Below are 72,089 nucleotides of genomic sequence, written 5' to 3'. Positions count from 1 at the left end.
CACTGTCTGTGACCACACTGTTTCAGGCAGTGCTAGCTCGTCAGTGGCTAATAAATTAAAAGATGTTCCTAATCTGTCAGTCGAAACAGAAAAATCATACAAAGCAATCTTGTTACACCACATGCGCAGGCACCGTGAGGAGGAGGACGAAAAAGATAAAACACAAAAGGATTCAGCAGCACAACTATTGAAATTATAATCGGCTAAAGAACGAGAGTTCACCTCAGATAAAAAGAAAGAGAAAAACATAATGTGGCAGGGGCGTGGTGGCATGTCTAACCGAGGTGGGAGAAGGGGTGGACCGTCTCAGGGCTACACTGGCTGTTTTGTGTGCGGAGCTCTTGACCACTGGGCATGTGATTGCCTCACCTGCACTGGACAGTGGCCACCATCAGGACCACCCCAGTCACTCCCATAACAACAGCAGCAGCAACCATGGGCTCATCAACCGCAAGGCATGCATTCACAAGGAGGCTCACGTGGGCGGGACGGCCCATTCCACCGACCTCAGCAACAGCAAGCGGCTTCTCAACCTTCCCCTGCTGGTCAATACTACCAAGACCAGGACGGCGGTGCCAACTGGTTTGAACTTGATTGGTCGTGACATATTGACTGCTTCTAATGCTACTATTTTGTGCACAGACTCTGGTTTAACCCTGACGTTGCCAGATGGCACGACAGTGAACTGCAACAACCAAAGTACAGGAGGACAATACCTGCTCAAAGAACTGCCGGCAACCACAACAGCCGACATTTATTGGTTCCTTCTGACTCAGACTTCTTCACCGAGCAGTGTGGTGTCAGTCTATGAGACGTGGAAACCATGGATCCTGTCCAAGGCCACGTATATGCCTCCCACCACCCCGTTACATTGCACATTGTTTTACGACACACAACAGGATATGACATATCAGGAAAAATTTGAAGAAATTGAAGGTATGGAGTGATGGTTAAATTATTTCTCGTCTTTTCGCAGGTCCTGAGGGGGTGGCGGCCAGCATCTATTTTGTTAAGTTGGAACAGGCCTGGTACAAAGGCACACCTGATTCGGCGCCACACATCTCTTTGGCTGTGGCCCCAGGACATGAACAACGGTCCTTGGGTCCCATGGTGAAACGGTTGTTGGCAGCTAAAGACTGTACGCCGCTCCCTGAGGTACCGCAGGTACAACACTCTCCCTCGGAGTCAGCGTATCGTGTGGTGTGCCAATGCACAGACGTGTCCGTTGTTCAACATTGCTTGATTGACAGGTACAAGCTAAAAACACTGACAGATCACAAACTCTCCGGACCCATGTTGGACACCATCCCGGAGGGGGTGTGGTCCAACGGTCCATTTGACATAGGTTGTTGTGAGTTGAAAGTATTTTGCTTTCACCTATCATGGCCAATGGTTCCAGTACACCCGCATGCCCCAAGGTTTCAAGAACAGCCCTGGTTTGTTCAATCATCATTTGCGCCAGGTGTTGTCAGTTTTGCAGCTTACAGATGGATGGATGATCTCCTCCTCGCCACTGACTCTGCTGATTGTTGTTTGCAGGCCACGGAAGCCGTGCTGCTGTGCCTGTACGAATTGGGTTTCAAAGTCTCACGCAAAAAGCTACAATGCTGGAGGAAAACTGTCTCCTTTCTGGGTCGTGTTCTCTCAGCTGCTGGCTACGCCATGTCGGACGCCCATCGTGCGTCCATCCTCAGGCATCCCAAGCCTTCCACGGTGGGTGAAATGCTGTCCTTTTTGGGACTGTGTGGTTACAGTCGACAGTACATCCCCTGCTACGCGGAACGCACTACACCCTTGCGCGCGTTAGTGCGTGCCAAGGGCTCTAAGCATGCCAACGTCAGGCTGGACTGGGACTCGGAGATTTCACAAGCCTTTGTGACCCTAGTTCAGTCGCTGGCCTCTGCTTTGGCTCCGCAGACAACCGTTGTGTAGTCGTTACACTGCAGGGGTCGCGACTCTCATCCAAAAGACCACCCTGCCCCGGAATCCTCATCTCTTAGGTCGCCTCGGTCTGCATTGGATGCAGCCCATGAGGGGGGAGGTGGTGAAGATGTCACTGCCCTTGGCGATATCCCGAGCCCTGGGGGCTCCTCCTCCCCAACCAACAACTGAGGCGATTTCTGCATTAACTAACGCACGCACACACACACACACACACTGATAGTTCAGCCCCTGATTACACTGATACTGCACAACATACATGCAAGTGGCAAACTATATTACATGACACTTATGATAAGCTTCCTGGCTTTGTTTTGACATTTTTGTTATTAGCTATAGCCCTTTATCTCACTCTGTGTTCTTTTCGTCTGTAGGTGTGGTCGGAGGCCGAATAACTGCCACGGCGGTCCCAGACGGAATGGTGTCCACCAGTGCTTCGAAACATTACAAGAGAGAGTTCCAGACGAATATAAACTAGTCAATCAGATTGCAGCAGGTTTTGAGTCAATTATCCCTTGGATCACCGTTAATAAAAATGTTGATTGCATCAATTATGTGCATTACAATCTACAATCAGACCGAAGAAGGCTTCAAGGCGGTAAGTGAACAGTTGCGGGCCACGTCTTTGATGTCCTTTCAAAATCGTATCGCTCTCGATATGTTATTAGCAGAAAAACATGGTGTGTGTGCAATGATTGGTACGGAATGTTGCACTTTCATCTCAAACAATACGGCACCGGGTGGTCGTTTGTCTCGTGCCATTGAAGGTCTCACAGCTTTGAATAAAATCACATGAAATCACATGTCGGTGTGGACACCAGCCCGTGGGACTCGTTGATGAGCTACTTTGGTAAGTCGAAAGAGTTGGCCTCCGGCATTATTATTGCAGTTTTAGTGTTTCTTGTTCTGGCTGGTCTTTTCATTTGTTGTTGTCTCCCATGTTCCAAGTGCCTTTTCCAGCTCATCCTGTCCAGGGTGATGGCGGCCGATGGGCGAGGTCAATACCAGTTGGCCCGCCTGCATCCACCGCCCCCACAGGGTGACCGGGTGCTTCTTCCCTAACTCTGATCCGGTATTTCACCTTGTGGCCTCTGTTGAGGCCATGAGGGGGATTGAAGGATTTCATATATGTTTGTCTCCTATTCTTTGCGTTTCATATATGTTTGTCTCCTATTCTTTGCATCTCATATATGTTTGTCTCCTATTCTTTGTGTCTCATGTATGTTTGTCTCCTATTCTTTGTGTCTCATGTATGTTTGTCTCCTATTTCTTGTGTCTCACTCATATAACTATGCACTACATTTAATCAAGTACAACCAAGCAGCCTTGGGCAAATCACAGGACACATAATCGCTTTCAGGCACATACAGTTCCGGAGCTCTACTACACATCCACAATTTTGACTAACAACAGATAACGGGAGAGCATGACGTCGGCAGCCACGGCCTGTCGATAACGGCTGGCTCCACCGCTCCACCCCGCCGCCCTGCGTTGGTGAGAAGACGTCGGCCGAGGAAAGAAGGGGGGCCACCTGTGATGCGCCAGAGATCTACCGACATTTCTTAGCATAATAAAAGCCGGGCAGGGACAGTTAGCTGTACTCATTTGTTCTGAGCTGTAAGTAAAGCCTACGTCTCTGCAGGTGTTAGGGGAAGACTTATGAGCCCGGAGCTCCGTGTAATCTGACTGGTCTGAGAGTAAACCATATAACTGACAAGTTTGTTGTCATCTCTTGCCTCCAACACGACACCCACAGGAATCACTGACCTAAGAACAGGTGGTCAAATTCCAACAGTTTTAACTATTCATTGTCTTTTAGGATTTTAAAGTTTTTATAGAAAGCTTTTATTGTTTTATGTTTTGGATAGGGGCGGGGCTAGGGTTAGTTAGTGTTAGTCGGGTTAGGGCCAGGGGTAGGGTTAGGGGTTAGGGTTAGGGTTGGGTTAGGGTAAGGGTTAGGGTTAGGGTTAGGGTTAGGGGTTAGGGTTAGGGCTAGGGCTAGGGCTAGGGCTAGGGCTAGGGCCAGGGTAGGGCTAGGGGTTAGGGTTAGGGTTAGGGTTAGGGGTTAGGGTTAGGGCTAGGGCTAGGGCTAGGGCTAGGGCTAGGGCCAGGGCCAGGGTAGGGCTAGGGGTTAGGGTTAGGGGTTAGGGTTAGGGTTAGAGTCAGTGGTGGGGGTAGGATTAGGGTTAGGGTTAGGGCCAGGGCCAGGGGTGGGGGTAGGGTTAGGGTTAGGATTAAGGCTCCTCTGATTTGAGAGGTATCATAAATCATTCTAATTGTATATGAATTTAGTTGTTTTTGCTCAATCTAATTGTATCTTATTTGAAGTAATTGTTGTTTTTGCTCTACTAATTGTTTATGAATTAAAATAATTTTTGGATTCAAGAATTCTGTTGTTTTATTCCGTATACGTTCGATTCAATCCTAGGGGGCTCCTTGTCCGTAGCAGGTAAATCCATCTTCTTCAGCTTTCTTCCTCTCCTCCTCGGTCCAGATCAAGTTCCTCTCAAGTCCTGCAACCCTCACAGAGTCCCAACCATGAGACTGGAAATGTTCCGTAACCGGTTTATGGACATCTCTCTTGTTCCTAATGTTATATTTATGTTGTGTCATGCGGGTACTGATTGAGTTCCTGGTCTCACCCACATATTGTTTTCCGCATCTCGTACAGAATATCAGGTAGACACAATTGGAAGACCGTGGACTAAATTTTTGTGGGATATGAATTAGGGTTTTATCCGTCCTATTTCGGACATATTTTAATCTACACAATTTGTCTCCTAGGCTGTGGGGTTTCTCCCTTGTCAATGATTGTATTTTTGCCCTGACCAAAATGTCTTTTAGATTTTTATTCCTCCTGTACGATGAAATTATTTTAGAATTTGGGATTATGTCCTGATTTCCTATCAATTCTGCAAAGTTGTTCTTTAATTTTCTATTAATGATTTGGCCAGTTGTTGAAAATGAAGTTATTAGGGGAATTATTTTCTTTTGGTCCCTTTCTTTTTGTATTTGGAATGTTTTGAAAATCCGTCTCAGAAAAGATCTCGTATATCCCCTTTTTCGTAGCGCCCCAAAGAGGGTCTTCACGGCTTCCTTAAAATCAGTTGTGAGCTGTGACTTCACGATTCCCCTGAATGTATGTTTGGGGTGCAGACTTGATTTGAACAATAGGGCATGTGTGTCTGTAATTTTGAAATGTACTTTAATGTCTAGGCTCTGGTTCCTTTCGAATGTAGGTCCTTTATAGACGGTTGTGTCCAGGAAATCAATTGAGTTTTGGTCCAATTCGTATTTAAGTTTGTTTGAAGGATCGTGAGAGTTCAAAATATCCACAAATTCTTCAAATTCCTCTCTTGATCCGGTCCAAATTCCCCAGATGTCATCAAGATATCTCCAATAATGCATGGGTTTTTTCTGACATTTTGCTAGCACTTCCTCCTCCCAATTGGCCATAAAGATATTGGCGTACGCTGGGGCGAATTTTTTGCCCATGGCTGTCCCTTTAATTTGGAGGTAAAATTGCCCATTGAACACAAAATCGTTTTTGGTCAGATTGATCTCCAATAGCTGTAATAGTTCCTCGTCTGGTCTCTTTGGATCCGGATATTTCTGGAAAATTTTCTGCACTGATCTAAGGCCTGCTGGAATATCAATGTTCGTGTACAGACTATCAACGTCCATGGAAAAGAAGTACGAGTTCGCCGGAATTTGCAAGCCCTTGACAATCTCTATAAAATGGTAGGTGTCCCTAACGTAGGCCGGGTGTCTAGCAGACAATGAATTCAGGTACACGTCTATGTATTCTACATTATACACTGTCCATTTCTCTGGGTCTTTGTGAACTTTGGGTAAAATGTAGAACCGCCGTTCCCTTGGTTCCAGGTTCCCCCTCAGGTATCGTTTTTGTTTTGCATTAATGAATTTTTGGTTTTGTAATCTGTCGAGAATGCTTCTAACTATTGGGATGGTTCTAGTATAGATTGGTTCCTCTAGTTTTTTGTAATACGTTGTGTCACTCAATTGTCGTTCCACTTCAAACATGTATTGATTTCTGCTTAAGTTAACCACCGCGCTGCCCTTGTCCGCGGGTTTGATTATTATATGTTTGTTCTGTTTGAGTTCCCTAAGTGCTTTGACCTCATTCTGCGACAGATTGGGTTTCTCTTTCCGAGGTCTGTAACCTCTTTGGAAAAGTTCCCAATCCTTCTCAATGAGAGTTATTATTTCCTTTGGCGGTTCTCCTATTGGTGGGGACCATGTTAAGGTCCCGATGAAAGGACGTGGACCCGTGTCCTCGGAGTCCTTGAAATATGCGGCTAATTTAATCTTCCTATGGTAATTTTGGATATCCAATTGCAGTTGTCTTTTTTGGTATTTTGCTATATCTACCGTTGGAATGAATGTTAGTCCCCTGTTTAACAGATTGTGTTGTGGTTGTGTGAGACGAAAATTCTTGGCTAAGACTATTGTTACGGGTCCCAGGATATGGCACCACAGTAGCAAGATACAGTAGTCTGTAAGGACAGATATGGGTGGACAGCAGTGAGGACACGGAGCAGCAACATCTTCGTCCAGATTGCGTCTCTTTATTAAAACTTGATTCATTTCAAGAATTACAATGTACAATATGTATACAATATACAATAGTTGGTCACGAGTGTGTGCAGGAGCCCAATAACTACCTTCAATGAATCTGCCTGTGAGACAAGGCTGAGGGCCATCTAAACCCAAAATGGCCGCCATACGGTAACAACTGTCGTCTAAACTGCATCTGGCCGTACGTTACTAATAAGCTTTCTCTATTTAAAAAAAAAACAGCTTAACAATATCATATGAGCTATCAAATATGCTTCCCTTCAACGAAATAGGAATTTACAGAGGTTGAATTCGTTCCTCTTAACAACAACTGACCTGTAAGGACAGATATGGGTGGACAGCAGTGAGGACACGGAGCAGCAACATCTTCGTCCAGATTGCGTCTGAGCGTTGGCGGAAGTCCACGCCTCAATGCAATCTTGGCACAACAGCTCCCGAGACAAAGGTTCCACCTGAGTACTGCTTCCACTGTGTGATATTATTTGTTTTACATTTTTTCACCGTATAAAGTCATAAAAAAATAGATGTGTATATTTGCTTTTTTTTTTTTTTTTTTTTTTTTTTTGGTGTATGACACACTCCCCCACAAACAAAAGTGGCTCCTGACACTTGACGATACTATACCCATTTTGCCCACACAAATTTTACCTACAATTGGAACATTTCTATAACGTCAAACATCTCAACATATGTACATGGAATTGTCTTCAAAGGTTACATGCGACGGTAAGTATTATGTCAATAATAGCTAACAGGCTGTGAGGCAGGGACGTGTAAATATGGAATTGTGACTGGATGTTGGAATGTATAGGGATAAGTTGGAATGGGATGCATATGCGTGTACTGCAGGGGGTGGATCTCAACTGCGCTGACGGCGGGACGCAACTCATAAGCTGGTTGTCCAAGAGATGGGTACGTGAACACATAGCCTGGTCTACGTTCTCGAGTAGACTGTCTCAGCGGTCTAGGGCTGTCCCTTAACGTGTCCCCTTCCTGGCCCTGGTGACCATCTTGAACACTGGCTTGCTCAGCTTCTGGTTCTTGCCCCGGTACAGTCCCATTAAACCCTATTTGTCCCTCGACAGAGTTTCTGCTCCTGTTGTCACAGTCATAACTAGATCCTTGGGGTTGGTCAGCCATTGCCTGTTCAGGCCTATTCTGTGTCCCTTGTGCCACAACCTGACTTTGGAAGTCTCTCCTCCTATTCTTGTCTGCCGCGGGGACCCGAAGCCAATAGTGACATGGATTGCTTTCCTCTTCATCATCATTGTCATCGTTAGAGTCGTTGTCCGACCTTTGTGCTTGCCCATTGTTCGGTACACTGTTTGGGATCCTTTTCACTTTCTTTAGTGACTGGGGTGCATTGGCGGGGGTACTCTGAGGAGTCTCAATAGGCAAGTCATTAACTTGTAACAACAAGTTTCTGTGCAGCGTGCGGGTGCAGCGGCCTCCAGATTCTGGGCTTACCTTGTAGACAGGGTTGCTGCCTACCTGTTCCCTTACGACATAAACACTTGGCTCCCAGTAAGGTCTCAACTTGCCAGGCCCGCCTCTCTCGCTCAGATTGCGCACAAGGACTCTGTCTCCGACTTGAAGAGTCACTCCTCTGCATTTCTTATCGTAATGTACCTTGCCTTTAGCACCTGACTGTTGACTGTTGAAATTGGCAATGCGGTACGCCTCACTCATGTTTCTCGCCCATTTCTCTGCGTAAATTCTTGGACTGTTAGCTTCTTCATCTGTCATGAGCCCAAAGAGAAGGTCAACCGGGAGACGAGGGTGTCTGCCATACAACAAATAATGGGGGGAAAAGCCGGTAGCCTCATGCTTTGTGCAATTGTATGCATGGATGACATGGGGTAAATGGTCCTTCCAGTGTTCCTTCTCCTTGTCTCCTAAGGTACGTAACATCTACAACAGTGTGCGATTCAGTCTCTCAGCTGGGTTGCACTAGGGGTGATAGGGGGAAGTTCTTGAGTGCCCAATTCCTGACAGCTGTCTGAGTCTTCTGAACATCTCATTTTCAAACTCACGGCCCTGATCATGGTGGAGTTTGGCGGGGTATCCGAACCTTGGTATAAAGTCATTAAACAGACGATCCGCTGCCGTTTTGCCTGTTTTGTTGCGGGTAGCATAGGCCTGTGCAAAACGAGTAAAATGGTCTATAACAACCAAGATGTACTCAAATCCTCCACGGCTAGCTTCTAAGTGTAGGAAATCAATGCAGACAAGCTCAAGAGGTGAGTTGGATGTAATATGACTCATGGGTGCTCTTTCATGCAATGCAGGCTTTTTCTGTTTGATACATGGACACTTTCTGGTTACATACTCCTCAACTTCCCTTTTCATGAAAGGCCAGTAGAACCTGGACCTTGCCAAATTTAACACCTTTTCGACACCTATATGACCCATGTGGTTGTGGAGTTGGGCTAGAACTGTCTGCTTATAGGTGCCAGGGAGTACGAGTTGTTTTCTTTCCGCAGTCTTCCTATAAAGGAGGCCATCCTCTACGTGCAGTCTACTCCATTCCCTTAATAGTCTCCTGGTGTTTATGTCTGTTTTAAGTTTGTCCAGCTGTGAGAGTGGCATGTCCTTTTCTTTAAATCCGATCACTTGTCCGATTGCTGGATCTTTTCTCTGCTCTTTAACCAACTCATCATGACTTATCTGTTGCAGTGGCTCCATTTGTGGCTGACCTCCAGATGTTAAGTTGAGGGCCGCAACCCACGCCACATCACCTTCCTGGGCTCGCCGGCTCCCCTCCCATATTGCAACAACGGTCTCTTGGGAAAGTTCCTCAGAACACTCCTTTATTAGGGATCCAATATCTAATGGACAACGAGACAAAGTGTCTGCGTCAATGTTTGCTCGGCCAGGTCTGTATTTTATATCAAAACGGAAATCTGCAAGGTGACCCACCCAGCGATAGCCCACAGCGTTGAGCTTGGCAGTGCTTAGCACATATGTCAAGGGGTTATTGTCGGTATATACAGTGAAGTGGGGTGCATAAAACAGATAATCCCTAAATTTGTCACACACCGCCCACTTGAGAGCCAAAAATTCAAGCTTCCCACTATGGAGGTGGTAATTCTGCTCAGCTGGGGTCAGTGTGCGTGATCCATATCCAATGACCCTCATCTTCCCATTTTGGTTCTGATAAAGGACTGCCCCCACACCCTTCTGGGAAGCATCTGTGTGCAGAATGAATGGGCTTTCAAAATCAGGGTATGCCAGTACGGGGGGTTTAGTCAGCAGGTCAATCAAGCATTCCAGAACCCTTTGATGATCCTCACACCAGTTCACTGGGGTCCGAGATGACTGCTGGGCGACATTTTTCCTCATACGTGACACATTGGGCCGTGCGTTGAGAGTTCTCACCTGGAGCAGGTCATACAAAGGTTTTGCTATTCTAGAGAAATCTTGCACGTATGTTCGATAATAACCCAAAAATCCCAGCAGCTGTCTGACCTCGCCGACTGTCTGTGGTGTCTTGTTTTTCAATGCTTGAACAGCTTCGAGGTCTTTAGGATCGATCCTCACACCCTGTGCTGAAACTAATCGACCCACATACCGGACCTCCTGGCGAAATAACTCACACTTCTCTGGTTTTAACTTGACTCCATGTCGTTGTAGGGCTTGCAGGACTTTGCGCAGCGCCTCCACATGCTCATCAAAGGACTTGGCAAAACATAAAACATCGTCGAGGTAGGGGATGCAACATTCGTCCCGCAGGGTGTCGAGCATCTCTTCCATGCTCCTCTGGAAGGCGGCGGGGGCATTTGATAGCCCAAATGGGATCCTGACCCACTCATAAAGACCCCAAGGAGTTATGAAGGCCGTCAGGTGTCTTGATCCCTCTGCTATAAAGCCCTGGTGGTAAGCTTTTCCTTGGTCGCGAATTGAGAACCAGCTGTAACCCCCCAGTGAGTCCTGGATCCTGGGAAGAGGGTGCCTGTCTGGCACGGTTTTGTTATTTAGCAGTCGATAGTCTATACATAGCCTCAAGGTACCATCTTTTTTTCTTACACAAATTACAGGGGCTGCATAAGAAGACCGGGACTTTACTATCCATCCCTTCACCAACAGCTCCTGTATGTACTCCTTCACTTCTTTATACAGGGGTTTGGGGATCGATGCATAAGCCTTTTGAACTGGGATGTCATCTTTGACTCTGACCTCCATTTGCAGCGAGGGTATACAGCCAATGTCATCACTACTATAAGAAAAAGCACCTGACTCCTCAATGAGCACTTTCTTCACCACTTCTCGTTGTTCAGCATTCAGGTGGTTGAGATCGACAGGGGGCACCCACGGCTCAACTGGGTTGTTTGAAGGGGCTACCTTTACTTCCTCTGTCTGAGCTTTTACTCTGGTCTGCTCAGTCTGTTGTGTATTTGGTGTATCTGTCACAAGGATTTTGTCAATGTGCTGTATTGTGCCCAAGATGGTTCTTTTTGGTATGGTGATCTCATGTTTCGTATAGTTGGCAACGGGTATTTTCACATGAGGCCGTTGGGTGTTGTTGACCGCCAAGACTCCCTCTGCTACACTCCATTATCTTAAGGCTCTGTCATCAGAGCCTTCATACTGTCATTCATACAGGACAAGGGGGTCTGAGGTACAAAAATTTGGCGGTATCCTACACCAAACATTCACAGTTCTTCCAGCTGGAATACTGATGTTTTCTTTTCCAACCCTCACTGTAACTGGGTCGCAGGGCGTTTCTTGGGGAAGCTGGAGAAAGTTGACCATAGCTTTGATGTCATCTGCCTCCATCTGGAATGCACGACAGAGAAGGCCGGTAACTGTAGCCACAGCTTCCCCTGTCACGAGGGGACGTGGGAAGGAGGACCCAAAGGCAGGTTTTTGCAGGCTTGATCTGACTTACATGAAAGGATGGGTGGGTTCGCATGGACCTAGGTAGTTTTAGACGAACGGAGACAGGATTAATCACTTTGGAGATTGGAAATGGGCCAACGAACCTGGGGGCAAGCTTCTTCGACTCCACTCTCAGAGGAAGGGTCTTGGAGGATAACCAAACTCTTTGGCCCACCGTATAGGCAGGAGCAGGAATTCTTTTGCGGTCTGCCGCCACCTTGTAGATATCAGACTGTCTTTGAAGGTTGTTGCGAGCCCTCTGCCAAACTCTCTTGATGCGCCCCACCAAGGCCAAGGCGGAGGGCACAACGGAATCCTTGACGAGCGAGGGGAACAAGGAGGGTTGGTGACCAAATACCACGTGATGCGGCGACATACCGGTGGATGCGCTAGGCAAGGTGTTGTGGGCCAACTCCACCCACACGAGTTGTTTAGCCCAAGAAGAGGAGTTTTGAGAGGCGAGGCACCGCAACTTTGTCTCGAGCACTTGGTTGATCCTCTCTGCCTGTCCATTAGACTGGGGATGAAATCCAGATGAGAGACTGACTGTGGATCCCAGCAAGACACAAAATTCCTTCCAAAACAAGGAGACAAATTGAGGACCACGATCGGACACTATGTCCTGCGGGAAACCAAAAATGCAAAATATATTGTTCAGCAGTGCCTCGGCCGTTTCTTTGGCAGAGGGAATTTTAACAAAAGGAATGAACCTTGACATCTTGGAAAATCTGTCCACGACTGTGAGTACCACCGTCTTCTCCTCTGACGGGGGCAGTCCACAAACGAAATCCAACGAGATATGGGACCAGGGCCGGTGGGGAATAGACAAGGGCCTGAGTTCTCCCATGGGTTTCTGTGGTGAAGATTTGTTAGCCGCACAGACAGGACAGGCAGAGACATATTCAGAAACATCCTTCGCCATGTTGGGCCACCAAAAGCGTTGCTGGGTTACAAACATGGTCTTTTTCACCCCCGGGTGGCATGAGGTCTTATTGGTGTGAGCCCAATGAATGACTGAACCCCTCATGGTTTCCACAACAAATAATTTATCTGGAGGGCAGTTTGGGGGCCGAGGCCGACCTCAGGTTCCTTTTCCGACGGGAAAAAAATACGGGACAAAGCATCAGGCTTGGTGTTCTTGGAACCAGGACGGTATGACAAGGTAAAATTGAAACGGCTGAAAAACAATGACCACCTAGCCTGTCGAGAATTTAATCTCTTGGCGGATTTGAGATATTCCAGATTTTTGTGGTCAGTCCATACCTGGAATGGCAGCGTAGACCCCTCCAGCCAGTGTCTCCATTCTTCGAGAGCCGTCTTGACTGCCAATAATTCACGATCCCCAATGTCGTAATTGCACTCTGCTGAAGACAATTTTTTTGACAGAAAGGCACATGGATGCAGTTTACCGTCCTTAGGACCGATCTGGGACAGGACGGCTCCGACTCCAATATCTGACGCATCCACCTCAACCACAAACTGCAGATGGGGATCAGGGATGGCAAGCACCGGGGCTGTGGTGAAACCATCCTTAAGCTTCACAAAAGCTTTCTCACACTCCGAAGTCCAGTGAAATGGTTTGTAAGGAGAGGTGAGAGCATGGAGAGGAGAGGCTACCGAGCTAAAGTTTCTGATATATTTACGATAAAAATTTGCAAATCCCAGAAATCTTTGAACGTCTTTACGAGACGACGGAGTGGGCCACTGTGCAACAGCGGAGACTTTTCCCGGATCCATCCTCACCTTCCCCTCGGATAGGATAAACCCTAAAAATGATACAGAGGACTGGTGAAAGTCACATTTTTCGGCCTTCACAAATAGGTGGTTGTCCAGGAGTCTTTGCAGAACCTTCCTGACATGCTGCACATGAGTAGATTCATCGCGAGAAAAAATAAGAATGTCATCAAGATAAACAAACACAAAAATATTTAACATGTCCCTCAAAACGTCGTTGACCAGGCCCTGAAACACTGCTGGAGCATTGGTCAGTCCAAAGGGCATCACCAAGTACTCATAATGTCCGGTTGGGGTATTGAAGGCCGTCTTCCACTCGTCCCCCTCTCGTATCCTGACAAGATGATAAGCATTACGCAAATCCAGCTTGGTGAAAATCTTAGCTCCTTCCAGGAGCTCAGTGGCGGTGGCAATGAGGGGCAGGGGATACCGGTTCTTGATGGAGATGTCGTTAAGTCCTCTGTAGTCTATGCATGGCCGAAGGGATTTGTCTTTTTTCTCTACGAAAAAGAAACCAGCCCCCGCAGGAGATGAGGAAGGCCTGATAATCCCTGCTGCAAGTGACTCCTGAATGTATTCCTCCATAGCACGACGTTCGGGAGGGGACAAGGAAAAGAGTCTTCCCCGTGGGGGTGTGGTTCCTGGCAACAGGTCAATAGCACAGTCATGGACCCGGTGGGGTGGCAGTGACTTGGCCTTGACTTTACTGAACACAGCAGCTAAATCGTGGTAACACTCTGGAACAGAGTCTAGATTGACCTCCCCTTGTTCCATCACTGTTTTGGCACTCACCAAACAGTTGTCCTGACAGCCGGGCCCCCACGAGACGATCTGACCAGACGCCCAATCGAAGTGGGGGTTATGCTGCTTCAACCAAGGATGCCCTAAGATAACTTCATGATCAGAGCTAGAGAATACATGGAGGCTTAGTTTTTCTGTGTGATTGTCTGGAAATGAGATCTTGACCGGATGAGTTCTGTGACTAATTTTGCCCAGAGAACTTCCGTCCACCGCCTTCACCGTTAGGGGGTGTCGTAGAGGGCACAGGCGAAGCTTTAGTTTCCTGGCGAGAGAAGTACTAATGAGATTGGCATCTGACCCAGAGTCCACAAATACAGGTACCATGATGGATGTATGCTGAGAGCAAAATTGGACCAAAGGTTTATAGAGAGCAGGATTGCTGATAATGACATTAAGACTCACCGAGCCATGTCCCAGGTTGCTTGTTTTGCCCATCTTGACCCCACAATTAGCCACTAGATGTCCCCCTTGACCACAATAAAAGCACCTGCCCTCACTTCAGCGGCGGGTCCTTTCTTCTGGAGACAGGCGGGTTAGTCCTAGTTGCATGGGTTCGTCAGCAGAGGGCGCAGCAAGTGGCACGGCGACAGGGGTGGGCCGGACGTTGTTGACGTGGTGGAATCTCGCCAGCGTGACCTGCTCTCCTCCTCATGATCATGAAGGCGCTTCTCAATCATGACCGCCAAGGCGATGAGCTCATCAATTGTTCCTGGCAGTTTCAGAGGGATCATTTGTCTACGAATGTGGGGGGACAGTCCAAGAAAAAATGCGTCTAACAACGCGGGGGCGTTCCAGTCGCTGTTAGCCGCTAGAGCGCGAAATTCGACAGCGTAGTCGGTGACACGCTGACGCCCCTGACGTAGCTGGAGCAGGGAGCGAGCTGCTTCTCTGCCGGACGGCTGACGTTGGAACACTTGCTCCAGTGCCTTGGAGAATGCTGCGTAGGACTCGCACACAGCGGACCGACGGCTCCATTCCGTGGTGGCCCACGCTCCTGCCCTGCCCGTGACATGGGAGATCACAAAAGCCACCCGGGCACGTTCTGACATGAACGCGGGGGCTTGAAGTTCGAAATGGAGTTCACACTTGGTCAAAAAGGGGCGTACGTCACCCGACTCGCCAGAGAACCACTCCGGCCGTGACAACTGTGGACACGTAGCGGCCGGCAAGGCGGAAGTCAGGACCGGTGGAGGGAGCGGAGCCGCTGCTGTATCCACTGGAGCCGCGGGTTGAGCAGCGGGCTGAAGAGCCGACAGCAGGGAGTTAAGCTGGGAGCCTAGATTCCCAGCCATGGCGTCCTGTCGCTCCGACAGGGATTGCAACGCCGTGCCTAGAGCGGCAAGCTGTTCCTCTTGTTGGCTCTGGCGCTGTCCTTGCGTCCGGAGTGCCTGTCGAACGGACTCCAACTCCGCTGGGTCCATGATGGCAAGTTCGTTCTGTCACGAGGGGACGTGGGAAGGAGGGCAGAGTTGGCAGGTACTACACGAGGGTGAAGGTCGGTACACGGTAAGTCAGTCCAATAAGGCAAAGGTATCCGAGAGCGGCAGGCAGGAGGGGTGGTCGAAAAGCAGGCAAGGGTCGAAAACCAGGCGAGGCGATAACAAGGAGTGCTAGGACGAGACATGAATGTACAACGAACTTGCACCAGACAGGAGGCATCGGAGGCAATAAATAGCAAGAAGGTAATCAGGTGATGAGGGACACCTGAGCGCAATCAGGCAGGAGGCGGTGTCGGCGATGACAGGCATGACATCCCCGTATAGTTCTTGCCTCTTGATGATTGCCTGAAGCACATTCGCTCCTACTAGTGGCTGAGATAGGGGTAACTGGCTGACTAAGAAAGGCACTTGTATAGTGAGGTTGGGATCATCATTGCCTGACAGGTTGACAGTGAGTTCAACCCATCCATCATAGGGGATTGCTTGTCCGTTTACAGCATACACATCAAGGTTCTCCTCAATCAGTTCCTTTAGTGGCCTTATTGCATAGTTGGGGATGTGGGTGTCAGCCCAATCACGATCAATTATGCTCACCTGTGAACCAGAATCAAATAGGACGCTCACTGGGTACCCCCCTATTAGGCATCTCAACAGGCTCCTATTACCTACCAAAGGTGCTCTGGAGATGGGGGTATCATGGTCTGAAAGTACCTCAGCCTGTTGGTTGATGTTTATGGTCCTTTTGGCCCCGCATTTAGAGGTTGGCCTTATTGATGGGAACTGGGGTTGTGCATTGGCCTCTGCCTGTCCCTTGTCAGAGGCCCTCCCTCGTTTAACTGAAACCTAGTCCGCTTCAAGCATCCCACCGCTCGATGCCCCGCTTGTCCACAGGTAAAGCAGTGGTCACACTCGGGCATATTCTGTTCAGTGCACTTAGGGCAGAGAGCTGTCCTTGCTTTTGTTTGATTTGGACTCGGGGTTAGTGGCTTCTGAATAACAGGCTTGGATGGCATGGAGGGACAGGTCCCATAAACATTGGCTGCTTGTTGTTCCATCAGTGCTGCCACTAGTTGTGTGAGGTTCGCCACCTGGTTACTAAGTTGTTCCAGTGTTGATGGGTTTGTGTCTTTTCCAGGTCCATTTTTGCCTTGTTCTGCGTTGTTCTCTGACGGGATGTTTGGCCGAGTCTACGTAGGTGTTCATTTTCATCATTTAGAATTTTCGTGACATGGCTGAGAATTTCTTCATCCCTCACTTGATGGTTTGAAATGAGAGGTCTCAGTCTCTGTCGAAGCTCGGCGTGTTTTGTTCCTAACCCTTGGTAGATGGTATGGAGGAAGACTTCCTGAATGGTCTTTGGGTCGTAGGAAATGTCGGTACTGACCTGCTTCGACTGAAATAACAGTTTTTGTTTCAGCCCGATCATGCGGTACAAGAACTGCTGGGGTGACTCCTGCTCGGCTTGTCTCGAACACATTAGCTCCTGGAGCATCTCTGTGGTTGCCTTTTCGCCGAGGTGAGACCTAAGAAAGCCCTTGAGTTCCAGGACACTGATTTCATCTTTGTTTGCCAGCATATCCCTAAAGGTGCCGGGTTTGACAATCTTTAACACACCCCTGACTACTTCTGTCCCTGTAAAGCCTTCTCTAACACCCTCATCAATTTGTTTGCTGATGTTGTTATATGTCTGAAGTTGTCTGCAATTTGGCCCCCATGTACTTTAAACTCACGGCGTTGAAGGTATGGTAAGTCTTTTAGGGAGACCATTCCCTCAGTAACTGGCTGTGGTCTGGACATGCCAAGCGTAGTGGCTTGGCGACTACCTTCAGCCTCATACCTTCTTATCCTTTCACCTAACTCATCATACACCCGCCTTAGTTCTCCTACTGACTGTGCGGTTGTCTCATGTTGAGTGATGTTAGTAGTGTTGCTGAGGTTATCTAGCTGTGTAGCAGTGTGGTATGCATGTGGGTGTGATGGTGGTGGAGTGTGTTCTGCAGTTACAGTTGATAAGGTGGAGCGAGACAAGGCATGCGTAATATCAACATCTACGTTAGCAGGTAAACCAGTAGCAGCACCGGACACCATCTTGCATACTATATCATTCAGTGTTAACAGCTGACCCATACCTTCATCTTCGAGTTCAAGTAAGGTGTGGGACTGCAGATGAGTGGTGATATAGTTCATGGAGTTCTCATCATCACTTTCGCTTAGCGTGACAGTGTCTTGTCCATCAGCTGCGATTCTCCTTGCTACTTGGTAGAGGTCAGCGCTTGAAAGTCTGAACAAGTTCTTCTTAATGCCCCACACCAGTTCGTTACGCATGACTGACATGGTGTAGGAGTTGGCAGTGCTATGTGGATCTGTTGAATCAGATACCCTCTTGTGGTGACCTGTGTACGTGGAGCATCCGATCAAGCAGCGCGGTTCCCTTTGTGACGCCCAAATCCTGCTCACTGGGGACACCTGCTGGCTTGCTTCTTGGCTACAGTCACACCTTGTCACGCTGGTGCCGTGGTTCTAGTATCACTGGACCTGCTCCTCCAGTTAAGTGGACGAGAGATCCCGGACGAGCCCCCAGAATTTGTTACGGGTCCCAGGATATGGCACCACAGTAGCAAGATACAGTAGTCTGTAAGGACAGATATGGGTGGACAGCAGTGAGGACACGGAGCAGCAAAATCTTCGTCCAGATTGCGTCTCTTTATTAAAACTTGATTCATTTCAAGAATTACAATGTACAATATGTATACAATATACAATAGTTGGTCACGAGTGTGTGCAGGAGCCCAATAACTACCTTCAATGAATCTGCCTGTGAGACAAGGCTGAGGGCCATCTAAACCCAAAATGGCCGCCATACGGTAACAACTGTCGTCTAAACTGCATCTGGCCGTACGTTACTAATAAGCTTGCTCTATTTAAAAAAAAAACAGCTTAACAATATCATATGAGCTATCAAATATGCTTCCCTTCAACGAAATAGGAATTTACAGAGATTGAATTCGTTCCTCTTAACAACAACTGACCTGTAAGGACAGATATGGGTGGACAGCAGTGAGGACACGGAGCAGCAATGCAATCGCCTCAATGCAATCTTGGCACAACAGCTCCCGAGACAAAGGTTCCACCTGAGTACTGCCCCCACTGTGTGATATTATTTGTTTTACATTTTTTCACTGTATAAAGTCATAAAAAAAAATAGATGTGTATATTTGCTTTTTTTTTTTTTTGGTGTATGACACTATGACATTTTGTGCCACAAAAGATCGTGTTATCTTGTCCCCCTCCTGTACCAGGCTTACTGGGGGTCCAAGTTTAAATGAGAGACCCAGTGGGCAAGCATTGCTTCTGCCGTTCCCCTGGTCCAATGGACGTTGTCCCCCCCCGTCTGGAAATCGGTGCTCCTAAGAGCCGGGAGAGTGGACCTGTTCCTCTCGAGATAGTTGTTAAGTATCTGTAGCATTTCCTGTTCCTCTTGGGGCAATGAGGGTGGGAAGTTCAGTACCGGAATCCAAATCTCCGTCTGTGGAAACCTCCTCCTTGCGGCCCTAACTGCTCCCAATAGCTGTTTGATGGCGGTTTCTTTGGCCTTCTGAGCCCTGCAGTTGATGCCAAAAGACAAAATCAGCTTCTCCAGATCCACATAACTCAACGCCTTCTCCATCAGTGCTTCTGCATTGCGGAAAGTGGTCCCAGGGTAACTCTCTATCTGCAGATCGGGAATAGAATATGCTGGAATCCTGGATAGGTTAGAGTCGCCGATGATGAGCCACTTTTTGGTCACCGTCAAGGTCCAGTCGACGTTTTTGCGATCTGTGTTGGCGTGTCTTGTCACCCTCCAACGCTGTGGTTGTGGAGTGGCAGTCCTCTTCTCCGGTATGTCCTCTCGGGATTCGTCACTGGGACTGGCCACCTGATGGACCTGATGGACAATGTGTTGGTCACCCCTGGTCTCCTGGTACGGGGTTGCTGTGATCGGAGTGGGTACCAAGGGAGGTGGTCCCTCCGATTCTTCATCTGTCTCCATTTCCAGGATGAAATTCTGATGGTGATGATGAAAGGCCTAGGGGCCACGTTCTGCAAATGGTGGACTATTTTGATTACAGAGTGCAGCTTCCGCACCAGCTGACTAAATGCGGGGTCCGTTGGTTGTTGTCTGGCCTGTTCATATCTCGGTGCTCTCTGAAACGCCACCCTTGAAGTGGCTCTCGGATTGTTCCTTCTCGGATTGTTCCTTCTTACCACTGATGCGTAGGAAGGGGGTTGGGGACCACGGTCACGGTCCAAACCCGGGGGAGGCACTGGCCGATTAGGCGGGAGGGTCTGAGCCCGTCCCCTGAATGGGGCAGGAGGAGCACGCTCCATCCCCCGGTAGTTCCTGCCACCCCGGTCCCCCTGTGGTTGACGGAGGCGTTGGCGCCTCCTCCCATAGCGGACCTCCGTCCAACCCCCCTCAACATCCCTCATCTGGATTTGTAATTTTTTTGGGTGTGTTTTTAATGTCGTCTTTGTTATTCTATTGTAATAAATGAATTTTAGGTTTGTTTTTATGGTATTCAAATAATGAGTTGTGTGTTTTTAATTAAAAAAGATGAAATAAACTGAAATGAATTGAAATGAGTGTGTTTTTTTGAGAAAAAGAAAAAATGTTTTAATTAGCTTATCTAATTAATTTATTTTTTTAATTATTTAATTGTCCAATTATATAATTAACTGTCTAGTTTTGTGCCCGTTGCAACGTTTCGACCCTTACGGGTCTTCCTCAGGCTTGGGCACAAGGAAACAACACACAAAACAACTCTCCACTAACCGCTTGATGTTGCCTCTTTGATGGTCAGAGCAAGAGTGTGTTTGATCTTCTGTGTCTCCCTTTTTATAGTGTGTGGTTTGTGATCCAATTTGTTGAGTGTTGTTTTAACTTGGTGACTATGTCTTTTGCTCAATGAATGAAATGAATGTTTTTAACCCTATTTCTTATTAGTAAAATCAATATTTAAATGCAACCCATGTATTTTAACCCATAGGATATATACTATATGATATATGGTTTATAAATCTTTTTAATATCACTTTAATTGATATGATTTTAATCTATGCATATTTATATGTAATCAATGTATTTTAACCCATAGGATATATAATATATGGTTTATAAATCTTTTTTTTAATATTGTTGTAATTGATATGATCTTAATCTGTGCATATTTATATATAGAGTCTATCTGTTCATGTAATATATAGCTCCAAACCTTTCCTACCCTTAATATGTATATAAAATAACTATTCATTATCACAGGACGTTTTAACTATTTATTGTCTTTTAGGATTTTTAAGTTTTTATAGAAAGCTTTTATTGTTTTATGTTTTGGATAGGGGCAGGGCTAGGGTTAGTTAGTGTTAGTCGGGTTAGGGTTAGGGCCAGGGGTAGGGTTAGGGGTAGGGGTTAGGGTTAGGGTTGGGTTAGGGTAAGGGTTAGGGTTAGGGCTCGGGCTACGGCTAGGGCTAGGGCTAGGGTTTAGGGTTTAGGGTTAGGGGTAGTGTCAGGGGTGGGGGTAGGGTTAGGGTTAGAGTTAGGGTTATGTTAAGGGTTAGGGTTAGAGTTAGAGTTAGGGTTAGGGTTAGGGTTAGGGTTAGAGTTAGGGTTAGGGTTAGAGTTAGGGTTATGTTAAGGGTTAGGGTTAGGGCTAGGGTTAGAGTTAGGGTTAGGTTTAGGGTTAGGGTTAGGTTAAGGGTTAGGGTTAGGGTTAGGGTTAGGGTTAGGTTAAGGGTTAGGGTTAGGTTTAGGGTTAAGGTTAGGGTTAGAGTTAGGGTTAGGGTTTGGGTTAGGTTAGGTTAGGTTAGGTTAGGGTTAGGGTTAGGATTAGGTTAAGGGTTAGGGTTAGGGTTAGGTTAAGGGTTAGGGTTAGGTTAAGGGTTAGGATTAGGGTTAGGTTAAGGGATAGGGTTAGGGTTAAAGGTTAGGTTAAGGGTTAGGGTTAAAGGTTAGGTTAAGGGTTAGGGTTAGGGTTAGGGTTAGGGTTAGGGTTAAAGGTTAGGGTTAGGGTTAGGTTAAGGGATAGGGTTAGGGTTAGGGTTAAAGGTTCGGTTAAGGGTTAGGGTTAGGGTTTTGGCACTCATGGAACACATTTAGTGTGATGTGCTTTATTGCTTGGCACACACAACCATTGTTCAAAAATGCACTTTATTCACTCTCAAACACATTGTGAGCAAAGGATGATACGGCGGGTCATTGTGAGCCAGCGGAAGGTTCCAAGAGGCTCATTCCAAGTGTGCCTGATGCAGCTTTGCATCCCGTTCTATCTGCAACAGTTTCATGTGGCTGAGAAGCACTGCTGTGGAATTAGAGCGAACATGAGAAAAAGTGTTTCACTCGCTGTGATAATGTATTTTAAGCAACCTATAGGCTTTGTGGTAAAAATCTTCTCCATATATGGCACATGTGTGGCACGTCCAAAAAAGCACTCCACTCGCTCAGAGAAGAAGGGTTAGGGTTAGAGTTAGGAATACGGTTAAGGTTAGGGTAGGGTTAGGGTTAGGCTAAGGGTTAAGGTTAGGGTTAGGGTTAGGGTTAAGTTAAGGGTTAGGGTTAGGGTTAGGTTAAGGGTTAGGGATAGGGTTAGGTCAAGGGTTAGGGTTTTGGCACTTATGGAACACATTTAGTGTGATGTGCTTTATTGCTTGGCAATAACCCTAACCCTAACTCGCTCAGAGAAAGGTTAGGGTTAGGGTTAGGGTTAAGGTTAGGGTTAGAGTTAGGGTTAGGGTTAGGGTTAAGACTAGGGCTAGGGCTAGTGCCAGGGCTAGGGCTAGGGTTAGGGTTAGGGTTAGGGTTAGGGTTAGGGTGAGGGTTAGAGTTAGGGTTAGGGTTAGGTTAAGGGTTATGGTTAGGGTTAGGTTAAGGGTTAGGGTTAGGGATAGGGTTAGGTCAAGGGTTAGGTCAAGGGTTAGGGTTTTGGCACTTATGGAACACATTTAGTGTGATGTGCTTTATTGCTTGGCAATAACCCTAACCCTAACCCTAACCCTAACTCGCTCAGAGAAGGGTTAGGGTTAGGGTTAGAGTTAGGGTTAGGGTTAGGGTTAGGGTTAAGGCTAGGGCTAGTGCTAGGGCTAGGGCTAGGGCTAGGGTTAGGGTTAGGGTTAGGGTTAGGGTTAGAGTTAGGGTTAGGTTAAGGGTTAGGGTTATTAGGGTTAGGGTTAGGTTAAGGGTTAGAGTTAGGGTTAAGGGTTAAGGGTTAAGGGTTAAGGGTTAAGGGTTAAGGGTTAGGGTTAGGTTAAGGGTTAGGGTTTTGGCACTTATGGAACACATTTAGTGTGATGTGCTTTTTTGATTGGCACCCACAACCATTGTTCGAAAATGCACTTTATTCATGTGTGCCACGTCCAAAAAAGCACTCCACTCGCTCAGAGAAGGCCTCCGAAGCGCGTTTTGGCACTTATGGAACACATTTAGTGTGATGTGCTTTATTGCTTGTCACAAACAACCATTGTTCGAAAATGCACTTTATTCGCTCTCAAACACATTGTGAGCAAAGCATGATACGGCGTGTCATTGTGAGCCAGCGGAAGGTGCCAGGAGGCTCATTCCAAGTGTGCCTGAGGCAGCTTCGCATCCTGTTCTATATGCAACAGTTTCAGGTGGCTGAGAAGCACTGCTGTGGAGTTACAGCTCAAATGAGAAAATGTGCTTCTCTCGCTGTGATAATGTATTTCAAGCACCCTATAGGCTTTGTGGTAAAAAATTTCTCCATACATGGCACATGTGTGCCACGTCCAAAAAAGCACTCCACTCGCTCAGAGAAGAAGGGTTAGGGTTAGGTTGAGGGTTAGGGTTAGGATTAGGGTTAGGGTTAGGGTTAGGGTTAGGGTTAGGGTTAGGTTAAGGGTTAGGGTTAGTGTTAGGGTTTTGGCACTTATGGAACACATTTAGTGTGATGTGCTTTATTGCTTGGCACACGCAACCATTGTTGTAAAATGAGAAAATGTGTTTCTCTCGCTGTGATAATGTATTTCAAGCACCCTATAGGCTTTGTGGTAAAAAAATTCTCCATATATGGCACATGTGTGCCACGTCCAAAAAAGCACTCCACTCGCTCAGAGAAGGCCTCCGAAGCTCGTTTTGGCACTTATGGAACACATTTAGTGTGATGTGCTTTATTGCTTGTCACACACAACCATTGTTCGAAAATGCACTTTATTCGCTCTCAAACACATTGTGAGCAAAGCATGATACGGCGTGTCATTGTGAGCCAGCGGAAGGTGCCAGGAGGCTCATTCCAAGTGTGCCTGACGCAGCTTCGCAACCCGTTCTATGTGCAACAGTTTCAGGTGGCTGAGAAGCATTGCTGTGGAGTTACAGCTAAAATGAGAAAATGTGTTTCTCTCGCTGTGATAATGTATTTCAAGCACCCTATAGGCTTTGTGGTAAAAAATTTCTCCATATATGGCACGTGTGCCACGTCCAAAAAAGCACTCCACTCGCTCAGAGAAGAAGGGTTAGGGTTAGGGTTAGGGTTAGGTTAAGGGTTAGGGTTAGGGTTAGGTTAAGGGTTAGTGTTAGGGTTTTGGCACTTATGGAACACATTTAGTGTGATGTGCTTTATTGCTTGGCACACACAACCATTGTTGTAAAATGAGAAAATGTGTTTCTCTCGCTGTGATAATGTATTTCAAGCACCCTATAGGCTTTGTGGTAAAAAAATTCTCAATATATGGCACATGTGTGCCACGTCCAAAAAAGTACTCCACTCGCTCGGAGAAGGCCTCCGAAGCGCATTTTGGCACTTCCAACCAACCAACCAACCAGCCGAGAGGCCGATCTGCTCTCAGTCAGGAAACCTCAATGAAAAACGGCAACCAGGCAGAGAAAGGGGCGTCGGCCAAGCGCCTCCACTTTACCAGCACACCGGAACCACTGGCCACAGTGGACGAGGTGGCCGTCAGAAACAACCGTCCAACTCAAGCGGAAGCGGCTCAAATTGCTGTTGTCGCTTTCAGCGGCCTTCCCAGCCGCAGAGGCAACTGCTTCGGATCTTTATGTCCAAGGAAGGCAAGCAGCGACACCCAAGATGGAAGCCACAACATTGTGGTTCATGGTAAACCTACCCGCACAGGCCAGCTCCTGCACTTTGAGTCCCTTCGCCCACTGGAACCCGAGCCAGAAGCTGTCAGAAGCGCAAACAAGAGAGCAGAAAATACCGGGTCACTCACTCACCGAGGGGGCAGACGCACAATTTACAGGCTCTGACCGCCTGTGGCTGACACCCTCTGGAGACCGGCTGCTGCGAGGGAAGTGGGGTCCACGGAGTGCGCAGACACAGTGCCCCGCTACCACGAGCCATTTCCTCTGCAGAATTACTGCTCAGGGGGCACCAAACGTGAGCACGTTCAGTGCATTTCTTTCAGCACCATCCACAAGATGGACCCTGCCAGAGTCTGCTTTTGCTGTTTACACAAGAAGGAGAAGTGCACCTTTCCTGGAAGCGCTGCAATACCAGGTCGATGCGTGGAGCGGATGGCGCAAGCCCCAATCGCAGCTCCCTGTTCCAAAAAGCAATTTAATATTTAGTCCCCTGTTGGGGGACGTATCAGATATTAAACTGATAAGAACAGATTTTTTTTTTTTGAAACTGTTTATTGTCACTAATACAAAATTTCACCACATTTCATTATTTTTGAAAACTGCCCTTTAAAAAAAAAGGTAAAATACACACCACATTTAATCTAAAAGTGTTCAATTAACTTTTGTGTTTGTTTAAAACTAGTGCTGTGGGCAGTAACATGTGTAAAATCTGTACAAAACATTTTAAAATATCATAAAAAAGAAGTCTTCTGTTGTACAGGAGCGCAGTGAGTCCTTATCAATAGTCTCTACATCCCACTCTCCCAGACAGCTAATCTCCAGGACACTGTCAGGGTACCCTCAGACCCTTATCCTTCTTCTCGGTCTCCTCCTTCTTCTCTCGGAGAGTCAGGCTGCCGCTGCCGAGACCTTTTCCGTGAAGCTCCAGGTGCCACCTCCGGGTGGGCACAGACGATTCTTCTTTGTGGCTGTGTCCTTGGCCTGCCGCTTGCAGCTGCGAGGGTTGCTGCAGCCATTCGGATCACAGCCACGGGGGGCATCTGTCTGTGCCTCCTTACCAGCAAGTTGCGGGAGGTCCAGATGGCGTCTTTGATGGCGGCGAGGGCGAGCCACTGCTTTCCGAAGTCTTTGTAGGTTGACTTCTGGTGGCTCACCCCGTAGAGCACAAGCTGTTCTTTTAGGACCTCCCTTGCTGGCAAGTCCGGGAAATTTAGGTCGCCGGCTGTCGCCCACAGGTCTACGGCAGCACTGCACTCCCAGAGGAGGTGCCTCACCGACTCCGGTGCGCCACAACCCGGTCGGAGGCAAGGTGGGTTCGCTGACATTCCTCGGGAGTGCATAACAGACCTGACTGGGAGGATCTCGTGGGCCACCATCCATGACAGGTCCCGAAGTCTGATTGGGAGAGCAGGATGGTTCACATTGCGCCAAACCGATGTGGGCTCGCCGAATGCAAGCCCGCGCACTGGACTCACTGGGTCCCGCTCCTGCACAACAGAAATGACAGAGCGATGATTTTTTAAAATGTCTAATGTTTGTCTTTCCAAATTAAAATGTTTTAAAAAAGTCCTTATAAATATATATGCTGGTGGTAAGTTAAAAGCCACAGGTATCGTTAGATCTGTTGGAATCATTTTTAGTTTTCTTAAGTAGGAGCCCATCCAGTATCGTACCAAGGCTTTGGTCTTGGGAGTACTGGATGAGCCCACTGCATTTTCTAAGTGCAATGCTATATATCTTGCGCTTAAAAACAGTTTCAGATCTGGTATTGCTTTTCCACCTTTTTCTTTTGCCTTTTTGAGAGTATCTCTTCTCACTCTCTCCCACTTGGAGCCCCAAAGGAAATAAAAAATGGCTCGATCTAGTTCTAAAAGCACATGTCTTTTGGGGATAAAAACAGAGCTGATCAGTAAAAGCAAAGGTAAAATCACAGCTTTTATGATTAAAACCTTTCCCTCTAAAGTCAGTTGTCTTAGTCCCCAAAAGCCCAGTCTTTGTCTCACTTTCCCTACCACGTCTCCCCAGTTGGTTTCCCCTCCCCCGTCCTTGCCAAATTTAATTCCCAGTATTTTTTGGTCAGTCTGTGTCACAGTCAGGGGAAGTCCTATTTTCTCTGTTGCCGTCCAGGGTCCGTAAAATTGGGCTTGGGTCTTATCCCTATTGAGTTTGGACCCAGAGGCCCGTCCAAACCAGTCAGTCAGGTCCAGTGTTCTGTTAACTGATGAAATATTTGTGCATAAAATGTTAAAATCGTCCATGTATAAAATGCATTTTGTCGTCAGTCACCCCGGAATAGTCACCCCGTTGATCCATTTGTCCCTTCTCAAAGTCTGTGCCAGAGGTTCTATACATAAAATATACAGGAGGGCAGATAACGGACATCCCTGACGGACGCCACAGTTGATTTTAACTGCTTTGGTCAGATTCCCGTTAACCACAAATTTGCTGGTAATATCCTGGTACAGCAGTCCCACCCACGCTACGAACCTTTCTGGAAAACCCACTTTTTGCAGTACCCTAAAAAGGTACTGGTGCGAGACCCGATCAAAGGCTTTCTCAAAGTCTAAATTTAGTACTACTAGCCGAATATTTCTGTCTCTCGCATGACAGATGGTGTCACGGATCAGCATGTGGCTGTCTGTGATCTTCCGCCCAGGGATGGCACAGGTTTGATCCGGGTTGATCAAGTCGTCTAAAACCATGGTCATACGTGTGGCTAAAAGTTTGCTAAAAAGTTTACAGTCACAGTTTAAAAGGGTGATCGGTCTCCAGTTTTTCAAGTCGGTCTTGTCTTTAGTTTTGTAAAGGAGTGTCACTATCCCTACTCTAAAACTGTCAGGTAGTCGGCTACTTTGGTCAAATTCATTAAAAACAGTGAGTAAGTCTGGTGCTAAAATGTCCCAAAAAGTTAAATAAAATTCCAAGGGAAGTCCATCCTCCCCGGGGGACTTCCCTTTCTTAAAAGCCCTGATACATTTATTTAACTCTTTGTGACTAAAATCCTGTGTTAAAACTATGTTTTCATCCACTGTTTTTTCCATAAAATCAAGTGCTCTTGAGATGACCTCTGGGTTTATATTTTTGATTTCATATAGTTCTTGGTAGAAGAATTCTACTGTTTCATTTATCTCATTTTTTGTCTCCACCATGTACCCGTCTTTGTTTTTTTAATTTAAAAATACCTCCTGCTTTGCTCATAATCTTTTTAAAGAAGTACCAGGTACATTTTTCTCCTTCTTCAATTTCTTTTTCCTTACTCCTTAGAAGCACCCCTTTACTTTTAATTTCCGCTAAGGCAGCCATTTCATTTTTTACCTGATTTCTTCATTAAAATTCAGCCCTTTTTGTGTTAAGTTAAAATAACGTTGTAAACGTTTTTGCAGTCCCAGCATGCATCTTTTTTCTTTATTACATTTTTCTCGCCCTGCTTTTTTAAAAAAGTTCCGGGTCCTTGCCTTCACCATTTCCCACCACTGTGCTCGTGACTCATGCAAGTCTTGAAGGGTCTGCCAGTCCCTGAACCGCTCCCTGTACTGGTTGACCAAATCTTGATCTTCCAGCAGGGAGCAGTTCAGTTTCCACAGACCTCTTCCCACCGCTGCACCAGACGGGAGTGAAAGAGTGCAGGTGAGAACCAGCTGGTCAGAGAAGAAGACAGGGGTCAATCTAGCATCAGTAGGGGCCCAGTCCCGTGTGAATATATAATCTATGCGAGAGGCTCCTGTGCTGTCACCACTGAACCAGGTGAAGCCCTCCTCTCTGGGATGCATGGCTTTATAACAATCGTGTAAGTTAAAATCCCTACTTATGTCCTGTAATAAAACTGATGTTTTATCTACTTTAAAATCTTCCCCCACCCCCTTTCTGTCTTTCCTACTTAAAATACAATTAAAATCCCCTCCCACTATAAAAGGTACCCGGCCTAGCATGTGGGACTGCAAGTTTTATAAAAAATCATACCTTTCATTTTTGTCGTTAGAACCATAAATATTTAAGAGGTTAAAATCCTGTCCCATAAAAGTCAAATGTGTTAATAGTGCTCGCCCTTCCCTCACCACAGTGCTCCCCTTTACCGTGACATGTGGGTTTTTAATTAAAATGGCCACGCCATCATTTTTATTTTCATTTGACCCACTCCATAAGGATGTTTGTGGCCACATTTCCTCCCACTGCTTGTAGTTTGTTAAAAAGGGCAAACCACATTCTTGTAATAAAAACACATCTGACTTAAAAGTTTGAAGGAAGGATAAAACACTTTGAGCTCTAACTTTCGACTTCACACTTCTCACATTGATGGTAGAGAAGGTGAGAGTCATAAGTATGATTTTTAAATAAAAAAAATAAGACTTAAAAGGGCCTAAAAGTTAAATAATTGCTATAAAATGTATACTGTGACTATGAGATTTCTTGTGAGTGAGGCTCCTCCTTCACTCCAGTGGGTGAGGGTTGGAGGGGGAGAGCCTCCCTTCCCAGCCGACGTCTGGGTGTCGGTCGTTCCTGGAGTCTGCCATTAAAAGTTCGCTTCTCACGAGGGGTTGACTGCAAAACAATATTTAAAAAGGACAATTCATTCGGGGAGCCCGAGGGGAAGACTTGAGGCTCCTCCAGTGAAGAACTGTCAGAGAGAGCCTCAGGCCTTCCCCGCTTCTCTGATAAAAGAGAGGAGTCGGACAGCTGTGAAGCGAGTCTTTTTGCTTGCTGGCCACTGGGTGGGATGGCTTCCTCTTCAGACTCTGCACCCTTCACTTGCCAGCAGACCACTCTGAGTCATGGTTTCTGGGGCCTCTGTGAGCCCCTCCCTCTGTCCCGCCTCACCTGTTTCTCCTCCAATCACAGGTTTTGGCGGGAGATTTGAATTATTTTTGGTCTCAACAGCCATATTGGCCCCAGCATTTTCCTCTCCATTTCTCTTTTCTTTTCCAGCCTTTAGCTTGTTGGCAAAGGATTTCGGGCAGTCTCTGAAAATATGGTTTGAGTCTCCACAGAGGTTGCACTTTCTGCCATTGGTACATTGTTCAAAAGTATGTCCAATTTCTCTACATTTCCGACACACAGTCTGCTGACATGCCTCTGCCAGGTGCCCGTGCTCGCCACACTTGCGGCAGAGCTTGGGCTGACCCTGGTAGTGTATGTAGCCTCGGTTTTCTCCCAGAACTATCATTGATTGGAGATGTTTCAGACCCTGGAAGCCCTGAGGGTCCTGCCATTGCTGGATGGGGACCCTCCAGGCGCAGTTCCAGATGCCATCTTCATCTCTCACCTTCATAGCCTGGCCTTTAACCGTGCAATATCTTCCCAGCCAAAAGCAAATGTCATCTGCGGTCACTGTCTCATTAAACATTCTAACAATAACGGTTTTAGCCACATTGTCAGTCAGTTTTTCAACGTTGAACACAGACAACTGGGATTTCACATCTTCATAACGAATCCAAAATTCTCTCAAAGTTGCAGCAGACTGGAAACTTACATCATAGCCTTTGTTGTAAGGCAGTGCCAAAATGCAGTTGAGGTCATCAGGTTTAAATTGAAGGATTTGTTGGATGATTTTTCTGGAAAAATCCAATCTGGACAGTCCCAGTGACTCACCCTCCATTTCCTTATATGTGAAACGCACACTGTGGTGCCTCCGCATACCGGCATAGCTGGCCGACATGGTGGAGGCACCACCAGCTGAAATTTTCCTGCTCAACGAGAGTTTTAAAACAAATAAATACTTAAAAATGCAATAAATACAAAAAATAAAACTTACCTTGCACTGCTGCGGGAATAAGAAAAGTTAAAATACACTGAAAAGTGTAGGAAATTTCCTCCCAAATGTTGGCAGAATTCTATGCACCTGAAGCATACAATTCTCCACCCAAAGGAGGCAACCACAGTCTTAGCCAAAAGGCAGAGAAGCGATGCCGATGGGCGCTCGTAGGGGAGGAGGGCACTTCCGGCATAACAAGCTAAAGGACCAGTTGCACGCATGTTCGAATAAAATGTAGACAGAACAAACAAAGCGTCAGTTATCACCCTTATATCCATTCGCTTAGACAATAGAAAGTGTTTGACTGTGCTGAAGAAGAAATGTTCCCGTGACCCTGATCAGAGACCCCCAGCGAGCCCCAGGTCCTAGAGGTGCCTGGAAGCGCCAACAGCGACCCTGCAGATGTTCACGTTAATCCTGCAAGAATGTGTCAAGAAAAGAACTCGTAAAACAATGAAAGTAATTAAAACTGCAAGCAGTGATGAGCGGGCTCGAGCACCCCGACGCGGTCGGGGGTACGCGCGGGTCGGGGGTGCGCGCGGGTCGGACGCACGAAAAACCGCGGCGATCGGATAAGCGGTAAGGGAGTTACGGCATTTACACATTTCCGCCAGGAGGGGGCACGCCGGCGGCGAGGCGGGTGTGCGGTCACGTCCCGTCCGACGCCCCGAACCGGCATAAAAAAATCCGCGACGATTGGACCGTGCGGTAGGTACTTGTGGCGGATATATGTTTCCGCCTGTTGGTGGCGCTGGTTTTTGAACATGGGTTCTGGAGCGTTAGGTGCGTCCGGTCATGATAGACGTCTCCACCGAAAATCATAGTGATACGTGCAACGGGTGGCGAGGGATAATGAATTGAAACTTCTAGGTGGCGCTAGTGTGTCAATTTAGATTGGTGTCACATGGGAGCACCACCAGGGCGCTCAGGCCTGGATTCTGACCTTACGTGTAAGATTTCAGCAGCCTGTGACCTGTCGGTTTTTGAACAGGGGTTCTTGAGACTTTTTTGTGCGTCCTATCATGATTGATGTCTCCTCCAAAAATCATGACAATCCGTGCAACGGGAGGCGAGGGATAATTATTTTCAAACTTGTAGGTGGCGCTAGTGAGTCAATTTGGCTTGGTTTCAAATGGGGGTCCCACCAGGGCGCTCAGGCCTGGATTCTGACCCCCCTATAAGTTTTCAAGCACATGCAACCTTCTGCAGGCTAATTATGACCGTTTGAGGGTCAATGGCGAGGTTTGAGCATTCGCCGCCAGGCCACGCCCACCATGTCTGCTTTATTCAGATCAGGTCCATCAACAGTATTCACCAGACTGTTAGTCAGTGACCTTGTGACCTTTATGTCCATCTGATCAATCTCCTGCCAGAAGAAGACTAATTGTTAGGCTAGTTGTTGCCAATAGGGGGGCTGCGCCAAAATCAGGAAGTGACCTATGTGGATCGTCGAGGTGGGGTCATGATCACATGTACCAAGTATGATGAAGATCTGACCACGTGAAGCCAACTTATTAACGTTTACAGTCTGCTCAGCATGCAAGGCGACCCGCCACGCCCACATTTCATGGAGCAACCAAAAATTCCTATCAATTGAACATACCGCACCCCATGCCACTGGGGGTGCGCGAGAGTTGACGGGCACGCGAATCGACGGGCGCTCGGACGGAGCACCCGGCATCGGCGTGTCCGGTAGAAAAAAACAGAGGCGCTCGGAGTGGAATTCACCATGCGCCATATTTATCCGGAAGGGGGCGATGTGGAGCGCTCCAGCCGCTTCCTGAGACTTTGTTGTGAGTCCTATAATGAGTAATGTCTTTACCGGAAACATCCCTTTCCAGCAAATGGGCATATTCAGGTTCTCTCAGTGTTTTTTAACACCCACGAGTACTTCATGGGTGAAGTTCATATGCAAAGTGAGATGTCTGAGCAATGTATTTGTTGGTGTGTTTTGTTTTGTAAAGTCCACTTAAACCTTATTACGTGTGTCAAAATGAATAACGACCGGCTTTGTCAAATTAACCAACATGTTGTGGAATACCAGATGATGGATGAAAGCTAAAAAGATTTAAACAAAGTCGCGTACGAACAAAACAAAACATGTTTAATTACGTACCATACACAACATAACAACAAAAATTTATTAATAATACAGACAAAAACCGTTCACACTCACATTCATACCTATAGACAATTTGGAGTCGCCAATTAACCTAACATGTTTGTGGAAGGGGGGATGTTTATTTGTGTTTTCGTTTTTTTTCCGGACGTGGTTTTTCTGAACATACCGCACCCCATGCCACTGGGGGTGCGCGAGAGTTGACGGGCACGCGAATCGACGGGCGCTCGGACGGAGCACCCGGCATCGGCGTGTCCGGTAGACACACCTAACATGTTTGTGGAAGGGGGGATGTTTATTTGTGTTTTCGTTTTTTTTCCGGACGTGGTTTTTCTGGACGTTTATTCTGTCTTCCGGTTGGTTTTTCGTAGTCCGTTTGTGTGGCACAGTCACGTGTGTCTGTTTAGAAGAAATAACACATGAGTGACATCTAGCGGTGAAACACTATAACATCCACCGCAATAACAACTACAATATATCATCAGAATCATACATAATGTTAGGCATAAACATGACAATATTGCAACATCAACACAATATATAACTTGTCATCAATGAAATATGAAATATCTCACCATTTAGGTTCAATCGCTGTTGCCCCTCTGCCGCGTCAATTTGTTGTTTCGCCTCTGCCAAGGCTTCCTCAAGTTGGCTGATGGTGGTTAGATTTTTTTCAAACTGTTCCGAAATCAGCCGTTTGCCTCTGACACGCCTGGCAGCGAAGCCCATGAAGGTCTCGGCCAGCACGTAACTTTGGGAATATAAGTCTTCCCGGGACACGCAAGGGTCCTGGCACGAGTACTGTCAAAACAGACCGATAACAACACATTATTCACAGTAATTGATGGTAACCCATGGCAACATATTTTTTACGACAAAATGAAGTGTACACGGACATCGAAATGCACAATATCAAATATTATTCCAGGGCTCTACGTTAAAAACAAAAATTACTTGCCCATGGGGAATCCTTAAGGTGAGAACTACTTGCCCGAACTTGCCCCATGTAAAATGAAAAGACTGCCATAATGATATCATATATCAATATATGCTGATAATTCATCAGATAATAGTACTGATGCATTGTATTTGGAGGAATGTCTGAAAATTTGTGGAGATGTATGTTAACATGGCAAGCCATGCTACCTTACACATGGTAGTCGTAGTAAGCAGTGATATTTATAAGTTGTGCACCACAATGAAACATTTGACACATTTGTGTACTAGTAAAGTGTTTTTAATCCAGAAAAAATGCTCAATGGTCAAACAATAATTTGTGAAGCAAAGGTGATAAAAATCCACAGAGAAATTGAACTGCTAGATTTTGTAGCTTGTGCAAAATCAGCACTTGGTATTGGATCTAATGGGTGGTGTTTCATTGTGACCACTTCAAATTGTCACAGCAACGTGATTCACTCACCTGTGCCATCATTTGATTTGCTGCCGCTAATAAAATACTTGTTTAGGAGGCACTGGTTCATCACTTTTTGGTGTTTTCCTTCAGAAGTTGTTGAAGAATTAGACCAGTGGTGCTCATTAAGTCGATCGCGATCTACCGGTCGATCGCGGAGGTGGTACTGGTCGATCGCTGGTCGATCGCGGCGTGACATTAAAAAAATATCATCCTAGCATCAATGCCATCACTTGATTGATATACAGGGCAGCCATTCAGATGACAACTGAATGTTGCCCTTCGGGTGACCAATCAAATCAAACAACGTCTCTAAGTGCAGCAGAACTTACGATGTCAGCCTATCATCCATCCCCGTTACTTGATTGACATACAGGACAACCAGTCAGATGACAACTGAATTTTGACCTTTAGGTCACCGCTCATGCGTAAACAACGATGCAAAGTGCTAAGCTAGTCGGCGAATTGCGTCAGATTTTAAGCCCTCGCTAAAGTTTATGGTCACTAAAATGAGTGAAGTAGCTGGACCAAGTAAAAAGGCAAAAACATATCACTTCCATACGGAATGGGAGGTGGACTTTTTTTTTCACAATGTCTTTTTCGAAGTGCGTTTGCCTGGCTAACCTGGCTATCAGCAGCTACTGTCCGGACTATGCATCCCTGGCTGGTTCAATTCAGTGCAAGTCATCAAAGTAAACTCAGGTAATTACAAAAAATGTTAATAGTTAATTATGTGTGTTTTGCAATATTGGCTCATTTGGTTATGTAAGGTACATCAACATACATTGTACGTACAAATAATCCTCAATACATTTGAAAATAAATAGATGTTTTGCATTTTTGTAGTGGGTAGATCATTTTGACTCGGTCATTTTAAAAGTAGCTCGCATGCTGAAAAAGTGTGAGCACCCCTGAATTAGACGATGTTGGCAGGGACGGCATGATAGATGTTTTCCTAGTAAAACGATCGCTGATTGGTTGATCGCGAACAAGAATGGGTGTGGTTAAAATGCGGATTGTGGATTACGGACCGCGGTCTAAATAAACGATTCTGATTGGTCCATTTCAAGATTTGCAAGGATTGGTTTGCAAATTACCACCGGAATTACGCAGTCCGTGTTTTACCAACACCCAACAAGAACCGCTTTAAAAAAAACTCTTGGCAGTACGGCATGCTAAAGTGCACTTGCCCGACGGGAATATTAATGATTGGATTTACTTGCCCGAATTTTGTTTTAACTTGCCCCGGGCCATCGGTACATCGTTATTGTCGAGCCCTGTTATTCTGGTAAAATGTAGAACTATAGAAAGAATAAAATATTTTCTAGCATCAGAATAATAATGATATGAACGAATAAAATCATCCAAATACTTACACACAACAATTGGCATTTGGTGCGCAAAGCTTGCACCTCCGGGTTGGTGGCTGTGGGCGATTTCGCCGGAGAAGAAGAGCTGGCCATTCTAGACACAAAAAGAGATAATAAAATGTGAAGATGTTCACATTGACTTAAACATGAATTGCATTCAATGGTCAAAATAAGGGCAAATAATAAGAAAGCACTTACCTTTTGTCCATAGGTATGAATGTGAGTGTGAATGGTTGTTTGTCTATATGTGCCCTGTGATTGGCTGGCCACCAGTCCAGGGTGTACCCCGCCTGAAAACAGCGCCTCTGTTTTGAAGGACCTACTGCATAAACGCCACAGTCAAAGATCCTCTATGTGAGAGGCGGGAGGCGGATTCAGGCGTGATGCTGTAATCTCGCGAGAGGGTACGTGACGCGCGCAGGTCAGACAAGCGGAATACAGCGCTCCCAAACAATCTTAACTATTCAAACATCCGCAAAGTATCCTTAGATATAAACCAACATATTTAACTGCTGGAAAAGTTACAGTTCACAAAAAACAAACCTGGAAGATCTGGAGGAGTACATCGACGGTTGCTTCGATAGTATCGTCATGGGCAAGTCGGGCAAGTCACCCAAGACGCCGAACTCCAAGCGTAGCCGTCCTGAGGACTCCCCTGGGGAAACGTCGCCACCAGGCACAGACATCAAGGACATCCTCGATTCCATCGACAAGAGGCTGATTTGCTTGGACGGCCGCCTGGCTCTTGTCGAGGTACTCCATAAAGAATTTCAGGCCATCCGTGAGTCTCTGGACTTCAGCCAAAAACAAATAATCTCCTTGGTGACGGAGAACGCAACCCTCCGTGAATCGGTGAAGTCCCTCACCGACGGAGTTTCACAACTCCGCCAGGAAAACAAGTCCATGAAGGAAACGATCTTGGACCTTCAGGCTCGAAGCATGAGGGACAACCTCGTCTTTGCAGGAATTCCGGAGAAATCCGAGGAAGATCCGGAAGAATCCGTAAGGGCCTTCATGGCGCAACGGCTCAAGCTCCCGGCTGACGTCATCGGGGACATCACCTTCCATCGCGTCCACCGCCTGGGAGCCAAGAAGCCAGAAAATACAAGACCGAGACCCATCGTGGCAAAATTTGAACACTTCAAGCAGAAGGAGCAGGTGAAAGGCCGAGGCCGAGAGCTGAAGGGGACGGACTTCAGCGTGAACGACCAGTTTCCAAGGGAGATCCTCGACAGACGCCGTCGCCTGTTCCCTATCCGAAAAAAGTTCATCAACGAGGGGTGCCGAGCTGTCATCACAGTGGACAAACTCTTTGTTAATGGACAGCTATACCGCGATCGTGAAATTACACCGTGGCTGTATTAATCACTCTAACATGGTAACTGAATATGCTTGGTAAGGTAAGGTAACGTCCTACTTTTTCATAGTTACATGATAAAGGTTCGTATATTATAACGCGCTCATCCTCGTTAACGCCTGCACTCTGCCTTCAAATTACTCCCCATTTTTCTCCCTTGCATGTCACCTCATTCCTTTCCTCCCTGTCTTGCACACTTTCTCACTGTCTTTCCCCTCTTTCACTCACTTATATTCCTGTTTGTCACTTGTCTGTTTTCTGTACCAGCATGTCTATACAGTTCACACACACTCACATAATCACAAACCCGCAAATACAAACATTGTACATAAAGACACACATCCATGTACACAGGTGGCTCGTACTGTACATCTGACACATAAACCTACAACACTGCCACTTACACACATGCATATCTCACACATGCATACTCCAACATTACACCTTCACTAGTCAGATCAGGAGGACTACATTATAATATGCCCATGTGCACTTTAAGCATATATGTAATAGTATATGCTTACACTACCTACAGGCACATATACTTCACACTTGCACATATATACACACACATATCATTATAAGCTAGTCTAGGATGTCCTCACTGCAATTTGTCACTTGGAATGTCAGGGGAGTCGGGTCTCGAGAAAAAAGACAAAAAATGTTTAACCATCTAAAGAATATCCAAGCAGACATTGTCTTATTGCAAGAGACTCACATCTCCAATGCAGCTGCCCATACATTTCACTCACCACAGTTTCCACACATATACCTAGCAAACTACAACTCCAAACAGAGGGGCGTAGCCATTTTAATTAGCCGGAGGGTCAATTTTACACTGCTCAACAATACTATAGACATAGAAGGTAGATATATAATAATCAACATATTGGTGGACAATGTTAAATTTTGCATTGCCAACATATATGGCCCTAATGTTGATGACCCCTCTTTCTTTCACACCTTTTTTTCTTCTCTCTCTGCACACCTGGATTCAAGCTTGATCTTGGGAGGGGACTTCAACTTGGTATTTAATCCAGATTTAGATAGGTCTAGCCCAGCTGGGGGACATCGTGAGTCTCAAGCAACAACAACACTGAAAAAATATATGTCTGATTTTGGTCTTTGTGATGCTTGGCGCTCTTATCACCCTACTCACAGAGAATATACGTATTTCTCACCAGTGCACCACACGTACTCCCGAATTGACTACTTCTTAACAAGTAGCTCAATCTTATCTGACATATCAAATATTCACATACACCCTATCATTATTAGTGATCACGCACCAGTCTCTCTCTTTCTCACTAACCAAACCACAAGTACACCTACTAAATGCTGGAGATTTAATACATCATTGCTTAAAGACCCAGACTTTTTAAACGTCTTTGAGAGAGAGTGGACAATGTTTTTAGATTTTAATGACCAACCGGGAACCTCGGCTTGTGTTCTCTGGGAGACAGCAAAAGTAGTAATGCGCGGGAAAATTATCTCCTACTCATCATATAAGAAAAAGAAAGAAAGATTATTGGAATTGGAATTGGAGGAAAAAATTAAACTCCTTGAAACCGCTTATGCAAATTCACAGGATGAGAATACTCTGAATAATCTTAGAAAATTGAAATTAGATTTAAAAGAAATTACTGATAAGAAAATTCAGTTCCAATTACAAAGACTACGTTTGGAGAAGTTTGAACATGCCAATAAATCTGGAAAATTCTTAGCTAACCAACTAAAACTCAATAAAGAAAAAAACTCTATCTCCTCCATTAGAAACTCAGAAGGTAACATCACTCACCTTCCGGAGGAAATTAATTCAGTCTTTAGGGACTTTTATAAAAGACTATACACACCTCAGATTAACCCTTCTGATCCAGACATTGAAACATTTCTAAGTACCATAGAATTACCAAAATTAGAAAAAAATCAGGTGACAACCCTGGACTTACCCATTTCACTAACAGATCTTTATGATGCTCTACAGGAAATGCCAAATAACAAGGCACCAGGACCGGACGGGTTTCCTGCCGAATTTTATAAAACATTCTGGTCACTGCTAGCCCCAGTTTTTTTTAAAATGGTTCAGGAAATAAAAGAAAATGCACGCCTACCCCCATATATGAATTCTGCTACAATCAGTCTTTTGCTAAAATCAGAAAAGGACCCAACATTACCTTCCAGTTATCGTCCAATTTCACTTATTAATGCGGATCTTAAAATAATATGCAAAGTATTAGCTAGAAGACTGGAAAAAGTTACCCCTCATATAATACATCCCGATCAATCAGGATTTATCAAGGGGAGACACTCAGTTAGCAATGTACGCCGCTTAACCAATCTGATTGATCACTCTATCATCCATAATTTGGAAACCACAATCGTCTCACTAGACGCTGAAAAGGCATTCGACAGAGTTAACTGGAAATTTCTCTTTGCAACCCTACAGAAATTTGGCTTTGGCGAGTCATTTAGAACGTGGATCCAAATATTATATAGCATCCCAAAGGCCTCCGTTCGAACCAATAATCTGATCTCTCCAGAATTCACTTTACAAAGAGGTACTAGGCAAGGTTGTCCACTCTCCCCCTCATTGTTTGCTATCTTTATTGAACCTCTTGCAGCTGCTATTCGACAACATGGAAATATTAAAGGGATCCAGACAACAAATGTTCATCATAAGATAAGCCTTTATGCTGATGATGTGTTACTCTTCCTAAAAAACTCACACTCCTCACTTCACCAAGCTATCACACTCATCAATAACTTTAGCACCTTTTTGGACTACTCTATTAACTGGTCTAAATCCACAGTATTGCCCATTAATTTCGTTTTCCAGAGCACCCCCTCTATACCACTGCGTTCAGGGAATATCAGGTATTTGGGCATCAACATTTCCTCCAATCTGTCAGACCTGATCAGCTTGAATTATACCCCACTGTTGAAATCGATTGAGGATGATCTTGAACGTTGGAGAACTTTGCCGATCTCTCTTATGGGCAGAGTGTCCACTGTGAAAATGATGATATTACCAAGGATCAATTATCTGTTCTCTATGATCCCAACCAAACCATCTATAACTTGGTTTAAGTCATGAGATTCATATATAAATAAATTTCTTTGGAAAAATAAGCCAGCACGAATAAGCCTAAAAACATTACAAAAATCTAAAGAATGTGGGGGCTTAGAACTGCCAAATTTCTCCAATTACTTCCTGGCAAATAGGCTACAGTATATCTTAAAATGGATAAAACCTAACCCCTTGGATCAGTTATGGCTAGACATTGAACAATCATTTAGCCAAGAAATCCCCATCTTTAACTTACCTTTCATAAGTCAAATCCTTAGGAAACACGATTGTTTTAAAAGCATAAATATTAAAACCACTCTGACAGCTTGGTGGGAATTTTTAAAAATAACCAGGTCCTCGCTCAATCCTTGCCAGTACACTCCGATCTGGAATAACCCTGATATATTGCTTAAAAAAAAACCCTTGGATTTTACAACATGGCATGACAAAGGAATAAGTTGCTTGGAAAATATCATAAGGGGGGGAAAGTTTGTGTCATTCACTTACCTTGTTACACAGTATGGGTTAAGCCAGAATACATTTCTTGAATACTCACAAATTAAATCCATAATTAGAGCTAGGTTTCGTAACATATCTTGGGAAAGCTATCCCACCATTGACCAATTCTTAAACATATCCGCTCCCCAAACATTATCCAAGTTGTACATTCTTTTGTCAAAGTGTGACAACACCGTTGGGGTCCCAGTCTCCAAATGGAACCTAGATTTATCTACAAGCTGTGACCCTGAGTTCTGGAAGCAAATATGCCTTAATTCGTTCCGTTTAATAAAAAATCCCAACCTACAGTTGGTTCAGTTCAAAACCATTCATAGAGTACACTACACAGGGCAGAGAATGTTTAAAATGGGTCTAACCGACTCCAACATCTGTGTATACTGCCCAGATCATGTAGTAGATGATTATTTACACTCCATGTGGGCATGTGCCCCCATTAGTAATTTCTATTTCTATGGTAAAAGCAATCGTAAATGTTTGTATTGTATTGACTGATAACATTATAAAAATAAGTAACAATGTCATTTATATTGTTATTATAAGATCCAAATACGATGTCACTTGAACGAAGTGATCATTTACCATATTTGCCTACGTGTATAAGTTCTACAATGTATGAATCCTACAAAGATGTTATAAAAATGTTGTTACATTCACCAATTGCAAACAGTCTACTGTTACAGAGTTAAGTATCATGCTCATGTGTTAATGTTTTCAAGTAAAGCTTGCAATTAGCTATTTAACATTGTCGTTAACGATAGCGTATATCTTTACACAGTATTGCACATAATGTACTTTTTATTGTATTTGTGCAGTATATATGCAGAGACCACACTCTGCCCCGGGAGGAAGTACATCGGCAGAGCACCGAAGTGAGCCATAATATTATGGCCTTTGTGACGAAAGCGATGGAGGAGAGGAAGAAGGAAGAGGTGGAAGGCAGGCGCCAAAGAGCCGAAATTTCCAAATTGAAGTTTCATCTCGAACAAGCTCTGCAACGAGCTGAGGTGGCCGAGGCTACCTGTCTTTTTCTTGGAGATGGTGAGAAAGTTCATGCATAAATGTAATGTATGTCATTTCTGATCTATTAATGCGGTTCTGTGTGTATCACTAAAGTAGTTTTGTTTCCAATATACAGAAAAAAGAGAATGCGGCACGCAATGTGACCCGGACGAGACCAGCGTTTCCCCCCAAACATAACCCCCCCCCCATCAATTAATTTAAATTTGTTAATGTTCATATGTTTGTGTATTTTTGTAAATTGTTTTGTTGTTGTTGTTTGTGTGTAAATTCGTTGACGTTATTTTAATAAATTGTATATTACACCATTTCTGTTGTTTTTATAATTAATGTGATATTTTTACTCATGAACTGCACATCAATTCCACCTTGAAAGAGCGACAGTTCCGTAGAAAAAAACAAATATATATATATATATATATATATATATATATATATATATATATATATCGCACAGTAACCATGTGTAATGATGTTCTAACATCACAATCTCAGCAAGTTGTAAATGAAAATGAGATGATTATTTATATATTATACAAAACAAATCTGCTCCATTTACTCTGTCTTTAACAGAATGTAATAATGGACTATCAAATAGAGAAAAAAAAACTTGATGATGTATAATGTATATTTCTTTAATCTTTTTCAGTACTTCAAGTCAATATATGAAACAAACAAAAACCATGAAAAAATACGCTAAACATGTATTAGTCTCCTTTGACAAAGATAAAATATCTATTTCATCTTTGAACAGTAGTGACTTTACAAGAGGTGCCGGGGCCTCAAAGCGTGTGTCGAGTTATTGAGTGGGCACTTCCGGGAAGCGTGGACCGAGGTTTGATTCATTGGGGGGAGGGGCCTGAATCGATGACGTCCGAAGCCTCGCTGCCCGGCTGTACCACGTGACGGATTCCGGAAAACGTTTAGAATTTGCCGCGATGTTTTCCTATCACTCGGCGATATAAACCCCTCAGGCTTAAACATTAAAATGTGGGGTTTTGTGGTGAGAGTCAGTCTGTTGAGCGTGTGGATAGTTTGTCGATTCATAGTCGACATGTATCAAAAAAGAGGAATCGCCTAAAACCAAAAATTGTTAAGAAAAAAATATTATTGAATAAAAAAATAATTCTATCTTTCATATTCTATCCAGGTTACACAAGCATACATCTTTTAGTTACACAAGCACTTTCCCTGAAACCATGGCCGCCAGGTGACATAAAACCATGATGAAGATAGCCATATCACGATACATGGCCTTGATGGACAATAAAACATTCAGTATGTTATATATACTGTATATTTAATCTTACGCTTTTTAGGTTAATCAAGTGGTTCTACAATGTTTTGTAGTACATAATCATATCCAAGAGCCAAAACAGATCAGCATTTAATGCATCACACATGAAGATACAGCCGCCTGTAATTCTATCCAAGGCCAGCAGGTGGTTTCGTGTGCACATGAAGCTTCAAGAAATGAATCATTTGTCAAACCAGTTGATTGAAATGGTTCAAAGCCTCACGGGGTGTCATCTCGCCATCATTATTGGACATAGTCTGGGAAATCTCCATTTGAACTATATAACCTCAGGGTACATCAACATCAAAATGAGCATATGAGCATCTGGCAGAAATTGATGCAGAAATGGCTGAAATGCAGAAAGAATGACATTCTCATGACAGGTACAGGTAAACCTCATCAACAAAAAATCACTCAGAAAGCCGCCAACAACATCCATTCATTTTCTACCGCTTTGTCCTTACGGGTGCTGGAGCCTATCCCAGCTGTCTACGGCCGAGCGGCGGGGTACACCCTGGAATGGTGGCCAGCCAATCACAGGGCACATATAGACAACCATTCACTTTACGGGAGCCAGGCAACAACATTTCATTGGCAAAGTCTTTGAAAGGTTTCCATAAATCCAGATCCAGCAGTACTTTCTGGAACACCATAAAACTGGATGACAGGGTCTTGGGGAACCGCAGGTCTCGTGCATACGTCAGTCCCATCAGATAGTAGCAGGCTTGGCTAAGATCCCCAAGAGTGCTGTGGACGGTGCTGCCCTCAATCACTATGCCATCTTTTCTTGAATGCTGGTTGATCCATCCTCGGCATCCTGCAGACATTGTAAAGACAGCTGTTAGGAGTTCACGTTCAACTTGCACCTCACAAGAGAAATAGCACGTACTCTGTTCTGTTGTCCACAGCTGCTTTATGGCAGGGGTGTCAAAGTCAAATGGACGGAGGGCCAAATAAAACATTTGGCCACAAGCCGAGGGCCGGACTGTCCAATCTTCATTAAAACCAAGATTTAACCTACTGAAAACATAACAAATATATTACAATATGATTGGATAAATAAAGCAATATTTTCTTATGACTCTGAGCGTCATTTTTAATTTCAGCCGTCTCATATTATATTCTTTCATCACCGCCACACTTTCTCCACATAGAAGACACACAGGTTTTCCAGCTACCTCCGTGACATGTACTCCAACTCCCACCTTGTTTGAAAGCCCCTGTTTTCACCGTCCACCTTCCGTTTTGCCATTGTTGATGGGTATCTGTAAATTAACTTTTGCTGTTGTGCTAATGACTGATGCTGAATGACTGCTGAATAAATTAAGCCGCCTCCCGCTATGCTCCCGCTCGCGCGTCCCTGTTGCATTGTGGGAAATGTAGTACAGTTTATCTGCGGGCCGAATCTAATAATAGATTAATATCATCACGCGGGCCAGGTAAAACCCTCTCGCGCCCGCGGGACTTGACTCTGACATATGTGCTTTATGGCATACAAAAAGCAGCTCCATCTTTGTGTGCAGTAAAGAAAAATAACTGTACTGCAGCTGTGCACTTGAGATTACTTGCTAAATATTATTTTGCTAAAATTTTAAAACCTTGAGAAGCATAAAAAGTACAGTAGTATACCAACCTCAAAGTCCTGGAATAGGGCACTGGCATGTCCTGCAAGATAGTCAATAAGGCATCGGATGACAACGTCCCTTGTTTGCTCATGTTGGATTCCATCTGCCGGACAGAAAGTGTTTAAAGTAACAAAAAGCAAGACTACACATTGAAGCAGTGCTTTGATTTACTAGAAAAACTTAAGTCTCAAACATTTCTATAGAATTTACACGAGAGGGAAGTTTGTAAGTGGTGATGCTAGCAAAAAAACTCAGACCTAAAATTTTGCCAGGCGCATGAATATAAGTGGATATTGTGGTGCGGTGTGCAAAGGATGTGAGAGATTGAGGCACAGAAAACTAAGGAAGAAAAAACAAAAACTGTTCAAGGGGCTGTATGTAAGATTGTGGCTATTGTGGCTGTTGCTGGAGTGAAATAAAAAAAATCTGTATTGCAACTAGCAGCAGGAATGAAGCGGCCGTATCTGTTGTCACAGTGATATCTATTCAGGCTTGTGTAGCTTAAGCAGGTAGGGTGGACGGGTATTTAGCTTCTTACTCTCAGTCACAGTAACTAAAAGCAGAGGTCATGTCACGCAGGTGCTGTGCGGGTTATTGTTTCACTTTCACCGCCCTGACATTGTGTCTGTGTGCTGTGCACCTACAGAAGGCTTGTTGTCAGATCTTTATTTCAAATTAACATGTTTTCTTAGTCTCTGATGACAGACATATTGTGCGATATTTTGTTTACTTGATGTGAATTTCCTACATACGTACAGCTCCTTTGAGAAAGACTGGAGGAAAGGATGAGTAATAAATAGGAGGGAGAGTCAGACAAGATAAATGTCAGCTGTATGATGTGAACAGAGATTGGAGAGAAATGTGAATGAGACAGGTGGAATGATGACTATTGCAGGTAAGGTACAAATTTAATAGGTGGAGGATGGTTTTAATACCTTAAATAGAATGTTCGTCTGTGCTTGAATTCTTGCTCTGACAACGTTTTTCTTCGCTGGAAACAAGGACAACAGTTTTGGTGTCCTTTCGTCTCCCTTCTGGCACCTTCCTCTCCTGAAAGAGAGATATGAAAGAAGAGACAAAAAATCAGTGACAACAAAAACTGAAGTGCATACTTGAGTGTAACTGTGAAACATACAGTAGTTGTTTACAGTCCATAATGTGTTTAACACAAAAAATCCAAATACTCACCTGTGAGACATTAAACAAGGTAGGCCACCTGTGCTTCATGTCACTGATGCTCATTTGTATGTATTTGTGTATGTATTGTTTGTATTCGTATGTTCCTCTATGTGCAAAAGTTCTGCACATCAAGTCCTTAATGACTGGGCTGTCTCTCTTCTTTAATTGGTGATTAGTTGGTTTTGGTTCAGCTCCTGGAGGATAGCGAGGATGAATCACCACTGTTCCATGATTTAAGGGAGCAAGGACATCTTAAATGAAGACAGGGTACTTACAGCCACAACCATAAATACTGTGCTTGACTTGGTAATGCTTGAGAAGCTCCCCTTTTGAAGTATCCTCCAATGTGCAGCGCCCACATTGCCAGGCCACGGGCCGCCACCTTTAAAAAGGAGCATAAACAGTGTTACAATGGTTTGTTTTTAAAAGTGCTGTCTAATTTCATGTACATAGTTTTTGGATTGTGTTTTAAATCCACAGTTCAAAATTCAGAATTAAAATGCACATTCATTCATGCATTCATTTTCGATTGCTCATCGATTGCTGTGAGGTCTGCACGCTAATCACTTGCCTGCCAAAAATGCACATTGACATTAATTATATCTGCAAATATAATTACAAAAAACATGCAGTAATTCATAATTAGAATTAATATTTTGTATATGAAACCATGAATAAATAATTTTAATGAATAATGTTGCCCATCTATGTGTACAGTTTTTAATGTTCTCCGTGTGCATGCGTGGGTTTTCTCCGGGTACTCCGGTTTCCTTCCACATTCCAAAAACATGCAAATTTAATTCCAAGTAGACTCCAGCACCCCCCGCGACCTTCGTGTGGGTGAGGGGTAGAAAACGAATGCTGAATACTCTTGTATTACATTTGTAATGAGCTCCGGAAGTACCTCGGCTGTTCCCACAAGAGATTCCGGAGCATATCGACATGTTACAAAAACACAAAAAAAACTAGCAAAACACGGCGTACACACATAGAGAAAGAGAACACGGTTAAAAGCTAAACGTTTCCGGTTCGATGGTCCGTTACCTGTGAAAGTATGTTCGCCCAACGAACAATGTTAGCTGAGCTATTTGGTGGCTAGCAAACATAGCTAAAGTTAGCTTACGCACAACAGTATGACGGTGACATTAAAAAAAACAACACCCAGCGTATTTGAAGGAAGACGGGGTCGCTATTAGTTTAAAATACACAGAAAAATCACAGGAAAATTAGACTCCATGTGGTTAAACATATGGAAAAGCACTGTGAAGATTATGAGAAGCTTCTCAGGAGTGTGTACAGTTGTTTGACAGAGTATATTAGTTTCCAAAATGAAATATGTCAATAGCTGGGCAACAGAGGTGGAAATTCAGGCTGCAGCGGATAGTTTAGGAATAAATATCTTTACTTTTTACGGTGGTCGTTGGTTGAGATATAGTTCAAAGTCAGAATCCAGTCGTGGGATTTATTTGGACAACTCGAGTGGTAATCACTACGAGTGTGTGACATGTGTCAATGAGGGCCTGTTAGGAAGTTGCTTTGGCATTTGTCGGAGTGGTACACCTGATAGCAGTCAGCATGATACCAGGTCTCACAAGCATTTGGACAATCAAGAAATTTGTGAAGATATTGGTTTAAATGATGTGAATAGGGCTGTTGAACCAATCAAAGAAAAACGCCAGTCCATGATTACACTTGTAAGCCCATCCAAGTATATTAAAAAGAAGAAGGCCCTGGACCGAAGATCCAAATATGTGGCAGAAATGTTGGCAAGGGAGAAGAAAATAACATTGAGTGTAAAGAAATACAAAGAACAAGCTGTCTTTAGGCAGAGAATGAAGTCAAGGAGTGTAGCAAAATATAGAAGTGATGTAGTGCATCAAAACATAGTTAAAACATCTAGCATCCAAAAGTATAGAAGGGACAGCTTGCATCGGGACAGAGTCAAGGCACGTAGCGTCCAGAAGTATGAAAGTGACAGTTTGCACCGGGACAGAGTCAAGACACGTAGCGTCCAGAAGTATAAAAGTGACAGCGAGCACAGGGAACATGTCAAGGCGCAGAGCGTCAAAAAATATAAAATAGATACAAGGCACCGGGCCATTGTAAAACTTGCTAGTATTAAGAAATATCACAGTAGTTTAGAACGTAAAATGAGTGTCATTGCAAATGTGAAAACACGAAGGCATGCTGCAAAGTTGCGAGAGGAAGAATTTGATGTTGTTGTAGAGAATTTTTTAGAGAAAGTGAAGAATGGGCCCCAATTTGTCTGCTGTGTGTGCCATAGGTTGATGTTTAAACATCAGGTCCTGCAGTGTGACAGAGAGCATTACAGCAAAAGTGCAAGTGCTTCTCTTGTGAACACGTGCATTAATGAGGATTATTTGCACAAATGTAGTGCAGAGTGCACGGTGCCTTGTTTGTTGTTGGAGTCTGGTAGAGGGCAGCTCTGGGTTTGCTACACTTGCCATTACAAGATTAGCAAAGGGGAATTCCCACCTGAATGTGTGGCGAAATAATTTGGGGGTGGACCCGATTCCTCCTGAGCTGGATTGTCTGAACAGTTTAGAGCAGCATTTAATTGCACTAAATATCCCCTTCATGAAAATGCTTGCATTGCCTAAAGGGGGCCTGTGACTTGTGTTCCGGCCAATGTTGTAGAAACGACAAATTTGTTGCCACGGTCCAATATGGAAGGCTCTATGCTCCGTGTCAAGCTCAAAAGAAAGTTAACTTACAAAGGGCACTATGAGTACCATTTTGTAGACAGCATGCACATTCAAGAAGCCTTGAGGTATCTGAAAGAGTCTAATGTGAATTATGAAGATATAGAGTACAACGAGGAGTGGGTCAATGACTTTTGTAGGGAACCTGATGCCTCTCAGGTGGAGGACAGTGTTCCTGCTGTAGATGTCACAGCGCCTCTAGATGAAGAAGATGAGCTTCTCCATGATAGACAGCAACACTGCATGTTTCAGGACACTTGTTTAATGCCAGTTGACATTGGTCAGGAAGCGCTAGATCAGTATTACGACAATATATTGAATTTGGCTCCGGCAGAAGGCAATAATCCTGTGAGGTTGCTTTCTGACCATTCGAATGAAGCTAGATGTTTCCCAGTGTTGTTTCCACGCGGCCGTTTCACGTTTCATGACACTCGACAATATAGGCTGACGGCGTCGCGATATTTCAATAATCGTATCATGCATGCTGATAAGCGGTTTGGGCAGAATGTGGAATACATATTCTATGCTCAGTACTTGTGTGAACTTCTGCAGGTGGTGTCGGGCATTTCCATTGCTTTACGCAAAGGAATTGCTGGTTTGGTGGCAAAAATGGCCAAGGATTTGTTGACCAACGATGAGTCGTTAAAGACATTGTTGGAATGTGACCAGGGCTATCGTTTTCTGAAGCCCATCAGAGGCACTCCACTCTTGTGTGCGTCAGCTTGGTGTTCCCACGTGGTTTTGCTCTTTTTCGTCTGCTGATTTACGGTGGCAAAACTTGTTAGACTGTATTTTGAGGCAAGAGGGTCGAACGCAAACGGCTGCAGAGTTGGAGTGGGCGGACAGGTGTGATTTGTTGAGACGGAATCCAGTGACTGCTGCACGGATGTTTGATTTCCGGTGGCATGTCCGGTGGTGATAATGTCTTCGAGCCAACCGATTGGCAAAGTTGTAGACTATTTTTACCGGGTGGAATTTCAGCAGCGTGGTTCCCCGCATGTACATTGTTTGTTCTGGGTAGAGAATGCCCCACGTATTGATGTTAACTCAGATGAAGAAGTCACAAATTTTATTGATAGATATGTTACTTGTGAATTGCAGCCACAGGATGAAGGATTGACAGAGACAGTGTCTTCCGCACAGCAGCATTCTAAGAGACACTCTAAAACATGCAAAAAGAAAAACACCGTGTGTCGTTTCGGTTTTCCCAAACCTGTGTCAGGACGAACATTTATTAGCCATCAGTCTGACGAACAGGGACAAAAAACATGTACTTGTCAGGTTAGCCAATCAACCGGTGTTAAAACATGCACATGTCCTAAAGCATCCCAAAATGCCGCAAACATGAAAGCAGAAGAGGCGTCGGAAATCATAAAATCCATTAAAACAGCCCTGGCTGACGAGAACCACGCATATCAAAGTGTGGAACATTTGTTCCATAGTCTCGGTATAACACAAAATACTTTTGAGGCCGCACATCGCCGCTTGGGTCGTCGTACGGAAGTCATGAAGCGTCAAATCAATGAGATTTGGATCAATCCATACAGCTGAAATGCTGGAATGCTAATATGGACATCCAGTATGTCGTTGATGCGTATGCGTGCGTGGTTTATATAATCTCATATATTTCCAAAGCTGAGAGGGAGATTGGATTGCTGCTGAGTAATGCCCAGAAAGAAGCATCCAAACAGGCAAACGTCAGTGCCAAAGAGGCCTTAAAAAGTCTTGGCAGTGTGTACCTGCACAATAGAGACGTGTGTGCACAAGAGGCCGTTTACCGGCTGACAAATATGCATCTTAAAGAATGCTCGCGCAAAGTAGTTTTTGTTCCAACAGGGGACAATGTGGTCAAAATGAGTTTGCCTTTGAGTGTTTTGTGACAAAAAGCTTCATCAGCTGAATTCACAACGGAAGACATGTGGATGACCAGCATTGTCGACCGTTATAAAAACAGACCAAACGACGACACGTTCAATGACATGTGCTTGGCACAATTTGCTTCGGAATACCGCATCATTAGCAAAAACGAAAGGTCGGCATCCAAAATAGAACTTAAAAACAACTACGGACATGTGGCAAAACGTACACGGACCAAACCTGCCGTAGTACGCTCTGCGCGCTTTTCACAAACCAAAAACCCAGAGTTGTATTATCGTAGCCTTTTGCAGTTGTATCTGCCATACCGGGTGGATTTGCAGTTAAGACCTGCCAACTGCCCAACATTTGAAGAATTTTATGACAATGGTGCGGTCCGATTAAATGATGGGTCGATGCATTCTGTTCGATCCATAGTGGAAACAAATAAACAACATTTCGACAACGACGGGGATGAACTGGACAGCATCCAAAGATCTATTGATCACAGCGGTGTTGCTGAGGATGCGTGGTGTCTGCTGTGTCCAGAGCAAGAATTGGAAAGGCTACAATGCGAAGAAGAACGCCGGAAAAAACAGCAGTTGGTCGAAGAAGAGGCAGAAGTAATACCTGACTTGGCAAATGAAAATAGAACCGTTCTAAACTTACAAAAGCAAAAGTCAATGAGTCGAAATGATGGCTTGGCATTAATCCGCTCCCTAAATAACACTCAAATGGACATTTTTTACAAAATGAGATAGTGGTGCCTTGATAAAATAGGTGGGAGAAAACCCGAGCCATTACATTTATTCATCACAGGTGGCGCCGGGACAGGAAAAAGCCACCTAATTAAAGCCATCCAATATGAGGCTACCAGGTTGTTGTCAACAATGTGTCTGCAACCGGACAATATTTCTCTGTCTAGCTGCACCAACAGGGATTGCTGCTTACAATTTGAATGCAACAACCATCCACAGCACATTGAGCATTGGCAAGGATACCCGTTTGCCTTACACACCACTGGGTGAGGAAACGGTGAATTCCTTGCGTGCCAAGTTCGCGGACCTCCAAATTTTGATTATCGATGAAATATCGATGGTTGATCACAAGTTGTTGACGTACATTCATGGTAGGCTCCGACAAATTAAGCAAACCGGTGACTATGCTGCATTTGGCAACGTCAGCATCATCGCCGTCGGTGATTTTTACCAGTTAACGCCAGTCAAAGGAAAGCCTCTCTATGTCGACTTTCAACTTGTGGACAAATCTTTTCAGTGTTGTCGAACTGACAACGATAGTCCGGCAAAAAGATAATCAGTTTGCAGCATTGCTAAATAGACTCCGCAAACATCCAAAAGGCGCGGCGTTGTTGGAAACAGACATAGAACTTTTGAAACAGCGCGAAACGGGTGAGGTCAGCTCCGCATTACATGTGTTTCCAACCAATCAACAAGTAAACGAATACAATCTAAAACAGCTTTTCAGGATCTGTCCGGAGTACACAACAATAAAAGCTGAGGATTTCAGCCAAAACAAAAAATCAGGTAAATTAGAAAGAAAAGTAGGGCACCACAGCAAAGTTTACAACACGTGTTTAGAGGAAACTCTGCACATCGCTAAAGGTGCACGTGTAATGCTTTGCAAAAACATCGATATTGACGACGGCTTAGTTAACGGGGTTAGTGGCACTGTCTCTGATGTTCTTTTCCAAAAGGATGACACATTTCCGAGTAGGATCTATGTAAAGTTTGATGATGGCAAAGTAGGTCAACAAAGGCGCGCACAAACTCCTAATGAGTCTGTCACGCTAAAAGACAGTACATTTATTCTGCCAGAGGAAGAAAAAGTAACTAAAAGTGGTGGCATGCGTCGCCAGTTCCCTCTGAAGCTCGCTTGGGCTTGCACGGTACATAAAGTCCAGGGTGTTACCGTGAGCAATGTAGTTGTGTCTCTAGACAGGGTGTTTTCCGCAGGGCAGGCGTATGTTGCATTGAGTCGGGTCACAGCTTTAGACGGTTTGATTATTGAAAAGTTTAATGCCGAAAAGATTTACTGTAACGATGCCATTAAGGATGCTGTAGGAAGGATGCCAGCATTTTTGACAGAAAGTGAACCAACACAAACAAATGTACAACCACCACATCTCACAATTTATTTGATGAATGTCCAAAATTTGACAAAACATGCGTCAGATTTGGCAGCATGTACACAGCACCTGCAGCCTAACTGCATCGCTGTGACAGAAACGTGGCTGCCAACGGCATGTACACCCAGCAGTGTAACCATTCCTGGGTATCATTTCCATAGCCAACCACGATGTTTGTCTTACTCCAGCAGTAACCCTGCTTTGGTAGAATTACAAGGGCAACGGCATGGCGGAGTTGGCATGTACATTGCAGACCACCTGCACTGTAGTGTTGTCTCCGCCCCAAACTTCAACTTGGAAGTTTTACTGGTGAACTGCTCCGCACCCAGTGTGTTAATAGCAGTTGTGTATCGACCACCCTCCTATCCAATGGCGTTGTTTCAAGGTCACCTTGGCACGCTGCTGGATTGGTTGCACCAGAAGTACACCAGCATTGTCGTACTGGGAGATTTTAATGAAAATTTGTTAAAATCTTCCACTATCAGCACATGGCTAGGAAAGGGTTCTGCCAGTCAGTCCAACATCCAACCACAGAAAAGGGTACACTAATTGACCATGTTTATGTCAAAACATCACACTTTGATGTAGAATCGGTTGTGATGCCCACTTATTTCAGTGACCATGAAGGGATTTTGTGCTCTTTTAAACACCAAATTAAAAATGCACACACACACACGCACACACACATTCCACTTCAGCGTCTTATAGTGTGTAAAATAGGTTCAGGTTCGACCAGTGGACAATTTACAATCCACGAGTTTACTTGCCCACGAGAACGGTGGATTGTATTTGTCAATCACTGAATAAAAGTGAAACCACTGGCCAAAATTAAGATCCCAGTTTCTGTTTAGGATGGTAACTATTTTCCTTATTTGTCAAACCAGAAAATTAACATTGTACATATTGTAAACATGTACATATTGTGAACATGTACATATTGTAAATATGTAAATATTGTAACCTCTGCATATATTTTAAATAGTATACATATTGTAAATATGTATATATGTATATATGTAAATATGTAAATAGTACCTGATGAAATGATCCCAGCGCTGCCTCACTCACCTGTCCTCTTGTCTTGGTAGTTACCGCATGTCTGCCTTAAAATTAAATACTAAAGGGATTCAAACCTTTTTGAACACAAAGAGTTGATATTTTTCTAACCAGATTGTATTAGTCAATCACTGGCGCAAAATTCAACCACTGCCCAAAATTAAGATTCAAAGGGATTAAAACTATGGACTTTTCTGAACACATAGTTGGTATTTTTCTTACCAGTGGACAATTTACAATCCACGAGTTTACTCAACCACAAGAACGGTGGATTGTGTTTGTCAATCACTGATGAAAAAATACGTTTTTTCAGACACGGTAATGAAGACAATGAGGGCAATGTAAATATGTAAAAATGTAAGTAATGTAATTATGTGAATACTGTGAATGTATATTGTGACTAACCTCTGCTCTTGTCTTTCTAGTTGCCGCCTGTCTTCAGTTCCACGCACATCATCTTTATATTAACATAGTAGCAGTAGAAGTGCATGCGTATATTAGTTAACATAGTAGCAGTAGAATAGCATAGAAGTAAAACTAATCCCATAAGTGCACCATACCAACTATTATAATAGCAATGTAGTCGTTTGCATGCATGTGAGGTTTCATCAACAGGACAAGACCCCTCTGACGGTGTGAGTGTCCTCTGACAACTGCTGCATGTGGTAAGATATGGAGCTGTTTTCACTATTCATATTGGTCAAATTCTGTTCATGTGTGAAACACTTGACTTTTTGCCACTTGACATTATACTCATGTGATTTCTCCCGATACGTAAACCGAGCTCCAGACCACAAGTTAAACTTTGCTTAGTAAATAAAATACATCTTGAAATGTTGCCAGTCACATAAAACATTTTCTTTTTGACCAAGTAGCTTTAATTAGCTGGAAGTTGGAAACACCTCCACCATGCTAAATGGGACACAGAATCTTACATGAGTTTATGTTCTGCAGGGGAACAATGTTAACCTGTTAACCAAAATGTATGGGGGCCTTGTGCTTGTGCTACTAAAATTATACATAAAATGCCTTGGTACTTGTAGTAAAAAAAACCTTCCTCATGCTGTCTTCTTTGACCTTTTTATATGATCATAGCAAGTTTACTAACGCATTTGTTTCACGCTTTGTCTGACCTGTAGTGAATGCTGGCTGCTTCCAGAGGAGGTCCCACCGTTGCACCTTGACATCCACCCATTGATGACTGGATAGGATACTGGTGATTCCGGGAACTGGTCATCGTGGGACTGCAACTGCTGATCCTTTCCTCCACCCATTCTTAACCCTCTGTCCTTTCTTCACCACTGTCTACCTACCATCTCTCCCTGTCATCCCTCTCAACCCAACCGGTCGAGACAGAAGGCCGCCCCATAGAGCCTGGGTTCTGTCCAAGGTTTCTCAAAGAGTTTTTCCTTGCCTTCGTTGCCAAGTGCTTGTTTGTGTGGGGTTCAGTTGGTTCCCTTTCTCGAGCCTGTGATTCTAGAAAACTTCCATATGATGATTTGTATTGGCACTATATGAAATAAATTGGCTTGACATAACTGATTTTGTCATATCTGCATGTTTAGTACATAACCCCACACGTGTTCATTCATAGTTTAGAGAATCTACAATGTCAACTCAGTCTCTGCTGCTATCCTGCAAAACACTCCACCCACTTTGACCCTGGGTGGACCACAGAGATGCTTCACAGACCATGGACCCAACCAGCAATCGTGATCGAGTCCCCCATCATGGCACACAGGCTGCCCGCTAACCAACATTCGTAATCCAGTCCACCAGCACAGCATACTGGCTGCCCACTGATAAATTAGTGAAAATAGAAATGATACAAAATGCAATAATTTGTATATTCCAAAGCTTTCTGGCTACTTCGATATGTGTCACCTCCCCAAATAAAAGTAAGTAACCGTAAGATAAATTATAGGATCACACTTGCTCCAACCCACTAACAACTGTTGTCTTGAGGAAAAAACACCTTATTGCCACTTTAATCCCCACTAATTTAATAAATAGGTGGACACCACTCCTTAAGGGGATTGGTTTTTACTGTACATGTAAGTTACATACTTCTCTCATGCACACACCAACAATTATGAAAAATTTCATGTCCAATTTATTAACTACATATAGTATCCAGACCTCTTTTATGCAAATGTGCGCTGTTAAAGTAATTATTAAAAAATTACATTTGTGTGTATTTATATTTGCAATGTAAAATTGATGTTGATGAAAAATTGACTGTAAATGGTTGTCTATATGTGCCCTGCCATGGGCTGGGACCAGTCCAGGGTGTACCCCACCTCTCATCGAAATATAGCTGGGATATAGATGTGTCCATAATTGACTGTGTCGCAGGGTGTTATGATATATACTGACAACTCTGCTTCACCGTCGCCGCGTCAGGGCCGGACGCTGCCTGCTTCACCGTCGCCGCGTCAGGGCCGGACGCCGCCTGCTTCTAGACTTTCTGCCGGAGCCCAGGTTCTACACCCAGGGCGCCCCCCTGAGGATGCCTACCTCGCGCTTGGTCAAGGGGGCCCCCCGGAGGGTGTTTACCACCACTGCCGACCCAACCATTCCCTCCATCACTTGGAGGGGTCTTGCTGGCTCTGCCGGGCCTGCCGCCCCGGCCGACTCCCTGAGGGGTCCGTCGGCGACCCACCTCCGGTCCCCCACCACCCATCGCTCTGACTTTGAACTGTTTCGGACGTCTGGGATCCGTCCTTGAGGGGGTGTACTGTCACGCTCTGTGTGGGTTTGCACGTGACATGTTGAGTTTGGGTTACCTTCTTGGGCTTTGGTTTCCGTTTTGGACACTTATTTTGTATTGGACTTCCTGTTTTGCCTCGTCTGCCTTCGTTGCCATGGCCACCCACACCTGTCCCTAATTTGTCCTCTATTTAGTTCAGGTGTGCGCTTCACCCTTTGTGGGATCATTGTTAGTTTGTCCGTCAGCTAGTTGAGTTGTGTTTTCTTCTGCTGCTATTATAGCTAAAATAAATATTATTTTACCTCCATTTGGTCCTGCTCTCTGCATCCTGGGGTCGCACCGCAACACAGACAGTGACACTGCCCAGATATTTATCCCGTATTTAGCTGGTTTGGAAGGCATGTATTGCCTGAATGGGCAGCGACCTCTGAATGCCACCAGCCTTTCATCCACTGTGATATTAGGGCCTGGATTACAGAGAAGTGGAAGCTGCTCTACCCACTTGTCCCCGACTGTCCTAATACCTGCCAGCTTGTCTCTCTCCTGTCTCCCAGCCAATGTTTCTTGATTATCAAATTGGATCACTCTGGAGAAAATGTGAAAAGTCTCCAGAGACATTGTGGCTCGAAATATAGTAGCTCTCTCTGCTTGTCGCTGCATCCCACAGACTTGCTGTCAATTCATCCTTTGACTCATCGACCCCGGCCAGGATGAGGAGCCCTAAATATGCATCTAAATGGGTTTTGTCCAACTCTTTCCACTTCTCCCCAAAAACATGCCTCATTTCTAGATTAGTCATTTCCAGAATGATTTTCTGTATTGAATTAGGCATGACCAGCTCAAAAGCTGACTTGATTTCAGTCACAGGTCCATTATCCACAACTGAAATGATTTGGCAGCAAATGACTGTAAGATTGTACAACACAGCTGAGCACTTCGAGAAGAAGATTAATAGAGGTCTTGTTCTAGTAAGAAGGGTTTGTTTTACCCGACTGGTTGTTGCAACCGCAACCCTGCTCAAGGTTCAACGTGACATTGTGACATACAAAACAGGAACTCCAGGTCGGGAAATCGAACCCATGTCCTCCATGTGACAGGCAGAGATACTGTCCACTAAGGGTCGACCGATACATTGGCCGGCCAATATATCGGGCCGGCATTTTTGTTCTTTACGTGAATTCGTATTGGCCGATACGCGCGTGGGTTCGCCGATGTATTTTTCCGCTGCATGATTTACAGACAGACATCCACCGGGCAGCTTTGTGTTGCCGGAGGACCCTGCAACACACCAGTCGTGGTAACACTCCCCACTGCAAGAGTGGTGAATCACGACAACGGTAAGTCTTCAACTTTTATTAGCCTTTAACAGTTAAACTTAGTTTAAATATGAAACATGAACGCCAAGTGCATGCAATATACGTGCTTGAAAATATAGTTTAGTTTGTGGGTGTGAAAACCAGGAATGCTGCTGAATGCTTCATCTTAAGTGCCTACCGTTGGAATTGGGGAGCTGTTGATGTAGTTGGAGGCTAATATGTACAGCTGTTACCAACACTGCTATAGCGACTTCATCCAAAAGAGTCGCTGAGAGGCTGAAGCCGGGCCTTTACTTTGTCTGACGCGCCGCACATAAAAAATCTCTGAGATACAAAAATGAGTTCAACCTTTTATTAAAGAAAATTAATGATAAACTTATGATACCGTGCACAAACTCATAATCAAAGTAATCACAGAGATTAAATGAATTAGCGGTCAACAAAAAATACGGCAACCCTGCTCACCCTCTCTCTGTCTCTTCCCTGCACACACAGGTGAACAGGTGCCTATATTAACGAAATGTCACCGCCCATAACCAATTGACCTACTTCCCGTGTCCACGTGATCACAACGAATCTAAATATCATAAACAATAACAAACACCACTATTCAAATTTAAACCATCATGCACCTACAAAAAAATCAATCCAAATTCATTCATGGCTCCTACATTCCAGCCCCTAATTATTAGGTTCACACATAATAATTACCCATATTCATATCAATAGGAGACATGTAACAATTAAAAGCTTCACATTTAAAGACCATAATACATATATTGTCTTCTGTCTTCTTTCATCTTGAATCCAAAGTCTGTGAAGTCAATAATCAGGCTCAATCAAAGATTTTAGCCATCATTCTGTGGCAAGTCTTCAGCTTCCTGTAGTAGGCAGATCTTCGTAATTGGACGATCCAAGCAACTGCCCTTTGTTTTGATGCGCACCTGCCGCACTAATCCTCTTCTATCTGGAAAGGTTTGAAGAACTTTTCCCATAACCCAGGAATTTCGAGGTGCTGTGTTGTCCACGATAAGCACTATATCTCCAGGGACAATGTTGCGCTTCACTCTGGACCATCTCTGACGCTCCTGCAGTTGTGGTAAGTATTCTTTAATCCACCTTTTCCAGAATAAATCTGACATGTATTGCACCTGCCTCCATCGCCTGCGAGCGTAAAGGTCAGCTGCCTGGCAGTTTCCTGGTGGTAAAGATGGTAAGGTCTTCAGCAGCAACAGGTGATTTGGCGTCAAGGCCTCCATATCATTCGGATCTGTAGATGCCTTGGTAATCGGCCTGCTATTAACGATGGACTCCACCTCACAAAGAACCGTGTGAAGGCCCTCTTCATCCAGATTTTGCACGTTCAGAGTAGAATTTAGGACTTTCCTCACAGACCGGATTAACCTCTCCCAAGATCCTCCATGATGTGAGCCAGCGGGGGGGTTAAAGGTCCATTTTATTCCTTTCTGAAGAAGTGCATTGTTAATCTGTGACTGATTCCATTGTTCAATAGCTGTTCTCAACTCACGCTCTGCTCCAATGAAGTTTGTCCCATTGTCCGAGCGCAGTTCCTGGACTTGACCTCGTCTTGCTATAAAGCGTCCGAGTGCATTTATGAAGGAGTCTGTGTCCAATGAAGATGCTACTTCGATGTGAATTGCCCGTATGGCCAAACAGGTAAAAATAACACCATACCTCTTTACAACACTCCTTCTGCTCTTCACTTCAAACGGTCCAAAATAGTCAACTCCAACACGAGTAAAAGGCGGCTCATCTGGAGTCACTCTTTCAGCAGGTAGATCTGCCATCTGCTGGGACACTGGCTGAGCATTCAGTCTCCGACAGATGACACACTTAGACAGAGCTCTCCTTATGGCTGAACTAGCCCCAGTGATCCAATACTTCTCCCGCAGTTTGGCGAGCATGTGGTTACGGCCACCATGTCCCACTTCCTGGTGAATATGCCTTAGAATAATGTCTGAGATATGGAAATCTTTAGCCAATATAATGGGATGTTTAGCCTCTGCAGGCATAGAAGACCTGCTCAGTCGACCGCCAACTCTCAGAACACCATCTTCGACCAGTGGGCAGAGTTTATAAATTTGGCTATGGCCCTTAACACTTTTGCCTTGTTGTAGCCTGGAGAATTCCTCTGGAAACTTCTTCCTTTGGCAAAACCCGATGATTTCCATCCCGGCCTTCTCCAGCTCCTCCACTGACAGACAACTTGAACGATTCTCCCTTTGGAAAACATCCATATTCTTCTTCAAAGAACATTCCTTGTGTATCACATCCAAATCAGACTGGGCAAGCTCGGTGGTCAACTGTTTCCTTTTCTGACAGCAAGCCAAAAGCCAGTTCTTGAATCTCAAATCCAAGCTACAGACCTTTTCAGACCAGTCCAAGATGAGAAATAACTGATCATGCGAATCAAAGCATCATCCTTCTCGCTGGCCTGTACAGCATTCACTGCAGCAGCTTTCTTGACCTCAGGGTCATCTGATGGAAACTGTTGCACATCCTCAGGATTAACAGGCCACGTACTCTCAGGTTGATGAAGAAAAGGTGGACCTGACACCCATGTTAGATTTTTGAGGAATGCATCCACTTTCAAGCCTCTCGAGGCCACATCTGCTGGATTACTTGCAGTGTCTACGTACCTCCATTGAGAAGACAGTGAAACTTTGAGAATCTCCGAGACCCTGTTGGCAACAAAAACTTTGAACCTGGAAGTCTCATTCTTGATATATTTGAGTACAGATGCACTGTCTGTCCAAAACACGGAATCCTGTAGATCCAAATGTAGCTCTTTCCTCCACAGGACATCAATACGGCTCGCCATAGTGGCAGCGATTAGCTCCATACGAGGGATGGTAACAGACTTAAGTGGAGCCACCCTTGCCTTTCCCATGACAAAAGCACTGTGTACCTGAGAGTCTTTGTTACGTGACAGCAGGTAAGTCACTACCCCGTAGCCATCTTCACTTGCATCACAGAAATGGTGCAGCTGTGCTGTGGTCGTCTCTCCAAAGTTTAGTGGTTTCAGGCATCTCATGACGTTAAAACCCTCTAGACGGCACAGTTCCTGTAGCCACGTCGTCCATTCTTTGACAACTGGTACAGGTATGATGTCATCCCAGCCAAGTGATCTCCTGCACAGATCTCTCAAGATTTTCTTAGCCAATAATACTACAGGGCTCAGGATTCCAAGAGGGTCATAGATGGAGCTGACAGTTGAGAGAATTCCCCTCCTGGTGAGTGGTTTGTCCTTAATAATGATCTTAAACTTAAAAGTGTCCGACTGAATACACCATTCCACACCCAGCACTCTCTCCACTGGTAGCTGATCCTGATCCAGGTCCAAGTCTGTCATGTCTGTTGCTCGGTGGCTTTCAGGTATTGCAACCATAACCTCACGTCTGTTGCTTATCCATTTCCTAAGCTTAAAACCACCCTTTGCACAGATGGAGACAAGGTCATGATGGAGAGATACAGCTTCCTCCTCTGAAGTCACCGACACCAGACAATCATCAACGTAGAAGCAATGTAGGACTTTATCAATCACTTCTTGGCTGAATTGTTCCTTATTATCTTCTGCACATTTCCTGAGAGCAAAATTGGCGCAGCTGGGAGACGAAGTTGCCCCGAAGAGATGCACCATCATCCTGAAGTCACTGGGTTCTTGATTTAAATCCCCATCAGGCCACCAGAGAAACCTCAACAAATCTGCGTCTTCAGCTGGTACCCTTACCTGGTGAAACATGGACTCAATATCTGCCATGATCACCACTGGTTCTTTCCGGAACCTGGTCACCACTCCAATCAATGAACTGGTCAGGTCCGGTCCTTGCAGGAGCTCAGCATTAAGAGATGTTCCTTGGAAACTCGCTCCACAGTCGAAAACGACTCTGATTTTCCTCTTCTTTGGATGATAGACACCATGATGGGGGATATACCAAACCTTGCCATCACAGCGGTCCAACTCCTCTTCAGGCACCTCTTCGGCATAACCTTTGGCAACCAGATCATTCATGAAGGCTGTATATTCTGCGTGGAATGACGAGTCCTTCAGAAGCCTCCTCTTCAGGTATTTTGCGCGTTGCTCAACAATTATTCTATTATTTGGCATGTTGAGTTCCTCATTCCTTAATGGTAATCTGATCTGGTAATGACCATTCACTTGCTTTGCTGAGTTTCTAACCAAATCCATAAACTTCTGATCCTCTCTTGACATTCCAGGTTGCTCATCCATACTACATTCAGGGAAATCCACTTTGAACTGCTGCTGCCAAAGTTCATCCAAATTCACAACTGACACTCGGTTCACAGATAACTCTGGATGCTCACAATCCATCGCTTCCTCACTTTCTCCATTTAGAGGTCCATTCACAGTCCAGCCCAGCATTGTCCTAATTGCATAGGGCCCACCATTGACGCTATGAATAACTTGCAATGGTTCCAAAGCCTTGGGAACATTTGTCCCAATCAGCAGCTCAATCCCTGCCTCCACCTCAGGCAACTGGACATGTTTCAAATGTGGCCATCTCTGAAGATCCCTCTGTCTTGGAATGTTCCCACTGTGGACGGGCATATACTCCTGTGTGAAAGTTTTGGGCAGATCACAGAAATTATTGCAGTTTAAACCAGCCACCTCCAGTCCTGACACAATATGGCTGCTCACTACCCTTTCTTGGCCCATGGTCCGCAAGAGAATACGTGCCTTCTTTCCTGTGAGGCCCAGCTTGTGCAGTAGTGCCTCTGTGCAGAATACTGCTGTACTTCCCTGATCCAAGAAAGCATAGGTTATAATAATCTTGCTGCCCTTCTTCGACTTAACTTGTACGGGGACTATGGGAAGTTTACAATCATGATCACCAGCCCCAGTGAGACCACTTGACACCAGGGTGCTGTCCACTGCTTTCTCTGATTTCCCTTCGGCCTGATCAGAGTCCTTTGACTTTGTATTTGGAATATGAAGAACATTTGGATGTAAAAGACCACACTTTGCACAAGAAATCCGTTTTCTGCAATCCCTGCTAATGTGTCCCATACACAAGCAGCCAAAACAGACACCTTTTTCTCGTAAGAAGCCTATCTTCTCCTTGTGGGGTCTTTTCTCCAACTGGGGACACGAATCCAATATGTGTCCTCCTCCACAACAAAGACACATCCTCCTTGCAGCTTGAAATTGTTCCTTCTCTTTGGTTCTAGAATGAGTGTTTTCTACAGGAGCTACCGTGGTGGCGAAGCTGGTTCCTTTCATTCCAGAACGAGACTGTTGCTTGAATTTGCTTACACCTTTATTTATTGTCGCTGGGGGAGCATCGTATATATTTCCAAACACTGGATCAGTCAAGATCTTCACTTGTCTCTCAATAAAATTGGTGATGTCATTGAACGTTGGTCTCTGATTGCGCCTCTCCTGCAGCTCACAGGATACGGTTCTCCACTTGTCTCTGAATTTGTAAGGCAACTTCCTTATAATGGAGAGCATATTGGCAGGCAGATCTAACTCGTGCAAATATCCCACCCCTGCCATGGCATTAGAACAGCCTCTGAGGAAAAGACTGTAGTCCTGGAGAGCCTTTGCATCCTCCGTTTTAATGGAAGGCCATGAAAGAGCCCGTTCCATATATGCTGCGGCGACTTTCTGCTCATTCCCAAAATGCTCCCTCAATAGAGCTTTGGCTTTGACGTAGCCCCTCTCTGGGTTAAAATGCTGGCAGCTTCTAACCAGTTCCTTAGGGTGACCTCTAGTGTACTGCTCCAGGAAATAGAGTCTATCACTGTAACTCTGAGTGTTTCGTTCCACACCATTCTCAAAAGCTTTAGTAAACGCTTGATATTTTAATGGATCACCATCAAAAATTGGGATCTCTCTCTTTGGCAATGATGAGAGGCATTGCTGTTGTATCAGAAGCGTCGTTATTTCATTTTGCTTCCTCATAATTCCTAGCATATTGTTTTGATCCTCATTTTTTGATTCAAATGCTGCACTCCATAAATCTTCGTTTCGAGCTTGGGTGTTTCCATGAGCGCAGTGGTTCACTGAACGTTGTTTGGGTTCATTAAGTGACACAGGCTCAGAGTAGATGAACTGGGGTACAGCTTTGTCCTTAGGCCTTGCACCTGGATCCATGTAATCATGTTTGGTTTCCTTTTGTTTCAGTGACGCTTGTGGAGTAAATGTTTTTGCGTTAGCATTGAGAGCTTTTGGTTTAGATTTTCCTTTCTCCAGGTAAGAGTTCATTCCATTGGAGCGCTTGGATGAGGTTCCACTTAAGATGCTCTGAGATCGTAGCACATTTAATTTAGCCATGTGCGCTGCAATGTCTTCATCCAATTTTAACTGCTCTTTCTTTCTCCTCAGTTGTTCCTCCTGCTCCTCCAGTTCCTGTTTGTCCTTCAGTAGTCTCTGTCTTGCCATTAAAGCTGCCAAATCAGCCTCAGCTTTAAGACGTGCCGAAGAAGCAGCAGAGACAACAGACTTTCCGCCAGTAACATAGTTCTTGCTTCCCACGTTTGATACACTGTCACTTGGTTTTATGTTATCTTGCATGTCCTCTGTCGTGATTATGGACACAGCCTGAGTTGGTGCTTGATGTTCATCCTCAGTTGGTAAATGAAGCACTTCTTCACTGACTGCAGCAGGATCTGATTGGCCAAGACTGTTATTTTGCTGTGGCTCCTCAGCTTCACTAAGCCACCTTTTAACATCCTCTTCAAACGTGTTACCATATTTCATGATGCTGGCAAACCATTCATTTTGTTTATTTAGTTCGTCCTCAGGAAGTAAAGGAATCAACACATTATGTGATGTGATAGCATTTTCGCAAAGCTGAATTAAGTTCTCCAGGTGAGATTGAACACGTGAGACGTTTCCCTTGCTTTTCATAAGCGTTTTCATTTCAGGTATGAGCCCTTTAATTTTATTCACAAAGGTTTTGCGTTCATGCTGAAGTTTTTCAATTTTATTTGCCCAGGCCTTGGCTGTGAGTTTCGTTTCTCTTTTTCCACACTCCATTTCAACACCAGCATTTATTTCACTCATCTTTATATTTTGATTTCACTTAATTTTTCTCCTTTTGAGATCCTTTAAACATATCCTTTTGATTTATTCGTTTGCACCTTTGAAACACATGGACTTCAAAACTTGCAACAGCAGCATTTTTTTGACTCCGTTTCCTCCATTAATTTCCTTTTGGGATTTTCTTCAATGTATTCTTTATGCATTTAAATTGTATCCACAGCCAAAAAGGAAATTCATCCAAAAATCATCCCACATAACGGCAGAGCAGCAGCAACGTCGGAGCGAGAGAGCGATATTTCACATATTTATAGCATGGAGATAACTTCAGCACCAGGATGTCTCGCAATAAATAACGCCGATGCGCCGAAGGATTCAATCCTCAATCCACCGCGCCATCATTCCCAATGAACAAACAGCAGTCAATTTCCAAGCCGCATTTCTTCCATTAACGTACAGCTTCATGCGCACATCCACAGGTGAGCTTGCCTGGCTGTAGTTCGCTCTGCAGCGGCTCCAAATTTGTTTGACAGCCAGCTCCTACCTCCGTACTTTATGTTCGATGGTTGTTGGATTTAATCAGCTTCCTCTTTTTGTCCTCTTGATCCATTGATCCGTTGTGCTGTCCTGATGTCTCCTTTTAATGCCTTTTTTTTGTTGACAAAATATAGCGACTTCATCCAAAAGAGTCGCTGAGAGGCTGAAGCCGGGCCTTTACTTTGTCTGACGCGCCGCACATAAAAAATCTCTGAGATACAAAAATGAGTTCAACCTTTTATTAAAGAAAATTAATGATAAACTTATGATACCGTGCACAAACTCATAATCAAAGTAATCACAGAGATTAAATGAATTAGCGGTCAACAAAAAATACGGCAACCCTGCTCACCCTCTCTCTGTCTCTTCCCTGCACACACAGGTGAACAGGTGCCTATATTAACGAAATGTCACCGCCCATAACCAATTGACCTACTTCCCGTGTCCACGTGATCACAACGAATCTAAATATCATAAACAATAACAAACACCACTATTCAAATTTAAACCATCATGCACCTACAAAAAAATCAATCCAAATTCATTCATGGCTCCTACAACTGCTTTAATGGCAACCTTGGCAATTCAGTCCCATGGTGTTTGTAAGAGTTTCATTCAGCCAACGCCGGGCTGGGGTTAAATGCGTGTCGTGTTATGTGTGTGCGCTCTCTCCGAACAGGCGTGCGCACACACACACACACACACACACAGAATGAATTGGAGCAGCGGTGTCTGCTATCAGAAGTCTTTAGTGTGCACAACACAAACTTTAATGATGAGAGAAATGTTTTTTTATCGTACTAAATTGTGTCAGTGTGATGTGTTTTTGTGTGTGGAGGTGGGGGGTGTGTCTCACTGTGGAGGAGCAGTCATCACATAATAATAATAATTTAAAGTTTTGGTTGTACGTGTGGGCAGGTAGAGGGGATTATTTGGCATTGAGCAGTCTGATGGCCAGGGGGAAGTAGCTGTCTCTAAACCTGGTTGTTCTGTTCAGAGCCTTCTCCCTGACGCCAGGCGAGAAAACAGTCCATGCTGGGGGTGTGTGGGGTCAGAGTAGATCCGATGGGCTCTTGATACGCAGCGGCTGTTTGCTATGTCCTTAATGGGGGGGAGCGGGGTCCCAATGATCTTCTCCGCTGTCCTCACCACTCTCTGCAGTAACATCCAGTCCGAGGCCTTGCAGCTCCCAGACCAGACGGAGATGCAGCTGGTCAGCAGGCTCTCGATGGTCCCTCTGTAGAAAGTGGTCAGGATAGGAGGGGAGAGGGAGGCTCTTCTCATCCGCCGCAGGAAGTGCAGTCGCTGCTGTGCCTTCTTTGCCAGAGAGGAGGCGTGAAGTGACCAGCCGAGGTTGTCCGTGATGTGCACCCCCAAGTACTTGGTTGTGCTCACAACTTCTACAGCTGTGTCGTTGATGCAGAGTGGAGTGTGGCTGGGCCTGGAACTCCTGAAGTCGACGATGATCTATTTTGTTTTGTCAACATTCAGGACCAGGTTGTTCGCCTTGCACCAATCCACAAGGTATTTCACTTCCTCCCTGTAAGCCAGTTCGTTGTTGTTCTGAATGAGGCCCACAACTGTTGTGTCGTCCGTGTACTTCAGGATATGGTTGCTGCTGTATCTGGGGCGACAGTCATGGGTCATTAGGGTAAACAACAGGGGGCTGAGAACACATCCCTGAGGTGAGCCGGTGTTCAGGGAGATGACACTGGATGTGTTGTTGCCCACTCTGACATACTGGGTTCTATTTGTGAGGAAGTCAAGCAGCCAGTTGCACAGGGAGGTCTTGAGGCCCAGCGGCTCCAACTTGCATACCAGGTCCTGGGGGATGATCGTGTTGAATGCTGAGCTGAAGTCCAGGAACAGCATCCGTACGTGGGTGTTTCTCCTCTCCAGGTGCTCCAGGCTCAGGTGGAGAGCAGTGGAGATGGCGTCCTCAGTGGAGCGGATGGGCTGGTATGCGAATTGGAATGGGTCGAGTGATGGGGGGAGTTTGGAGGTGATATGGTCCTTAACCACCCTCTCGAAGCATTTCATGATGGTGGATGTAAGTGCAAGGGGCCGAAAGTCATTTAGACATGTGATGGAGGATTTCTTGGGCACTGGAATTATTGTGGCAGACTTGAAACACGGGGGGAGGACAGCCTGGGCCAGTGAGGTGTTGAAGATGTCTGCACATTCCTTGATCACTGTTGGAATAAAGCTGTATATATCATGTAATCACATTCAATAAGCTTGCTTCATATTATCCAAGTTACTATTACATGCACATAGATCACACGTCAATAAGCTTGCTTCATATTATCCAAGTTACTATTACATGCACATAGATCACACGTCAATAAGCTTGCTTCATATTATCCAAGTTACTATTACATGCACATAGATCACACGTTTGCATAACTCATCACATTCCTTTAGACACTCAATAACAGGATGTCTCCTTGAGACATTCTGCTTTCTCAAAATATGCTTGATGTCTCCTTGAGACATTCAATAACAGAACGTCTCCTTGAACTATCTGTCTCTGCTTTCTATGTTGAAACCAGTCTCAACCGTGTGAACTGTTCCCCCTCCCTTAGACGATTGAGACCTATGTAATAGGGCACACCTAAACTCTAATTAATAAAAAGAAGGAGAGCAGAGACTGTTTTCAGAGTAGGTTGGATGAATGTTACTGAACAGTCTCTGATCACTCTCCTTGCAAGCCTATATCTCACGTCTTTGTGTCTTCTTTCACAGTTGGTGATAATGTTTTGGGTTTAACCCTAACAATCACCCGTCCTGGAATGGCGTCAGGGCCTGCAGCTTTCTGAACGATGACCTCCCTCAGGACTCTCCACACTGCAGTGGTATCCAACTTGACTGTTCATCGGGGCTGTAGCCTTCCTCGCAGGGTTGTTGTTCAGAGCCTCAAACCTTCCAAAGAAGTTATTTAGCTCATTGAGGAAGCTGATGTCATTCTGGTGTGGCTTTGTAGCCAGTGACAGACTGGATGCCCTGCCACAGTTGTCTGGTGTTGCATGGGTCCTAGAAGAAGCTCTGAATCTTCTGACTGTGGGCACGCTTTGCTACTCTGATGGCACGGTTCAGATTTGCCCTTGCTGATCTGAGTGCCATCACATCACCAGATTTGAAAGCAACATTGCGTTCCTTCAGTCTTTCACGCACCTCCTTAGTCATCCAAGGTTTCTGGTTGGCCCGTGTGATGATGGTCTTGGTGACTGTAACCTCCTCCATACACCACTGTATGTAGCCTGCTACAGATGCAGCATACTCTCCCACGTTGGTCTGCTGGTTGTCTGTTGCAGCCTCTCTGAACATGTCCCATTCGGTACACTCAAAGCAGTATTGCAGTGCAGACATAGCTCCCTCTGGCCACACCCTCACCTTCTTCAAAGCAGGCTTTCCTCTGGTGAGCAGGGGCTGGTATGCAGGAATTAGCATAACAGAGAGATGGTTTGAGGAGCCATGGTGGGGGCGGGGGACTGCTTTGAATGCTTTCTTGATGTTTGTGTAAACCAAGTCCAATGTATTCTCCCCTCTGGTAGCAAAATCCACATGCTGGTAAAAATTTGGAAGCACGGTCTTCATGTTGGCCTGGTTGAAATCTCCAGCAACAATAAACATGCTGTGTGTGGCTTGCATGTCACTGATGGCAGGGTAGAGTACATTCAGGGCTTGCTTACAGTTAGCATCAGGTGGAATGTAGATAGCAACAATGGTGACGCTGGTGAATTCTCGAGGTCGGTAGAAAGGTCTGCATCTCACAATCATAAACTCAATGTCCACACAGCAGTGACTGGAGACCTGGGTAGTGTTGGTACACCAGCTGTTATTAGTGTAGATGCAAACACCGCCCCCCCGGGTTTTACCAGTGAGCGCATGGCTCCTGTCCGACCTGAATGTTGCGAGGCCGTCCAGGCTAATGGCAGAATCAGGGACTGATTGCTTACAAAGTTTTAGTTTGTCTTTACTCATGTAACCGGTGGTGTTTGACGCATGCGTTGTGATGAAAGAGCACCGGGTTGCTGCAGTTGCTACACTTTATTCTCGGCTGAAGGAAGAGAATAAACACGTTGTAGTCACAATGTGGTTGAGTAACGCACCCCTCTCACATGGAGATCATAAATAAAAAGGAAGTAGGAAGGAGTGGCCAAAACTTATATACACCGGAGGTGTTACACTAATTAGGAGCAGTAAGGGGTACACGGTGACGTTCTCAGCGTTCCACATAAACATGACACCACAAACACATCAGGTATCACTTAAATTTAACACTAACATTTAACATTTGTGTCATTATAACATGAACATATATACAATATTTTATGAATGTGCTTGATTTCAAAGGCATACGGAGCCAGTTTGGAGACTCAACGTTGTTCACAGGCATCCAGTTTTGGCTTAGTCAAGATGTGAGTGAGGGGATTGTTGTCCGACCAGACAGTAAATTTGTGACCTTTGAGCCAATGGCTAAATTTATCGCAAACCGCCCATTTAAGAGCCAAAAACTCCAGTCTGTGGGCAGGATAGTTCGCTTGACTGCTACTGAGAGTTTTGCTTGCGTACTTGGAACAGGACAGCACCCAGACCATCAAGGGAAGCATCGGTACAGAGGATGTCAAAGTCCGGGTGTGCCAGCACCACACTTTTGAGGAGGGCACTCTTGAGGTCTTGGAACGCCTTGTCACAAGCAGGAGTCCAATCCTGAGGAGATAATTTTCTAAAAGGGCCTGCTCGTCTCCGCCCAAAGCAACCCTTGGCACTCCTCTTCTGTCCCACTGTCAAAGTGTAGAGCGGTTTTGCTATGGACGAACAGCCAGGAATGAAATGCTGATAGTATAAAGCACCATGCCAAGGAAGGAATGACTTGACCTTCTGCTGCGATGGGGTGCAGCCATCGTCTTCCATAAGGTCTGTCTTCTCGAAAGCTGAGATGACTTTCACTTTCTCCTGGTCAACTGAGACACCACTACTGTCCACCACATGACCAAGAAACCTCACAGACCTGCGCAAAAAGTAGCACTTCTTCTGTGCCAGCTTCAGGTTGTTCGTTAAACACATGGCATGATGTTGGGAGATTATAGGACAACCTTGGCACTTTCTAAACTTGAGGCTCTCTGTTAGGTGCTAGCATGATGACTATTAGCATGTTAGCATTTTAGCTAATTTGTAACTATGCACATGCAACTATGCATATGCATATTTAACTATGTCACAGTGTGTCTCTGTGTGGAGTTTGCATGTTCTTCCCATGCACGTGTGGGTTTTTTTTCCTCCCACATACCAAAAACATGCTAGGTCAATTGGCGACTCTAAATTATCCATAGGTATGAATGTGAGTGTGAATGGTTGTTTGTCTATATGCCCTGTGACTGGCTGGCCACCAGTCCAGGGTGTACCCCGCCTCTCGCCCCAAGACAGCTGGGATAGGCTCCAGCACCTCCACGATCCTCATGAGGATAAGCGGTAGAACAGTGTTTTTCAACCTTTTTTGAGCCACGGCACGTTTTTTACATTGGAAAAATCTTGTGGCACACCCCTAACCAAAAATGTTCCAAAATGTCACCATGACCTCACACGTGCATCAAAAAGTCTATGGGAGGAACAAGGTAGGTGTTGCCACACGGACCAATATTACATTGCTCTGCCAGTCTTTACACCACAGACACTCCACAGTAGCCACGTTTTTACATGACGAGTTTTCTCTTTCCAAATGACCTTTCGGAAAACAATGGTATCCATGGAAAGGAATATTCCAATCTCTTGTCTACATGCACCATGAAATTCAACCAGAATAGTCAATGGGTCATGTGCAGTAAAACGTAAACATCAACATCACGTGATACCGGCTTCCCAGAGTTTTTCTTTCACTTGTTGGAATAACTCTGTATTGTCAGTTTTTCATCTGTCCAGTCTTGAAATTTAGTTTGAATCAAAAATAAAATGTTGTTCTGGTTGTAAAAGCGTGTGTGTGCATTGGTAGTAAAGTGGTGTGTGTACATTTTTAGATGCCGTCAACACCATCACCGCCTTGCAGTCCAGAGACAGTGCTTTAGAGAGACATCTGCACAAAGTCCTCAATGCCACTACTGCACATTGTCCTGGATGAAACCAGCCCGGTAATTTTAACACAGGAAATGTATACACCTACTAGATCTACTGTAAAGTTGCATTGATAAAACAAGGCTAATGTAAGCTTTTCTATGGTAAAAACTAACATGATTACACAAATGTATGTTAACACAACAAATACATTTCAGGATTGTGGCACAGAAGCTGGTCGACGCATTCGTACTGTCCTGGCCACTCACTCCCAGATGGATTTGACGATTGCACTCGCAATATTCAGTGCACGTTTATGGCACTGACGTTCTTGGCCTACCATGCTGAGGGGTTTCATTTTGATGCAGACGTTCTTGACAGAGTTCTTGAAAATAGAGACGCACTCTACGGGTGGACAGTATGTGGGCTAGAACTACGTTTAATCAGCAATCATTTAACCAAAGAGGAAATGCCAAAGATAGTTCATACCGACAACAATGCATACACAGTTACACAGTTGGAGACGAAATTTGGTTTGGTGAGGGATCGCAGCAATTCCCTAATAGATCCTTATTTGTTGCCACTTGCCAGACAACTTGAGTGCCTCTCACAAGATGTCACTCATGCTTTTCTGATTGTGGCTCCAGAGTGCTTTGCGGTTTTTCGTGATAGGTCAGGATGCTACGGTTTTTTTGATTCGCACAGTCGATCTTCAGTAGGTTTGCCAGACCCAAACAGAACTGTGATTATGATGATATGATGATGATAGTCGACTATGTGCATGAGCTCCTTTCAGATCGCAGACCCGATGCAAACTACGAGTTGGTACCGGTTTCCTTTGGATTAGAACAGATAGCAAGTGACAGACAGGTACAGTTGGATGTCGTAATAATTTCAGAGCCCACCAAAGTAACAGACACAGCAATAAGAGAATGTGTTGAGAGAGATCACGAGGAGCTGATAGTACCACCATGCGTCTATGTACAAACAGATTTTCCCAAAGTGAGTAAAACGAGGTGACGGACCGCTATGAAAGAGGCACTCAAGTGCCAACAATGTAGACCGTATGAAGCTTCAAAAGAACCCGATCCCCGTGAAAAAAAACATCTACAAATGAAGGTCAAGTATGTAACAGGCACTAATTACCATCAACAAAAATTAAACAGCTTTACATAAAATAGAAACTTTAGCTTTAATTAAACAGCTAAACAGAATATGCACATAGCTGAAAAATATCACAGAAGTCTGACAACCAAAAATACTTTAATGTCAGCATATGTTGGGAAAAAGTATCAATCTGATCTGGCTTTTGTTGAACGACAGAAGCTGACCTCAGGGAAGGGTATCACCTGGATCCAGATATTCAGGTGAGATGAACGTTATATCAGAGGGAGCGGTATCACCGGGATCCAGCTTTCCAGGCAAGATATAGGGTGTATCTAAGAGATAAATATCGCAACCATCCAGGTTTTAAGCAAAGGT

The 72,089-nt window shown here is 44.8% G+C and overlaps 1 long non-coding RNA gene and 1 pseudogene across 1 annotated transcript; one reads left to right on the top strand and one right to left on the bottom strand.

Annotated features, from left to right (window-relative positions):
- Positions 1-24,855: 24,855 nt before the first annotated feature.
- On the bottom strand, positions 24,856-25,028 carry LOC131126969 (U2 spliceosomal RNA; annotated as a pseudogene).
- A 34,496-nt stretch (positions 25,029-59,524) lies between these two features.
- On the top strand, positions 59,525-61,601 carry LOC131125315 (uncharacterized). Its single transcript, XR_009129008.1, has 3 exons — positions 59,525-60,246; positions 60,318-60,388; positions 60,457-61,601. It is a non-coding gene; the product is annotated as an uncharacterized LOC131125315 (long non-coding RNA).
- Positions 61,602-72,089: the final 10,488 nt, after the last annotated feature.

The sequence above is a fragment of the Doryrhamphus excisus genome, chromosome 3 (genome assembly GCF_030265055.1).
Source record: "Doryrhamphus excisus isolate RoL2022-K1 chromosome 3, RoL_Dexc_1.0, whole genome shotgun sequence".
In the NCBI taxonomy this organism is placed as follows: Eukaryota; Metazoa; Chordata; class Actinopteri; order Syngnathiformes; family Syngnathidae; genus Doryrhamphus; species Doryrhamphus excisus.
This window is presented reverse-complemented; position numbering and strand designations above follow the sequence as displayed.